General features: G+C 36.4%; 6 protein-coding genes across 11 annotated transcripts in view; 3 read left to right on the forward strand and 3 right to left on the reverse strand.

The window, feature by feature from the left end:
- Positions 1-10,103: 10,103 nt before the first annotated feature.
- On the forward strand, positions 10,104-15,965 carry LOC132600285 (uncharacterized). Its single transcript, XM_060313354.1, has 14 exons — positions 10,104-10,452; positions 10,556-10,667; positions 12,476-12,588; positions 12,700-12,822; positions 12,923-13,131; positions 13,993-14,068; positions 14,166-14,252; positions 14,356-14,436; positions 14,697-14,729; positions 14,826-14,879; positions 15,006-15,047; positions 15,313-15,391; positions 15,493-15,563; positions 15,738-15,965. Exons 1-14 carry the CDS (start codon positions 10,288-10,290, stop codon positions 15,816-15,818), a joined length of 1,326 nt encoding a protein of 441 aa, XP_060169337.1. The 5' UTR covers positions 10,104-10,287; the 3' UTR covers positions 15,819-15,965.
- A 3,375-nt stretch (positions 15,966-19,340) lies between these two features.
- Positions 19,341-20,502, reverse strand: LOC132644756 (aspartyl protease AED1-like). Its single transcript, XM_060361364.1, has 3 exons — positions 20,223-20,502; positions 19,493-19,811; positions 19,341-19,353 (listed from the first exon to the last, which is right to left on the reverse strand). Exons 1-3 carry the CDS (start codon positions 20,500-20,502, stop codon positions 19,341-19,343), a joined length of 612 nt encoding a protein of 203 aa, XP_060217347.1.
- Positions 20,503-22,291: 1,789 nt separating this feature from the next.
- LOC132599357 (uncharacterized) lies at positions 22,292-28,350 on the reverse strand. Of its 3 annotated transcripts, none has more exons than XM_060312692.1 (5): positions 27,976-28,350; positions 26,776-27,027; positions 26,377-26,520; positions 24,771-25,520; positions 22,292-22,673 (listed from the first exon to the last, which is right to left on the reverse strand). In XM_060312692.1, exons 1-5 carry the CDS (start codon positions 28,087-28,089, stop codon positions 22,452-22,454), a joined length of 1,482 nt encoding a protein of 493 aa, XP_060168675.1. In that variant the 5' UTR covers positions 28,090-28,350; the 3' UTR covers positions 22,292-22,451. The 3 variants fall into 3 exon arrangements, with proteins under 3 accessions (XP_060168675.1, XP_060168674.1, XP_060168676.1); XM_060312691.1 differs by having other exon boundaries at positions 22,531-23,159; positions 27,976-28,340; XM_060312693.1 differs by lacking the exon at positions 26,776-27,027 and having other exon boundaries at positions 22,531-23,159; positions 27,976-28,343.
- Positions 28,351-33,554: 5,204 nt separating this feature from the next.
- LOC132599356 (serine/threonine-protein kinase ATR) lies at positions 33,555-54,340 on the reverse strand. 3 transcript variants are annotated; one of them, XM_060312689.1, is made up of 18 exons: positions 54,033-54,340; positions 53,786-53,930; positions 52,698-52,810; positions 51,718-52,055; positions 51,462-51,586; positions 50,703-50,847; positions 49,989-50,555; positions 49,838-49,913; positions 48,436-48,748; positions 46,887-48,149; positions 41,975-45,362; positions 41,328-41,894; positions 38,025-38,651; positions 37,690-37,884; positions 35,881-36,189; positions 35,394-35,590; positions 34,200-34,477; positions 33,555-34,124 (listed from the first exon to the last, which is right to left on the reverse strand). In XM_060312689.1, exons 1-15 carry the CDS (start codon positions 54,187-54,189, stop codon positions 36,022-36,024), a joined length of 8,187 nt encoding a protein of 2,728 aa, XP_060168672.1. In that variant the 5' UTR covers positions 54,190-54,340; the 3' UTR covers positions 33,555-34,124; positions 34,200-34,477; positions 35,394-35,590; positions 35,881-36,021. The 3 variants fall into 3 exon arrangements, with proteins under 3 accessions (XP_060168672.1, XP_060168670.1, XP_060168673.1); XM_060312687.1 differs by lacking the exon at positions 35,394-35,590; XM_060312690.1 differs by lacking the exons at positions 35,394-35,590; positions 52,698-52,810; positions 54,033-54,340 and having other exon boundaries at positions 51,718-51,788; positions 51,863-52,055; positions 53,786-53,917.
- A 1,661-nt stretch (positions 54,341-56,001) lies between these two features.
- On the forward strand, positions 56,002-59,947 carry LOC132644757 (uncharacterized). Its single transcript, XM_060361365.1, has 4 exons — positions 56,002-56,215; positions 56,331-56,455; positions 56,527-56,772; positions 59,576-59,947. The coding sequence occupies exons 1-4, from the start codon at positions 56,002-56,004 to the stop codon at positions 59,945-59,947; spliced, it is 957 nt and encodes a 318-aa protein (XP_060217348.1).
- Positions 59,948-71,011: 11,064 nt separating this feature from the next.
- The window catches only part of LOC132599358 (pentatricopeptide repeat-containing protein At4g35850, mitochondrial-like), a 7,305-nt gene continuing 7,148 nt past the window's right edge, over positions 71,012-71,168 (forward strand). For both annotated transcript variants that reach the window (XR_009566809.1, XM_060312694.1), the window contains exon 1: positions 71,012-71,168. This exon is cut by the window's right edge and continues 2,032 nt beyond it. The gene's annotated coding sequence lies outside the window, so the exon portion shown is untranslated.

The raw sequence follows: 71,168 nt of genomic DNA on the forward strand, positions 1-71,168 counted from the left end.
TATAATAACTGATAACTATTAAAACCCTACAATGACTATTTATAGGTTTTGAAAACGTGAAAGTTGCAGATTTGCACTTTGGTCCCCGTCGATACGAAATACGGTCCGTAAAGTGAAATACGGACCGTAAACCAGTTTACGACCAGGTCTTCCTTCCAGTTTTGAGCAACTTTAATCTCTTGAGATACGGACCGTAAATTGGTTTACGGTCCGTAAGCTGCCCGGTCGTCTTTCAACTTCCAAGACTTTGACTTTCTACCAGATGCTCGAATGGTTACATACGCTTTGAAATACGGACCTTAAAGTAGAATACGATCCGTAAAAGTTGTTCGTAAATCACCATTTCCTCAGCCTGTCTTTCTGGTTCTTCTTATTCTTTAATACGCCCATGGAATACGGCCCGTGTTTAAGAATACTGGTCGTAAACTGAGTTTACGACCACTTCTGCACTTTCAACTGTTTTCATTTTGAATCTGTTCCGTTACCTGAAAAACGCTAAAAACATATTAAATAGACACCGACATGATTAAAAACAAGTAAAACTTCTCGTAAAAAGGCCTCGAATGTGCCATAAATGCCCGGCACATCATCCCACCAACAACTTGTTAGAAATCTTACAAAAAATACTTGATTACGAACACTGTACTGAATTCTTGAAAGCTTGAGGCATGACCAATGACATTGTCCTTAAGGATATTTCACCCGGTGTAAGTGTATCCCTCAAGATTCAACAAGCTCTTCTAGTACAGAATTAGGAGCTAGAATCTAACAAAGATATATCTTAACGTAAACCCAACACAATATAATATGGAAGAAGAATTTCTCTTGATTTGTGGTTTTGTATCTCCCAACAATGGAAAGATATGTTATAACTATATATAAGTGAGGATCCATGAGTTTTATAGTCCTCACATCTTTAGAACTTTCATTTTTGCCCTTATTCTGACCTTTATTTGCATAGCTACCATGTACTCCATGTTTTGGTAAATTTTTGAAAGTTTGATGGCATTTATACTCCAAATGCAACAAAAGTGGTGTTAGAGGAGAACAAACAATTGATAAATGTTCTTGGATTCTTTCCAAAAGTTTGCTAAGGGTCCCACATATTATTCTACTACATGCACATATTGTTTGCCCAATCTCCATAAGTTCTACATTTTCATGGACCGTTTATTTTTTATTTTTTAAAGTTGCAGCCATACTCTAAGAAGGATTCAAGCCTTTTCATTGTATATCCAGCATAACTTTATTCTGCAGAACTTATGCCGGACAAGGCAAAGTTTCTATAAACCTATGTCGAGCGAATTAGTTACTACAACACTTATGCTGGATAAATTCATTTCTACAGAACTTATGTTGGACAAGACAAAGTTTTTATGTAACTTGCTCGAAACTTTGCCTTGCAATTTTTTTTTTCCGACTCTGTTGGGGATCGAACCCAAAATCTCTGATTTTGTAGAACAACGAATAAGAGTACTTTGACCCACAAATTTTCATTAAATGAGAAGTAGGGGGGTAAAATTAAAGACTAAAGACCAGTCCAAAAATTGTTATTTTTATATTTTGAGTAAGCCCGAGCCTCCAGCAAGTAGTAGACATATATAGCCAAGGAATTTGGACAAGGCTAGCAACTGATAACGTTCAGAAATTATCAAGGCTATTCAATACTAATCAATTTGTCTGTTACAATTGATGATAATGGACAATTGATGATAATGGCTAATTATATGTAGTAATGGCCAACTAACGCATAAAACAATAAGGCTCTTTAGTAATTGTCTTTTTACAATTACTATTGAATGTCTTTAAAATATGAATGAAATAAAGACCCATTTGAATGGCATTTAGGGGATGAATTTAGATAAGAATTCTTTTTGAGATATCATATTAATTTTTTTAACACAACTCAGCTAAGAGTTGAGTCATCTTTTGTTTTTTCTAGAAACATAATAGAATAAAGAATGAGATAGTCTATATCGTGTATTGATCATAGAATCACTCTATGAGTAGGCCAATTCTCCGTGACCTTCTATCGTTCACGACATCCTTTGCTTCTCGCTAAAACAACTCTTCGGTGGAGAAGTAGAAGCGCTCGTCTTCTTCGTTCAACTTGCTTGTGCTATTGGATATTTTGTGATATTTAGAATGCATAAAAAGTATCAATATATGAAAAATAGACTACCTAAAAGGAAGATATGACAATTACTTGGTGACATACAAAATAATAAAATTCCGCCCGAATATTCCAAGGAAAAACAAATGTATCTAATCTGGCTAAGAGCCAATTTGGATTGGTGTGTAAGTTGGTCAACCAGCTTATAAGCCATTTTAAACTTATTTGGGTGTTTGACAAAAATAGAAAACAACTTAAATTAAGTTAAAAAGTGCTTAAAATAAGCCAAAATCAAGAAGTTGCTTAACCCCAACTTTTTTTTTTTGGCTTAAAAAACATTTTGGTTTGACTAACAACTTTACCCTTTTATCCCTTATATTTTCTGTTAATTCCAATAATACCCTTACTTCTAAAAACCCTTTAAGCACTTTTATCCAAACACGTAACTGCTTGTTTATAAAATAACTTGCAACACTTATGCTTTAAAGCCAATTTTTTTCAGCTAATCCAAATGGGCTCTAAGAAAACTGACAACTGTAAAAGTTACACTTCATATACTTTGTTAACTTTTCAAGCAAAATTGTAAAAACATGCAATAATAAGGAAATAAGATTAACACACGATGATCTACTAAAAGTCTCACTGCAATGTATTAAATGCGAAATTACTGACTTAAGTTAAAAACATCTTAAATAAATGCCAACAAGGCTAGCATTTCAAAGTCTTTTAATATCTGACTGACTGGACTATGTCTATGAAGCCTCTAAATAATACGAAAAGCTACTGTCTAAAACAGGAAAGACTAAAAGCAGGATAACGCCCCGGAGGAACTGGGGCTCACCAAGCAGCTGATACGAGCTGTCCTAGCTAGCTGGATCGTCAACATATATATTGTTGCTTGCATCAAGAGATGCAGGCCCCCAAGCAATAAAAAGGGACATTAACACATTTGAATTGTAATGGTATGTAATGCAACTGAAAGAAGAAATACTAGTACTAAAATTGAAACTGAAACTGAACTAAACAGGAAAGTAAGAATCTGAAGTACTCCCCGTCCTGAATGAAATCTGAAGTACTCCCCGTCCTGAATGAAGAATCACCTGTATAACTGTAAATATAAACTGTGGCCTAGGGTCCATATAATGTGCACAAAAACTGTGGCCGCAGGCCCAAGCAATACGTATGCATAAACAGTGGCCTAGGGCCCAAAAATACAGATACAGGTGTTTAACATTAAACAATTTACAAGACTGAGACTGGCTATAGCTGATAGTATGATAACTGTTTCTGATTATGGAACTTAAACAAACAACTGATTATATACTAGCTGAGACTCATGTGATGTCAATACACAAGTCTATAATGATTACGTATTGAGTTCATGATATTCAAAGTGATTACCATGAACGAATTATGAAACTATAACCCTAGAAGATAGCAATTCTACAACTATTCAAGAAACTAGGGCTAAACTGTATTCTGAGTTAAATTACTGATAATCATGTAGAATGAGGCGTAGGGAGAATCATAAATGTACCCTAACATAGATAGTTAGCCTCACATACCTGTAATCGCTCCAATCCAACGAACTAAACTGCTTTTCTAACGTAGAACGCCAAAACTCTAGCTTTGAATCACTTGGTTACCTTGGAAATCCCATGTTTTGGTTGAAGAATCATGTTACTAATCATGCATAATTGTTGGAATTACTTAGGAATCGTTAGAGCGATCTTACCTTGACGTGAGAGGATGAGGAGAAGAGGAAAACGGCTGCTTAGGGCTTTAGAACGAAGTTGTAATGTCTAATAACTGAAATTTCCAGTTAAGTTTTGAATTTATAGCATGGGGAATTTTGGACCCCCAGGCTCGCTGAGCACGGTCTATGGCTTGCCCTTGCCTCGCTTTGGGGCGAGCTCGGCGAGCTCCCTTGTCCATTTTACACTTAGACGATTTTCTTGAATTTTTCCCACTTTTGGACCCCTACCTCGCTGAGCGCGGTCCAAGGCGAGCCCTTGCCTCTCTTTGGGGCGAGCTCAGCGAACTCCCCTGTCACTTTTACACTCAGTCGACAGCGTTCAGTAAAATGGGCATAACTTCTAGCATAGAGCTCCGTTCGGGTTTCACAATATACCGTTGGAAAGCTATTTCAAAGGGATACAACTTTCATGTTTTACATTTTCTAAAATTCTTAACAGATTTTTACTAAATCGGGCTGGAAGGCAGACCTACCGAAAACTTAGCCGATTCTATCGAATCTGAGCACTCCTCTATTAGCCATTTTGAGACGATCGTATCTCCTTGATCTGGACTCCGATTGACCTGATCCTTATATGTCTGGAAAGGCATTTCTATGTACTACAACTTTCATTAAGGAACCTTTTCCAAATTCCCAATGAATCAAGATATTATGGTTGCCCCAAGTAGGCCCTCAGCCACTTTCGCAAAACGTTCAAACCTTCAAATTTTCTCTGAAACTCTAACGATACAAGTCTAACCTTTATTTTAAGATACGGGGTGTTACACGCTAATCCTCTTTTGTCAACTTGCTTGTGCTGTTGAATATTTTGTGATATTTAGAATGCATCAAAAGTATCAATTTATGAAAAATAGACTACCTGAAAGGAAGATATGACAATTACTTGGTGACAAACAAAATAATAAAATTCCGCCTTGAATATTCCACGGAAAAACAAATGTATCTGATCTGACAAAGAAAACTGACAACTGTAAAAATTACACTTAATATACTTTGTTAACTTTTCAAGCAAAATTGTAAAGTAGATCCACTATCTTTTCTTATTCCTACCTTTTCCTTTTTTTCACTATAAAATAAGGTAATTTTATGATGCTTTTGTATTATTTTCGTCTTTATCCTGATGGTCTCGACGAAAGTTGCCGGGCAGTACAAAGAAAATTTTAGGTAAAAACGAAAAACAATATGAAGTTAACGCACCAATCTATATCATCATTATAATTTATCATTATGCTATTATTGCAAAATCAGCTAACAAGGAAAGAAAAAGTAATCGAGGAAGCCTCAGATTCAAATTGCCGGCTCCCAAATTGTAAACTGAAATGAAATAAATGGTACAATTACTGTCAATAAACTGTTGATATTGGTATTATTACTATATTAATGATCATATGCTAATTGTTAAAAGAACTAGCAATCATGATCATAGAAAAAGGCATTGAAAAAGCAATTTAGCACCATAAGACCAGTCACACCCATCCAGTTTAGGAGCAATAATTTGTTCTTGTCCCGGATCCTGCTGGCACAGAATGCTTTGTGTCGAACTGTCCTTCTTTATGTTTTTTTTTTGGTCAAAATGAACATAGATTCTGCAGTAAATTATGTAAATGACAAAATAAGAATGTAGTGAATTGAAGAAAAAAAAAGAGTCAAATGAATTTCAACAAAGAAAGCAATTTGTTACCATAATTTAGTTTACCTTGTTCATGAGTTAAATAAAAGGAACATTCAGAATTCTGGACATGCTTCAGTAAGTAAATGTGAAAGGAACTTATGCGTGTAAGAGCCCGTTTGGATTGACTTATAAGTTGTTTTCAGTTTTTTTGAGTGTTTGGCTGGCGAGCTTATAAGCCATTTTGTGCTTAAAATAAGTCCAAAAAAAATAATTAGGCCCGTTTGGCTTAACCTATCTAAAGCAGCTTATAAGCTATTTCATTTTTTTGCGCGGATTGCCCTTCTTTTGGGGTGGTCTTTAAATTTTGCCCTTCAAATTTGTGGTCTTTAAATTTTGCTCCTCATATTTGTGGTCTTTAAGTTTTGCCCTTTGCTTGGAAAGGTGGCGAATACATGAAGTTCTGGGTTCGAACCCCCGCTCAGACATAAAATAAAAAAATAATTTCGCCAGGCAGGACTGGGGGAGTGTATGCTGGATCCAGCATACAATCTTTAAGGAAAAGCTAAAGTTATGCCGGATCCGGCATAACTAAAAGTCTGCCCCATAAGGCAGAATTTTTCCTAAGACATAGTTTAGTTATGCCTTATGCGGCAGAATTTTAGTTAAGGCATAACAAATTATGCCCTATAAGGCAAGAACTTTTCTTAAGGCATAGACTTTGCCTTATAAGACAAAGTTTAAGTTATGCCTTAAGGAAAAGTTCCGCCTTATGGACATACTTTTAGTTATGTCTTTGGGGCAAACTTTTTAATTAAGGCATAACTAAAAGTTTACCTTGAAAAGTAAAATATATATATATATATATGCTTCAAGGCAAAGTCTGCCGGAGGGGGCAGACTTTTAGTTAAACACAACTAAAAGTCTGCCCCCTCCGGCAGACTTCTAGTTAAACACAACTAAAAGTCTGCCGGAGGGGGCATAGCAAAATTTAAACTTTGCCTTATAAGGCAAACTTTAGTTATGCCTTAAGGAAAACTTACATCTTATGGGGCATACTATTAGTTATGTTTTATGGGACACACTTTTAGTTAAGGCATTACTAAAAGTTTACCTTAAAAAGTTAAAAAAAAATACGTATATATGCTTCAAGGCAAAGTCTGCCCCCTCCGGCAGACTTTTAGTTAAACATGACTAAAAGTCTGCCGGAGGGGGTATAGCGAAATTTAAACTCTACTTTGCAAAACTTTTTAAATTTTTGATTGAGCGGGGGTTCGAACCCGGAACCTATGGGTTTTAGCCGAAGGTCAAAATTTAAAGACCATAAATATGAGGGGCAAAATTTAAATAGCACCCCAAAAAAAGAAGTTGTTTTCAACTTATTAACTGTTTTTTTAAGCCCATTCAAACAGGCTCTAAGTGTAACTGAAAGAAAGTTCAGAGTCTTCCATTGACCAATACTATCAGAAATTATGAGTTCAGGATCCAGCCAGATTATATGTAGGAATCCTACACAAACTAAGAGTGCGAGGTGGATTCAGAATTTTGAATCTATTGATTTTGGGATCCAAAAAAGGCTTCTTACTGAGTTTTGAATAAATTATTTATATATATATAAAATAATTATTTTTAATACAAATACAGTTGATCAAAGTTATTGAGTTTTACTGAACTGGTAACTGATAATCTAGTGCAAGAAAGAAGGGTCATTTGCACTACTATCCCTCTTTTGTGCTGGTCTTTAATTTCTGTCCCTCAATTCAAATAACTTTTTCGTGGGACATAAGTTTTTATTTTCGGATCATAATATTCCTCAAATTATGTCTCGCGCCCTTAAAGAACTTATATCTCGATTTTGAGGAACAAACATCTTAAAGACCAGCCCATTTTGAAGGACAAACCGTGCAATTTTATGAAGAAAGAAAGAATTGGAGAGCCCAAGGAGCCACTGTCCATGGTCCAAGAAAAGATGAAAAATGGCCAATTTGCATGATTGTCCATATTTGGGGATGGTGTTTAATTTTTGTCCCTCAAATTGCTGGTCGTTAATTTTGTCCTTCGCCTAAAATTACTGGGTTCCGAGTTCAAACCCTCCCTCAGTCAAAAATTAAAAAAAAAAAAAACGCAAGACAGAGTTTGTCTGCAAACTCTTCCTTATAAGACAGAGTTTGCCTTAAGGTAGCAACTCTATCTATAAGGTAGAGTTTCCATGAAACTCGACCTTGAGAATCCAACCTTTATCTTGCGTTTTTTTTTATTTTTTTCATTGAGCGGGAGTTCGAACCCGAAAACTCAGGATATTTTTTTATCACTTTTTTAAGCGAATGACAAAAATTAAAGACCAACAATTTGAGGGCCAAAAATTAAAGACCAATGCCTTTGTAGGGAAACCTGCGCAAAAATTGTTTGAAAAAACCCAAGAATCCAAACCCAAGGAATGGCCTGGGCTTTTACATTTCTAAACAAGGAATGTGGGAAATAGGGTGAATTCACAAATAGCCACTTTTCAGATCCTAATTGAAAGATAGTCAATCATGCTGTTTCAAATTTCATAGGTGAAATTTTAGGATATTGTCCTATGGTTTCTCTCGTGGAATTTGAAAATCTACGATAATGACTATTTTTTAAAGTAAAGCCGAAAAATAAATAGTGAGCGTTTTGTTTACGCGCAAAATACTCTTCCTTTCTAAATTGGTTTTACATCATGTCTTATTTCTTTTTTACATGGTTAGCAAAAGGAAAAAAATGAAAACTTAAAAATTCAAGTCATATAATTAGATAAGAGTTCGAATGTAACTTCTTGACAATCGAGATGTCTGTATCTAATCATAGCTTTAGCTTTCATGCATATTCTTTTTTCTTTCATACTCCCCACCGTCAATATTTAGCTTGACATATTCGGGTATCTTTTCCATTTTCAGTCAAGAAAACATTAGATACACATGCAAGTGTACCTTTCAAAAATTAGTTCCGACGTTAAAATTATTCTGAGAAAGTATGATACAATTAATTAGTACGACTCGATAAAAAAAATAATGGAACTAATATGATTCGATAGGAAGTACTTACTTCGCCAATAATCAAATTTAAAAGCAAATGAAGAAAGTAAATATGCAGAATAATCCAATATATTATTCTAGTCAAACTAATGATCGACAGTTTAAAAGGGTCCCTCATAGTGCATAACATGACCTAATTCGTCCATGTATAAGTAGTAACAACCGTGTTAGCTAGAGGTTGGTAGTATATCAAAAGATACTATCCGAAGGGGTCATCCAAATACCCTTCATATAACGTATACACTCTATATATAAGGCTAAAATTATTTTTTATGTAGATTAATATGAGCTTTTTTGTATGTTTACTTTTTATATTTTAGATCTCGTTAGTGAAAATCTTGGCTCCGTCACAACGCCAGTGCATCAATCTACAGTCAAACCTCTCTATAATTGTCATTCGTTATAACATCATTTCAGTATAACAGCTTAATTTTCTCCGGAACCGATTTTTCATGTTATATTTTACTTCTCTATAACAGCTGTGACATTCATTATAGCGACACACTCTTTGTAAAATTACCTCTCTATAATGGCCATACTCAAATATTGTGTCATAATAATTTATAAGAATGTATTATGTATACAAGATATTAAAATATTTATGGTAATCATCATTAATGTCATGCACATAGTAAATTTCAAGTACGAAATCTAAAAGAAAAAAACTGTAGCCCAAAATCCCATCTCATAAAACCAATCAAGCAAAGGATGCTACCACTTAAATGGAGTTTGACGCAACACTTCCAATCCTTAAAACTTACAGTGATGAAGAGATTATTGCACGAGTCATTGGAGTGAAAGAACAAGAGATACGGATGCAGAAGGTGACAATGAAAATGGTGATGAAGAGCCTCAACCTACTGATACTTGAGGTGAGATAGAAGAGGCAATGGCTAAGCTCTTAGACCAAAGCCAACGCTCTATGTATATTTTTATTTCTGCTTTCAGAAAAATCTCAATTTGGCTATTTGGATATATTTTAGTACTATTATTGCTTGATAAAAAAAAAGAAGCTCTTTGACAACCTTCAATGAAAAGCTATGGAATTCTCTTTTGCTGAAAGTAAAAATCTAAGTCAGTTCAAGCATTATATTATCATAAAGAGACTGAAAATTACGAAACAACCGACAATTGTAGAATTCTTACATCAAACTTTAAATATTGAAACTTTTAATTAATTTCAAATGCATGCGTTCCTTAGATTATAATCTTTTATCGGTATGGTACAACTAGTTATGAATTTATGAGTAATTTATTAGTCTTTTTAATTTTTAATTAATGAACTATGAAAATCAATTAAGATTTTAAAATTAACAAGCATTTCTTTTCATTTATAACATAAAAGATACAAAAAAATAGTTTTTTTTGCGTATTTTTGTTTATAACAGCTAAATGAGATCTGAACATGAAATGTCAGTATACATACATAACAGCACCTCACTATAGCAACCATGAAATTCTCGGACAAACGCTGCCATTATAGAGAGATTTGAGTGTATAATTGTCATTAGGATAAGGCTATGCCCTTTGAAGTTGTCTTAATCCCTTTCTCTTTTTCACCAACCATACCAATAAGACAAACAAATTGTCAACTCTTCAAAAAAAAAATGAAGAAAAAAATCATCAATTCCCTAACTACATAGAAAATGTTTGTTGAATATGCAGCTACAACAGCTCTCAATTCAATTTATAAGAAAGGTAGGTGATCACTTGAAGGAGGAGCAAAGCAGAGTGAAAAACAAAGCATAATATGGACAAGCTTAGCAGTTTGAAACACTTATTTGTGACAGTGTTTCTCTCAAATTTTGCGTTAAATGTGGTGACTCCAGCAATGACTGATATTACTATGGATGCACTTTGTCCTTCTCAAGACAAGTGCTCTCTTGCCATTTATCTTTCTGGTTTCCAGCAAGCCGTAAGTAAATGAATCGATTCACACCAATTCTTCTATTTTTTATAAAAAAAATATCTGAGTTATCTTTGTTTTCGATATTAATTCGTTAATTAGATGATTGCAGATTATGGGATTGGGATCAATGTTGTTGATGCCATTGCTTGGAAAGCTATCTGATGTATATGGAAGGAAAGCTTTGCTCACAATTCCCGTTACTGCTTTGATTTTTCCTTCAGGTAAATCTTGTCTTCTTAGCATGCAACTCATGAGTATCACCACTGGAATTTGTAATTAAACGAAAAATCTCACTGCAATGTATCTATGACTGCGATAGAGCTGTCAGAATGCAATTGGTTGATAAAACATTATATTATAGGGAAAAAAAAAATCGATTGTTTCTTGGGTACGATGAGAAGGTGAATTTTGGAATATTTGGACAGCAGCCCATCGGAAACATTTTTCGATGGCTAGAGTCTATCAAAATATATTACCAGTACATTTTTCAACAAACAAAATATTCTGATAATTCTTTTTAGGAACTTCCTATTACACGATCGAAAATTTTATATTCTGCAAAAAACTTAACAGTCTTATTGATGTACAACCAGTGGCAGAGCGACAGCCCAGCATGGGTGTTCAACAAACACCCGCCGAATTTTTTTACCAATTATTACATATCACATATATATTACGTATCGAACATCATATTATATATATATATATATAGAACATCCTTGACAAATGCCGAATTTTTTTACCAGTTATTACATATTACAGATATATATTACATATTGAACAATCTTAATATATATATATATATATATATATTATGTAAATTCAAGAGATAAGACACTATTACCTCCCTGAACTATACTCGAAGTTGCTACGATACACCTTACTTTCCCCTGGGTCATATTACCCCTCTAAACTTATTTAAAACAGAATATTTACCCCCTTAAATACTGATGCCCACTCTCATATGGGAGTGTGGTATACACTCTCCTTGCCACATGTGTATTTATTTGTTTTCTTTTTCTTTTTTTTCAGCTTACGTGTCAATTTTCATTTTATTTTTAAAAACTGAATTTTCTTTAAAAAAAATGATTTTTAAAACCTGTTTTTTTTAAAAAAATTCAAATTTGATTTTTTTTAAAAAAAATTGAAAACGTGGACTAAAAAAATTTAAAAACTGAATTTTAAGAGAAAAAAAGATTTTTAAACCCCTTTTTAAAAAAAAATTGAAAATTTGATTATTTTAAACAAAAAAATAAATTGAAAACATGAATTTTTTTAAAATATGGAAAAATGGATTTGTTAAAAATATGGAAAACTTGATTATTTTTTTAAGATTTCATTAAAAATCTTGATTTTCATGATTTCATTTTCTTAGGACACTTTTATTTTTCAAATAAAACCCGGAAAAAGTGTTTTTTTTGTCAAATGTGAAAAAACTGAATTTTTATAAAATTTTGGAAAAAGTAATTATTTTTTTTAAATGTGGAAAATCGGTTTTTTAAAACTAAATTTGGAAAAATAGATTTATTTTCATATATAGAAAAAAATAATCAGTTTTCCAGATTTAAAAAATGTTCAAATTTTTTAATAAGAGGACTCAATTTTCCAGATTTATTTTCTAAAAAAACGGATTTTTCATTTTTTTAAAAAAATAATTCAGTTTTTCATATTTTAAGAAGATACAGATGTTTAAGAAAAAATTTAAGTTTTCCGATTTTTTATGTTAAACAAACTCTCCTTGCCACGTCAGTGCTTAGGGGGATAAATATTAGATTTTAAATAAGTTTAGGGGGTAATAAGACTCAGGGAAAGGTAAGGTGTGTCGTAGCAACTTCGGGTATAGTTCAAGGGGTAATAGTGCCTTATCCCTAAATTCAAACATCCTCAACAAATTTTTTAGCTCCGCCACTGCGTCCAACCGTGGAAAATCTGATTTTGCCTTTGAGAAAATGCTCGCTTTATGGTTACCACATAGCGTTCCAGTTACAACAACGTAAACAATAGTACCTAATTTGTTCGATTTTTGAAGTAATAATGGCATACAGGAGGACAACAAACTATTTTTATGCCTACTATGTCATAAGGACCCTCACTGGCATGCTCAGCGACACTGGCATTCAGTGCCTTCCCATTGCTTATGCGGTAATATTTCAATTTGAATTTAAGCCTAATAATCCTAGCTTAATTTATGGATTTTTTTATTAACTCGAGTTTTATTGACTCTAAATTTTGAATCCGCTTTTGTTAAATCAGGCTGATTGCATGTCAGAAGAGAAGCGTGCTTCTGCTATTGGAATTGTTGCGGGTGTAGGTTCTGCTGCATATTTATGTGCTACCTTTGCTGTTCGCTTCCTCTCCACTGCACAAATATTTCTGGTTCAACTCTCACTTATTCATCTTCTTATTTCTATTTATGACTAATTAACTTTTGCTCTTAGTTTTGTTATAATTTGTTATAAACTTTGTTGGAATGCAGGTGTCATCCATTTCTTCAACAGCCGCGGCAATATACATGACAATATTCCTAAAGGACACAACTCGTCACATTAATAAGAACGACGATGCTCTCAATAAACCAATATTAGCCAATGGTGGTGATAGGTCTGAAAGTGACTCTTCGGAGAGAACGCTGAGTCATAAGAATATTCCACCATTTCACCATATTATTTGGTTGCTCAAGAGTAGGTAAGATGGGTGACCTTACCCTACAAATTCCTACTCTAGCTTTTAGTTTTGTTATTTACGCAATTCAATCATGTGGTAGGTAAAATAATTTAACATGTTACACATGGGAAGAGTGCCAATTTTTTTTGTTTGAAAAATAAGACTTCCAGTATTCATTGAAGATAATGATGCACTTAGCACCAACTTTTGATATATTATTATAGTCGTTGAAAAGTCATTAAGTTTTCATTCAATTAACACTTGTAAGCTATTAATTCGGTTATCTTTATTTTATCTCCTAACTTTGGACCTATGAGAATCTATAAAGAGACAATTGATAAAAGCTCTTGAAGATAACTTTTATTTATGATGGTACCTACCTTTTCTATAGACTCTTCAATAGTTCAAATTCTTTCAGTCAAAAAGGAAAAAGAAAAAATCTTCTTCACAAATATGGGGAAAATTTCATAAATAATGACTATTCTTTCTTTGATAATATGGTTAAAAAGTGGCCAAATGGGTGCTGTTTTATCAAGCATGGGGTCCAATCTCTCTCGAGCCCAATACCAACTTGGAAATTGGGCAATATTTATAGTTAAGCCCATGTATTACTTGGAGCCCATCATGGATTATGTCTGTTCTTTTGCTTGCTTCTTTAAAAAATCAATCAATTAATCAACTGCATCTCAATTCTAAATCAGTTAACGTCGGTATAGTTGATTGGGAATAAAATAAAATCAAAGTATACTTATCTATAAGTAAGTTTGAGAAAGAAAAGAAATAAACACGCAACTAAGCACAAATTTAACAGAGTATTATTTACTTTTGCACTGCTCTCAGATTCATTTAGTTTTCTATTTTCTATTATTTATTTTTTTGCAGTACCACGCTTTTATTGGCAACAATTATTTCATTCTTGTATGGTCTTGCTGAAGGTGGAATTCAAACTCCATTTATGGTACTCACATATCTCTATCTCTCTAAAGTGTCAATTGCATTAGAATTTAACAACCTCATAACTAACATTTATTTGTTTATTTTCTAATATTTTGTAGTACTTCTTAAGGGGTCGATTTCAATACAACAAAGACAACTTTGCTGTTCTAATGTTTATTTGCTACAGCGGAGCAACATTTTCTCAGGTGTATATTCAAATAGATTCTTTTGAAAAAATTAACTTAATTCATTTACTCAGTTTATAATTGTTTTATAATATTTGTCTTTCCTTGTTAAATTTTGGTGCAGTTGATCTTAGTGCCTAGATTGGCTCCTATAATTGGAGAGGAGACAATACTTTCCTTGGCGCTCATAGCTGGTTTTAGCAATGTATGTACCTTCTAAGATTTGTGCAGTTTCTCTTTCTTTTTTTTTCCTCAGAAAAATATTTTCCTACATTTTTCAATAAGAATATTTTTTGATGAAAAAGAACTTCTCATGTCATACCAAACGCTCAGAGGATTATATAGTCGATCCAAACTAATTTTCAAATTAAGGAGTAATTAATTGATTGATATTTCTTTAATCCTTTTTATGTGTATGTATTAGTGATGGTTTTCTTCTTCTTCTTCTTCTTCACTATTCTGCAGATGCTAATAGATAGCATTGCATGGGCAGCTTGGGTAAGCTAAAGCTTTGAATTACACTTTGTGGTCTTAGCACATTAATTTCCCAATTTAACACCTTTAATTTTTTTTTAACATTTTTCATGATTTCAGGTTCCTTATGTAGTTGCTTTGTTTCCTATGTTTCTCTTTTTAGCAAAACCAGCTGTAAGTTTTCTCTTATTTACTTCCCAAACAAAAAAAAGATTGTAAATTTGTTTTTTGTTTTTTTAAATTTTTTCATTGAATGATTATCATGGTTGAATATTAATGTAAGTGCCTTATCCAATTCAGTTACAAAGCATTGTTTCAAAACAAGTTGGACCAAACGAGCAGGTAATCAACATATATACCTTTCATTAGCGATATGTATCATTGTGGTATACTAGTTTATAACTTCTATATATTGACAATAAAAAAGATTTTTTAGTACTATCATGTCATCTTTTAAATACAAAGCTGAAATTAGTTATATAAAAAAATAAGATAACCTGCTGTAACACGTTAAAATGCACATATAGTATTGATTTTTTTAGGAGGATTTGAGTTCGTTTGTTATATTAGTGAATGTGCCATTGTTTTTTCTTTTTCAACCTAATAGGGAATTGCTCAAGGGTGCATTTCTGGCATAAGCTCCTTTGCCAACATTCTCTCTCCATTTATATTTAGTCCTTTAACAGGTAATTAATTTATTAATTAAGTTGTTGTTCAACTGTATTGTGTAAATTTGACCTAGATTTTCAAACTAAACTAACAATTTTCTTCATCTCTCTATTTCTAGATCTTTTCTTATCTGAGAGAGCTCCGTTTAATTATCCTGGTTTTAGTATGTTCTGTGTCGGCCTTGCTTGGGTAAGCACTACACTTATTAGATTAACATACATTAACGCTTTAACTTTGTTGTTCATTTAAACTCTATTCTTCTCTTAGTTGATATGATAGTTGTAATTTTTTATTATCCGTATATAAAAAATACATTATTAATTGCACAATGTTAATATTGATTTCCTTCAACGTTTTGTGCAGTTGATAGCAATTGTTCCGAGCATGATGATAATGTTTGGTACCTATAATTCAAGAAACAAAATCAGGGACGTCCTTTGCTAGGAGGCTAGAAGGAGAATTCGATCAACAAGCTAATATTAATTTGTATATCCAAAATCCTATACACAACTTTCAAATTATGTACTTTGTAGGAGACTTTTTGTGAAGCATCTAATGTCTTGCAATATCAAAATGATACTACTTGATAAATTTGTCATGGCACCTTTAATATTCTTTGCTACTTATATTTGAAAGCACACGTGGAAGAAAGATAATCGAAAATATACACTTCTGTCATCTTTCTTAAGTTTTAGTCAAAGATACTTATGATAAACTCACAAAAGTAGCATTCAGATGAAAAATTAATTAATCAAAAATAATAAATTGGCGGCTTGTTTTCACACACTTAAATTTTATAACCGCACCCCATCTGCAAGCCCACTTTTTAATTTTCATTAGCTATACTAACCCCGTAATCATCTCTATATAATTTTTAATTTAATATTATTCAAGTGGTGTTCAATTCAACGTATGCACATTTTAAATAATCGATAGAGACATAGAGTAATTAACTTGCAACAACCACTGCTTTTTATATTTCCATAAGGGAATAAAACTTTTGGAAAAAGTAAAAGGAGGAATTAATCTCTTTATTAAGCAATCATACCATGATACCAATATGCAATTGTAAATAAATACCCCTTTATCTCAATTTGCAACGTTTACAACTTTGATTGTTCGAAAATTCTGAATTCGCGCACACATATGGGCATACATATATGGAAAATGACCGACTACTCAATTCCCTAATATAATCCCCATGGTATTAACCTAAATCATTGACTAAGAAGAAGGGTCTAACTAGCCCATTATAAATTAAAGAACGAAAGCAAATTTCAAATTTAAATATCACAAACCAACCCCGGTTGTAAGCTTGTAGGATTTGGGGAATCAAAGGTCAACCCAATAGTCTGGAGTTGTTAGATGCTTTTAGCTTTTGATTTAATTTAATCATTGTTAGGTGATACTACCTCCCTTTCATGTTAAATGTCCTCTTAGCCTTAAAATTTGATCAAAATAAGGTGTCATGGTAACTGGTAAGTATTCAGGAAGATATTAATTATTATTTTTTGTTTTGATCCTTGTGTTCACTAACTTTATAATATTTGACAATAGAGATTGTTTTTAGAATCTCATTCCCAAGCAATCATCCCACTATGTGATGATAATTAATTAATACCCCTTTATGATCTCAAAATTCAATGTTTACACCTTTGATTGGTCAAAAAATTCTAAATTGCACACATCTAATGGAAAAGTTGAGTAATTAACAAGATTATCACAAATAGTCAAAGTTTAAACAATTTAATAATATAATCGCTATGTCATTAACTTCAGAAAATCTTAGAAGAAGAGTCTAACTAGCCATCAACTTTAAAAGTTGTTTCTTTCTTTTTTGAACCCCGTGTTCAGTTAATTCACATCTAAAATGAAACGGACAGAACAACAATTTATACTTCCTCCTTCTCAAGTTATTTGTTGTGGTTACTAAAAATAATTTTCTCAAATTATTTATCGATTTAGGAGTTTAAGACACAATTAATTATTTTTTTCCCATTTTACTTTTAGTAGAATTTTGTCATTAATGGAGATGACAAATAGAGTAAACATTTAATGGAGAGAGATTATAACTCAGACATAAATAAGGATAAAGTTAGTCAAATATCCGTCCTAATTAATATTTCTTAAGGGGGCGTTTAAAATAAAAAAGCGACAATAATTTGATACGGAGGGAGCATAAGCGTGCGATACTGTCATCCAAGTAATGAATTGACACATACATTGGCTTAAGTATCTTCTTCTTCTTTTTTTCTTTTGCTGAGCAACATCCAAGTAATGAATTGACACAAACATTGGCTTAAGTATCTTTTTTTTTTCTTTTGCTGAGCAACAATAACAACAACCTTTTACATTTTTCATTCACAAGCATCTGGTGAAAATGTGAGCCACCAAGTATCAAGATCAAAGGTCAACCCAAAAGTCTGTAGTACATTAGCACCTATTATGGACCAATTATGACCTGAACTCCGAAAACCCATGCAATATCTTCTACGATATAGTATCATCACTTCTTGTTGTCTCACTTCCAGAGGTATTACACTATGTTTAAAATAAAGTAAAACTTACACAAATAGCTATCTTTTAATAACTTTTAACTAGTTATAACTACAAGTTAAAGATTTACAATTCGTAGTTACTTTTGGCTGTATTTCAGTTGTATCTCGCATTTTTGAAATACAGTGAAATATAGCGAAATACAGAGAAATACAAAACACGTTAAAGTAAATTTAGATTCTATTTTTGGAACATATTTTTTAAAAAAAATTCTGAGAGAAAAAATAGTCTATATTTTTGGAACATAATATTCTTTTCCTTTTTAAATAGTAAGTCAAATTAAATCAATCATATTTCACACAAATCACTGAAGAGTAAAATCAAGCCCTATTTATGGAACATCTTAAAAAAAAAATATTATGGGATTCAATTTAAACCTTCCCATAAATCACGCATAACGGTTGTTCTTCCATAAAAGTTTACGTATCTCTCTCAACTTTTATCACTGAAAAATATACATTGAAATATAATGAAATATGGCTAATTGTTTAAGAAATATAAAGTTGTAGTATGCGTATATACAATGAAATATATCAGAAACTGTTTCATAAATTAGAAATACAAAATGCAGAAATACATTGAAATACAGCGAAGTACAAAAGTCGTGAAAACAAAGTGTAGTAAAAATCGGCTCTATATTTGGAACATTCACTATATTTACACAAAAAAAAGATAAATACATTGAAATATAGCGAAATAATATACTGAAATATATTGTTTGTTAATACACAGAAATACATTGAAAGATATACTGAAACATTTTATCAAACATTTGGTGGGCATGAAGCTCCACAACTCTCATCAATGGTGTTCTCATGGGAAAGAAGCGAGTCGTCTCAGATTGCTACAAAAAGGACGTTATCCGGAGATAAAGAATTTCAATTGGACTAGTTAGAGGTGTGGGATGACTTGAGTGGATGTAAATTCTGATAGCTCATATCTACTAAGTCCATCAACTGTTTTGAACTCAAATTTACCTCAAACTTTTCCCAACAATCTCTAAATCTTTCTATCTTTGATAGAAGTCCAGCAACTAGAACAACAAAAAGAGGATGGCCTTGGCATTTTGCTGCAATTATGTATCCAATTTCAATTAGTTCTTCTAACGGACAACTTTCTTTTGGGAATATCTTCAACTGGAGCAATTCCCAACATTCTTCTTTTGAGAGGAATCGAAGGAGATGAACGCCATCGCGATTAACTTGTGAAGTCACGTCTTGGAGTCTGCTTGTGAAGAGAGGGGTGAGGGAGAAAATAAATTTGGTAGGTGAGAGAAAATCAATTTAAAAGACTAGGAGATGGAACGGAGAGAGAAAGAGGGGTGGGGGAGAAAATAGATTTGATAGGTGAGAGAAAAATATTTGGAAAAAAAAAATAGATTGTGGGTAAGTGGGAGAAAGGTACTTATTTTTAGGGAAATACACTGCAGTTACAAAAACAAGTTATAGATGAAATTTGATAAATAATTAAGCTACCAAATATAATTTAAAAAAAAGATAGTTATTAATAATAAATAAGCCTTAGAGTTGGTTATTGGGCTGTAAAAATTCCTAAAATAAAACCTTACAACTGGAAAATTGGCCCAATTAACATTTTTACCAGCCCAATAACATGTGTCAAATAAACCTGGTGGGTTTGGAGCCAATGGCTTATCTTTAACTTCTGACCTAAAAATGGACCTAAATTGGACATAAGCATCAAGAGGAAATTGGGTAATAGAGGTTCCTGTATCAACAAACACACCACTATATTCATCTTCACCCAAATTAAAATGAGAAGGATCAATAGGAACTTCCTTATTGTTGATCGTAATTTTCTCCAAGTCTCGTATGTAGTAAAATGGAGGAAATCTGTTGTTCCTCATCAGGGTTGCCCTTATACCTGTTGTCAAATTAATTTCACATATGATTGTTGAATTTTATTTTAAGAAATAAAAATAAGTTAAACTACTACTCCTAGTATAGTCACAACTAAACTTTACCTAATATAAGATAAAACCTATGAAATTACTGTTATAAACTTTTAATGGCTAAAGTTTAGTAAGTTTACACTTGCTTTAGTAGGCGTTTGGACAAGAATTGAAGCGGTTTTGGACATATATTTTACCTGAAAAAGGTTTAATTTTTGTGAATTAAAAGAAATTCACTTAAAAAACTGACCAAAAAATTATTCTATAACCAAACATTGTTTTGAAAATATTTTTTTGAAAAAAAAGAAAAAGAATTCATGTCCAAAAAACCCTTAAAAGAATTATAGTGGATAAAATTCAGTAGGATGAAATGAAACATTCACCTGTTGTCCATGGGGTTTTGTAGAAGTTAAGTGTAGATGGTTTCCCTGAAGTTGTACTAGGAATGCATAAAGAGAATAAATTAGCAACAAGTTGTGACGGTAATGAATATTTCTCAAATCCATTTGTATATAGACCAGCAATTCCACTGAATTTTCTAGTGAATTTCCTAAGCCCTCTCATTTGATCTTTTCCACAACCAAATATTATTCTTGCATAATCTTGGATTGAACTAAATGTTATTGTTTCATAAGCCATAAATCCAGAAGTGACTATAACCATTATATCCAGAATCTCCTTAGCTTACTTCATAAAGACATTTTTTTTCTTGTCTAGAGCACCAAACTGTACTGCCCTCGAAACAACTTGAAGTGTCGGTGACACAATTAATTTGTTCAAAAGTATTGGATTCTGTTGAATCGTATAATAAATCGTTCCTTTGTTCGTAACATTTGTTTGGTACATCACATGGACCACATTGCCACCAAACGTGACGACTTCCAGTATCAAGAAGCAAAAGTCCACGTTGTAATTCACTGCCAACCCAAACGGGGCTCACAATTTCACCACGAGAAAAATAGGCTACTGTGTTAATTGGTACAATTTGGGCTAACTGGTGCAAAATAGGTACCAGTAGTAGAATTTTCAGATGAATATTCAGATATGGAAAATAAAATTTCTGATCTCTCGATGCATCGAGCAAGACGTGCATCGAGTAATGAGTCATAGTCCTTGAACTCCGATTTTTCAAATACATCGCGATGGTAAAGGGGTAAACTGTAAGAGGACGGTGAATGATACCAAAGGTTGGAGATATCAAGAGCCATGAAATTTTTTCTGGCTTGTAAAATGGATGTGTAATTGAGAGAAAGATGGAAGTTTTCATTTGTTGAAACTGAGATATTTGAGAATAGGAGAAGTAATAGTGTCATGGCTAGAATATTGAGGAAATTTCCCATGTTTGAAACTTTATTCAATTATGTGCTTAATTTCTAGCATTTATATAGAGTAATTTCATGTACTCAACTTTACCCACCATATCGGTAAAGTAAGTACTATCTTTTCTGATATTAAAACAAGTCAACTTTACTCATAATAATATTAAAGTCATTCATAGCGTGTTTGACCAAAGAATAACTACTTTTGTATCAATGATGGTATCACCCAAATCCTTTGACCTCATGCCTATAATTGCATATTTGTATTTTGTGTGTACGTAGTAGCAGATTACTGGAGTCCCTCGGTCTTTTTACATGTACTCTAAATTGATAGCTATTAAATTGGATTCTTTCAATTTACATCATGTAAGTAAGGGTAAGGTTTATGTCCTCCTACGTGTAATTATTATTTTTGAAATGAACATGTTGGAGTCTTGCCTTTAACTCCTCCATCAATACAATGTAAGTTTCATAAAAATAGTAAAAAAAGGCTTTTAATTCTTACATGGCTTAACGTTCTCTCAACTTTTTCGTGGGGCAAGTCCGATGTTAATCTATAGAAAAGTTGTAGGATTTTACCTAAAATAAGTAGGATGAGTGTTGATCCCAATTTATTTGGGACTAAGACGTCTTTATTGCTATTGTTGTAAGTAGGCTAAGTGCTGGGAGTCAATTCCTACGTTTTTGAAACTAAAATTTGAATATACTAATAAAATTTAAAATGTCACCTTCGTATCGATACCAAATGAAATAAGACACCGAAATTGAGAAAGAAAGTAAGAACACCGTACCATTATCTTTTTAAGAGCAAAGATTAGACCTGAAAAGGGTAAAATCATCATAGCATCATCCTTTTTAAGAACAAATATAGACCTGAAACTGGATCAAATTTCTTCACCTATCCGAAAACAAAAATTAACAAGAAAGAAGCTAAAAAGAGAGATACCCGGCGAACTATAAAAGGTTCTTCTAATACAACTTAACACGCTATTCAGTAGATGGATGAAAAATATCTTATTTGTCACATTAAGTAAATTAAGAGTTTTCTGAGGAATAGACTGCCTCAACACTTGTTGGCAGAGGATATTCCACCGTGCCCAACAAAGAGAAGCAGAACAAAAGCACAATCCATATGAGACAATCCAAGATAATAGACATCAACAGATTCCGGCTCATTTAAAATAGATCTTGCAAAGAAAAAACAAATACTATAAGTTAATTTTTTTTAACTTATTCAGTATATTATGTACACTTGTTTAAACATGTAGAGAGTTAAGGTTGCAACCAAATCACTCAGTCAGAACAGTCTTCAGCACTCGTAGTATCTTCACCATCATCAGAAGAATTATCACTATTTGCGTTAAATGTCAAAATGAGTTGCAGAAGCTCCCTTCCAACCTCTGAATTCTCTTCAATGCTCCCCAGGTTTGTTCTTTGCCTTTGCTGGGAAAGTAATTGCGACATTAGGTCCTGTGGAGAAGCCATGTGATGCATCCAGCCCCTTGCTTTAGGTCTCTGCTGGAAACAGAAAGTGCAAAATCATCAGCATATGTAAGAGGCATTATCATCTTCACCAGAAGTAACATAATCCCTGTTACTGTTGCAACATCATCATTCATCAATGTCATTGTCATTGGAATCATCATCGTCATAGCATGAATCACTAGGTGCATCTTGGTCATTATCCAAGGAATCGTCAAAATCAGGGTCCCCTACAGTGTCAAAGAACTTATCAACATTTCCATCTTCGCGGATATCTAAATCCTCAAAACCATCAGTATCGTCATCATTTTCATCGTCATCATCATCACTCTCGTCGTCGTCATCATCATCATCATCCATTCCATCGGAGAAATCATCTTCATCTTCATCCATATCACTATCATCTTCATTGTCACTACTACCACCATATTCATCGTCACTTCCATCGCCAAAGAAGTAGATGTTATTATCTTCATCACCGCCATAACCGAACAAATGAAATCGCCGAGGTGTTGAACCCTTAATTGATAGAAATATTAGCAGTTAAATAGAGCTGTTTATGCTTCCATAAGATCAATAGCACAGATTTGGGATCTAATATCATTTTCTTCTTGGATAAGTCATGGATTATTATCCTTACCACATGCATGAACTTTTAAGACACTCACGAAAGGGGTCAGGACCACAACGGATAACAAACAAAGATTTAAAAAAAAAAAAAAGACTCTGTCGGTCTAGCTTAATCTAGATATACCCTTTTTGGGATATTTGACTACAGCGAGACAGATTAAGGTATTACCAAAAATACTTTCTAAATTTTTTTCTGACAAACGCAATGTCAATATTAGAGTGTTGGCATAAAGATAATCATGGAACAATGCACACACATGGATTAGGACTACAATCCAGAAATAGAAGAACAAATTAGTTAAAAGGAATAAAATAAATTACGAAAGCAATCTTTCTCAGCCCGCTAAACCCCACAACCCCCAAGAAAGAATACCCAACTCTTTTTAAAATTTCCGGTTTCCAGATTCACCTGTGCTTCACTAAATATTTTCCAAGTACCATCCCTTAGTTTCTTTCTTCCCCTTTTTTTTTTTTTTTTTTTGGCTAAAGATTAGATCATTTCTCAGTAAGACTCTTCAGTGGAACCTCATGTATCTTCTTTTTTCTTTTTTTTTTTTTGGGTTAACGAAACCTCATTCACCTTCGTGGCTTTCTTTTCATGATAAGGTGATAAATTCTAGTAATGTTGCAGGAACATTCCCAGAATACAAGAGGTATGCCAAAAATGGTGAATCTACACAGAAATATGATTCCCTACAAGTAACATCCAATCATCTGTAATAACTGGAACAGCGGAACCTCATCCATGCACCATACCTTTGTGGCTTTCTGGATGATGGCTACCATTATATGTGTTTTCTTTTTGGATAAATACAATAATAATAACAAGAACATCCTTCAGGGTTGAAAGCAGCCTTACATTCATCTCTTATTAGAATGATCAGAACGAGCTTGATATAAGTTTACAACAATAAGTGTCTTAGTTTAATGCTTAACATCTTTACACATCCTCAGAAAAGTTTTGGGTAAAAATCCAATTCTCTTGTAAATTAGGTTCGAGAGTGTCCGTAAATATTATCACATTAAATGAAGTTTTATAAAGGATGCAATTGAAATAAGAACCATTCAAATTTCAGGAGATGATATTTCTACTAGTTTCGATATCTATTAGGTACGAAGTTTGAATATTTATAATTATTGACCATTTGTCGTGTGGTATTACATCAAATAAGTAGCAAACCCCACTAAATGTTGTCAAATTACTAGCATAGCTTTACTCATGTGATCAGGACATGTAGGCAGCTGAAATCAAAGAGAACTATTCTATTATTTACCCCTACAATCTTGGGTATACCTGAAAAAGGTGAACCAAGTTTATAATGACCCAAAGATAAAATCTTGAGATATTGAGAGCAATTAAAATATTTCCGTTACATCGTCCATCAACAGAAGTGACATGTAATTATTTCCAACAAAATGGCTAAGACGAACAAGCTAAAGAACCTACACTAATGAAATTTACGTGCTTCATAATTGAGTTTTTATTTTGATATCACATACCTTTTGAATATTTGTAGGTAAAATAGCTCTTTCAATGGCTTTTGGAGTCCATATTTTTATGTCATTCTCAATTCCACTGCTGGCAAGCATCGCGGTATGAGGATGGGACTCAATGCAGTTCACTACATGCTTATCTGCTTCCATAACACGAACAAGATCCCCACCCTTTTTCTTCCATATGAAAATTCTACCACAATCTGATCCACTCACAACATATTCACACTTGGGCCCAAAAAAGTTCACGCCCTTTACTGTTTCAAAGTTTCTGTGCCCCTTGTAGACTTGTGGACCAATATTTGCTCCAGACTCCATGTTAGCTGCAGATGCATCAGATTCGTGATCTTGGCCCATTTCACTCTCATCACTGTCATTGTACAATGGCGAAGTAGGTGATGGATCAGGTCCCAGCCCCATGTCCTTTGTGAAAAGATATATATATTCTTCATTATATGAAACAAGAAGCTCACTCTGGTCAGAGAAAGCCAAGCCTGTTATTCCCACATTCTCATCACCAACTAGATGTGGGGGACAGAAATAGTCAACCGGCTGGCTAAAATCAGTGGATCCATCCCATTTATATTTGCGAATGTCGAAAATTCTAGCAAATTCATCCGATCCAGCAACAGCAAACATATAGGGATTCCTTGGATCTATCGTAATTGCATTTAGATGAAGTACGGACATATATCTCCTCACACGCAGGGGTTGGCAAGTAAAAAGCTCCGTAGTGGTGTCTGTTCTCAAATCTATCTGTTAAGAACAAATTGAATCACACCGTTAATCATATAACGCTCAGACGAAAAGAAGCTGGGGGGAACCTCAGCCCCGTCTATACCTACTTATCAAAGTCCCAATCTCTTGATATTTCAGTCTTTTAGTTTTTCTGTTTAGGTCTTCCTATTCCCGTAAAACCCTTACACTTTTAGTAATCATTTACAACAATATAAAGGATATTATGTCATTATTTTACTGCAACATACTACTCCTTAAGAGTTTGATTTATAATTATGTTTCTTTTTTTCTTATAAGTTATAATCACTGGTATTTCAGACCAGCTTGCGCACCTCACTAATTCCACGAGTTACCTGCTACATCCTACCAACACAAGTACCGGATAACTCTATCTGCCAAGATTAGGACAGATGGGTAGAAATCACCTAGTGTTTTTGCCTCTATTGGGATTTGAAAAAGGATGACCTAGTATTTTTGCCTTAACTAATGTTTACATATATGTCGTTCCCAAACAGAAGGAGGATGAAGTTGTTCTGGTATATGAGAAGCAATACTGTATAATTGTTCAAAATTAGACAATTTAAGCATATAATTGATCCACATTTATAAACGATTCTAAGAAAAAAATTGAATTACCTAATTTTTTGTTCTCTGTTTTTACCACGTGCACACATGATGCAAATTCTTTTCAAGTAATATCCAAAATGTCAGTTTTCAAGAGAGCTTAATCCATGAGAATTGTATCAACTGTTTTTCTTAATACATTCTCCCTGCCCCACACTATCCAAGTCTTTCTAAAAAAAACAACTTGAAAGGAAATAGAGAAGAAGGAAAGGACTGTAGAACTACAGGAACCACGTAAGAACTAACTCACATGTTGAACCAACCCATCTTCTCCACAAGTGTAAATAATATGAGGGCTTGCAGGTTCAATTGCCAATTTGTGAGCTCTTCCTTGATGTTTGGCCAGCAACTTTGTTTCCACCTTCCCATGTTCTAGAATCTGTGCGTGTCTCACCTGCATGATTGCTATCATTTAAAAGGGTAAAATAACAATGTCTTTTTTCTCACTGGATGTAGTAGCAGAAGTGAACTATAATCCTTGTGTAATTTCAAAGTACATTGGCAACCCCTAAGAAGGAAACCAGTGCCCTCCTTCCAGGAATATCAAGGAAAAAACAATCAAATGTAAGACGAAGATACCAAACCATATAGGAAAGCAATGTCCTACATGAAGCATCGTGATGAAAGAAACCAAAAAAGAATTAGTTACCTGGCCATCGGCAGCACAGGTAACAATGCTTCGATCATCAGTGTATGGCATGATTTTTGCTTGAAATACATTGTTATGATGACCTGAATGGAATGAGAGCGCAATTTTCCCAGTTTCCCATTCCCAAAGTATGATCTTTCGGTCATCAGAACCTGATATGACTATATCACCATCAGCACTGAAGCTAACCGTATTCACACAGCCCCTGTGCTTCTCCAGCTTCCGGAAGACATCAAGCCGGAGCACAAGATCCTGGTACAACAGTTAGCACACTCTGGGTTCTGAGACTTACTTGTAACATAAATAGCACACAGCTAAAAGAACCTTTAATTAAATGAAAATAAGCTCTTCAGTTGACGTCATATTCAGTATATATTCAGAATAACTAAGGACACAAATGGAGAATGGGAGTGCACTTGACAATCACTTCACCCTTAAGTCAATGTAACAATTAAGAAAATTGATTTTGTTTCAAATTTACAATCCTCTCTCTTTCTACTTGCTGATGAAATGGATATTTCAAACTTGATCATAACCCAAAACTAAAGAAAGGAAATAAGGTAAGAGCTGAGAAAAGCAAAACAACCTACTCTCTAAGCTCCAATCAGTATAATAACATATGCTACATAATCTATATCCCTAATAATAATATGGTCCGCGAAACTAAAGATATAAGCATGAATTTACACAAAGCAGCAGCAACAACTACTACCATGTTATTGCTTTAACAGCATTAATAATGATAAATACAATTGGTGAAAACACCACAACATTTAAGGATCCTAAACTCATCTGAACAATGAGTAAAAGAATATGTATATCATACAGCTTAATACAATTTATGTATTTCCAGCGGAAAATTAAAAAAGTGTCACCCTGACATCTTTCAATGATCATAAGCTCATGTAATAAACAACTACTTCCTTCCGTCCCAACTTATGTGACACTCTTTCCTTTTTAGTCAGTCCCAAAAACAAAAATGACACATTTCAATATTCAGTAACAATCTAACTTTAAACTTCCTATTTTACCAGCCATACAAATATGTATAGCTTATTTTTACATCATAAGTATCAAAAGTCTTCATTATTTCTATATCACAGAAATTGGGACGGAGGGAGTAATATAAACATAAAATTCATTATACCCTACAACTCCACATAAAAATAAGAAAAGGAAAAAGGAAAAAGAAGAAAGAACCTGAGAAGCAGCAAGACGGTGAGCGAAGTTTCTGGTAGAGAGTTGACCGACCTCCCTTTTCCAAACATCCACTACTGCACAATCCACACTACTTCCACTCCTTTTTCTCATCATCGCAATCAATTTTTGGTTCTTCTACTATAAATTAATTCTATATATATGCAGATAAGTTAATTGCAATCGGACTGAATTCGATTAACGTTAAATCATAATCAAACATTCTTGGACGATCTCGCCGCTACCATACGCCTTTGGTTGTTACTGCTTTGTGTTTTGCAACTGCGACAAATGAACAGACTCCACTTCCCCTTTTATTCTCTCCCAATTTTCCTTCTTTTTTTTTTGTTAAAAATCTTTTTTGTTTTTCTCGCTTTTCCCATTTTTTAACCTTTTCTCCCTGAGATTTTCTTTTACGTTGTTTTGGTCCTTAAAATATAACATTGAGCATTTTTAGTTCATACTAAATATGGAGCACTTTTAATTCAATCAATAGAATGGACTTAAAAACTAACGATGACTATCAAAAAACAAGTCAAAAATTGACCCAAAAAAAAAACGAGAAAACGACTGAAGAATCAATTGATTTGATCCCAATTTTTTAAATATTTTTTAGTCAATTTTTGTCGTGCACCGTTAGTTTTTAAAGTCCATTTTGTTAGTTGGACCGAAAATAGTTATATTTGAAGAACCACATAGATCTATGCACATAGATGAAATTTTTTGTCTGAAAACTCTTATATCATCGCTTACATTTCACACAACTCGAACTTCAAATCTAATGATTAGATTGAAATTGCCCAATAAATTGAGAAAAAAAATCTTCTCTCCCATCTTTTTTTATTTTTATTTTTATAATCGTAGTGTCCACATCAGCTTGCGCACATCTCAATTAATTCCACAAATACCTACTATCTCCCATTATAGTCGAAAAATGAACTCGTTGTCTTTAGTAGAGAATAAATAAAGTTGTCTCGCGGTGTCATAAGATGTTAAGAGCATGTATGGTCATATTTTTAAAGTCTATGGTCCTAACAAAATTCAATAATAAGTTTTTGGTAAGTGCAAAATAGAAAAATTACAAGCTATCAAGGGTTTGAAAGGGGAAGAAAATAGAAAACTTTGGGTAAGAATTGAATGTGTTTTCTTTTAGACCACAAGTCTAAAGCTATGAATAACCACCTGGCCAACTGGCTATAATTGTATGGGGCCTTCTTTTCATAAGGTTACCCTTTTCCACAACAACGATGAGGACTAATAATACTAAGAAATTACTATCGCATTAGCTCACATTTACAAGTGTTATATACAATGTGATTTTTTGATACGATTGAACATTTTTGAAAGTCATAAATAGCGGACACCATAACCTATAGGATATTAGTTGATGTTTATGAATATTACGTCCCAACTCCCAAGAAACACTGTATGCTTTTACTATCCTGTTTCGTTAATAAGGGGTGTTTTGGTTCATGCACGCCTCTTAAAAGATTGCTCACTCCTAAAAACTTAGAAGTGTTTTTACTAATTTATCCCTAATCAAATTTTACTACTTCCTAGAAAAAGAAAAGGTAGTTAATGAATCTTGACTATTTAATCGCTTATTTTGAATTTTTTTTTTGAAAAACCTAAAAAATCAGGTACGGAGGGAGTAATAGATATTGCTTATTCTTGAAGTATGTCTTGACTCAGCAAAATATAAAAATTGTTTGTGTAGTTATAGTCAATGGAACTATGGCCTTGAAGTGACATGTGTAAATAAATCACCAAATTTAAACCATATAACAACATAAACAAAATTACATTTGCATAAGGACGGACATTTTAATTTCCACAAGTCAGTTCAAAATTCCCATCTCAAGAACTCAAGTATTATATTCTCAAATTGAGTTTTATTCATAAACGTAGTGACAATACTGGAAAGGAGTTATCTCAAATTAACGACAACATAACCATTGTAATCCTACAAGTAGGATCTGTGGAGGGTAGAGTATACACAAACTTTATCCCTAATTTTAGATGTAGAGGTTGTTTCCAATAGACCCTCAGCTCAGGAGAAAACATATCAAAGCATGTCAGAAAAGGAAATAACAAAAGTCACGACAAAGCATGTCAAAGCATTCTGGAAAAAAAAAACAATAACTACAACAAAACAGTACATTAAGCAAATTACAAGAGACAACAAATAGTAATAGAAATCAAAGGACAAAAAACTACGGGAGAAAAAAAGCAATGGAAGTTGTTAATTTTGCTTCAAAATAAGACTCAGTGGACTGAAATTGGGTTCAAAAGAAGAAATGCGGACTGAGTCAATTTTGAACTTCAACTTAGGGACCACAAATCTTTCAAACTTTTGATTCTCAGGATCATAAGAATAAATAGTCGTGAAACAATGGGCTTGTACCAGCATAATTTCACCAGTAGGGAGGCTTCCAATAGGGATCAAGTTGTTCCGCTGTTGAAATTCACTAGGTAATTCGAAGGTCCAATCACTCTGTTCCCATGATAAAGAAAATATATGAAAACGACTGCCATTTTTATATGCAAAAGCCAAACATCGCAAGGCAGCACCAATAGTATAACTTGAATTTAAATAGGGGAGCAAATAATAACCAAAACGGTGTGTAATCAGATCAAAAGAAATCACCTCTGTATTGCGTAGCCAATAAAGAACCCCGTTGATGCAAAAAGATTCTTCTGGTTCATCATACACAAAACTCAAAAGGGTGATATCCTACATCAACACTCTTCCACGAATCCTCACACATATTTTCACCTAGTGTAAGAATCTCGAATTTATGATGATTTATTTTAAGCAGCTTATAAATATCAGAAATCGGATCAAACCTGAAAAAGTAACAGATAATTTCGGGCCAAACCATCATAATGGGATAAAGGAAGATCCAAAGTCTCACCAGTGGTTAAATTGCAAAGACGTACACGACATGCTAAGTAAAAACAAACAAGGCTATTAATAACCTGGGTGACACCATAATACTGGGTATACGGCAGACTTAGCCACTCCTCGATATTTAATAAATCTGAAGTTGCTAATAAATATCTTTGATTTGAAAACCACCCCTTGCCATCACGAATTGAAAGGAGAAGCCTTGATTTTTTTTCTAGTCGATTTCTATACAATGTTATGAATTCTGGACGAGAGATGATTGAAAACCAATCCTTGCAAACGGACTTACATACAAACAGTGACTTGGGCGGTAATCTTCCTAGAACTTCGAATAACATGTCATCAAGGAAAAGCAAATTATTACTATTATTATTATTGCAAGTGGATTCCGTGATCTTCAACTTCTTATGAATAGCCATTAGAAGTTTTACTGTCATTCTGCCGATTAAACATCTTGCATATATCTGGGCTGAAGGGAGTTTCTTATCACATGTGGTTTGGGATTCAAAACCTAGGTACACAAGGAACAACAAAATTATTTATTTACTACTAGGTTAGGATGTCTGTCGCCGAGAGGTGTTCTGGGAAGTGCATAAATTACCCTTACAATATTGCGCAATTTTAGATAATCAAACATAAATTATTATTTTTTGGTTAAAATCTTTTTTTTGCGCTTTGCGCCCTTTTTACCTTTCTCCCCAAGATTTTATTTTAAGTTATATATATTCCCACTTACATTTCACACAACTCCAACCTCAAATCTAGTGATTAGATTAAAATCACCCTATAAATTGAGAAATACCCTTCCTCTTCTCCTTTCTTATTTTGATCACCGCTACTACCTCCCATCATAGTTGAAAAATGAACTTGTTGCCTTTAGTATAGAATAAATAAATTTCTCTCGTAGTGTCATAACATGTTAAGAGCATGCATGGTCATATTTTAAAAGTTTATGGTCCTAACAAAATTCAATAATAAGTGTTTGGTATGTTCCAAATTTTATAAGGTTTATATTTTTCAAGACAGCGAAGATGCCCGAAGAATGGAGGTGGAGTACAATTATTCCCTTGTACAAGAACAAGGGCGACACTCAAAGCTGCAACAACTATAGAGGTATCAAGTTGCTAAGTCACACTATGAAAGTGTGGGAAAGGGTGGTGGAGATGAGGGTGAGGAGAGGTGTGTCTATTTCAGAGAACCAGTTTGGATTCATGCCGGGGTGCTCGACTACAGAAGCCATTCATATTGTAAAGAGATTGGTGGAGCAGTATAGGGAGCGAAAGAGGGACTTGCATATGGTATTCATTGACCTAGAAAAGGCTTACGACAAAGTGCCAAGAGAGGTCCTATGGAGATGCTTGGAGGCTAAAGGTGTACCTGTGGTGTACATTAGAGCGATAAAGAACATGTATGATGGAGCTAAGACTAGGGTAAGGACGGTAGGAGGAGACTTGGAGCACTTCTCTGTTCTGATGGGGTTGCATCAGGCATCATCTCTTAGCCCGTTTCTATTCGCCTTGGTGATGGATGAATTGACGCGACAAATACAAGGTGAGGTGTCTTGGTGTATGTTGTTCGCGGATGACATAGTCCTGATTGACGAGACTCGCAGCGGAGTTAACGATAAGCTGGAGGGCTGGAGACAGCGTTGGAGTCTAAAAGATTTAAATTGAATAGGACCAAGATAGAATACTTGGAGTGCAGGTTCAGTGGCGTACCGCATGAGGCTAACGAGGAAGTGAGGCTTGGTACCTAGGCCATTCAAAAGAAAAGAAGTTTCAAGTATTTTGGGTTTCTTATACAGGGAGATGGGGATATCAACGATGATGTTTCATATCGTATTGGTGCATGGTGGATGAAATGGAGGCTCGCCTCCGGAGTGTTGTGTGACAAGAAAGTGCCACCAAAACTTAAAGGCAAGTTCTACAAAGTGGTGGTTAGACCGACTTTATTGTACGGGACGGAGTGTTAGCCAGTCAAGAACTTTCACGTTTAGAAGATGAAAGTCGCGGAAATGCGAATGCTGCGATGGATGTGTGAGCACACTAAAAGGGATAGAATTAGGAATGAAGATATCCAGAACAAGGTGGGAATGGCATCGGTGGAGGACAAGATGCGAAAAGCGAGGCTGAGATGATTTAGGCATGTGAAAAGGAGAGATACAGTGCGAAAATGTGAGAGGGTAGCTATGGACAGTTTCAGGAAAGGTAAAGGGAGACCGAAGAAGTATTAGGGAGATGTGATTAGACAGGATATGACACAATTTCAACTTACCGAGGACATGACCTTAGATAGGAGGTTGTGAAGGACTCAGATTAGGATAAAAGGCTAAGTTGCTTATCCTTTCACCCTAATAGTTGTAATTTTACTCATTCGTTTATTGTCATTTGATTTCTACTTATATTTATTGGGCCTTTGTACTTTGATTATCTTATTTATCTATGGTAGCTAATGCTCCTTTCTTTCCGGACTGTTCTATCATGACTTTCTCGCTTTTGTTATTCCTCGTTTTCATATTATTTTTGATATGCTTGTCCCTATCTGACTTTTTGTCTTGTTTTCCTCTCTTGAGCCGAGGGTCTTTCGGAAACAGCCATCTTACCTTTCAAGGTGGGGCTTATGTCTGCGTGCACTCTACCCTCCCCAGACCCCACATTGTGGGATTCTGCTGGGCTTCTTGTTGTTGTTGTATACTTTACATAAAGCGTAACAAATAGAGTTATATAGGTTCATTAATCACAGGGATCAAAAGAACCAGAATGCAGCGTGAAGGAAAAGCAAAATAAATACAGATATGAGGCTCAAGGGCATAGGGATTAAGAAAGAAAGTAACTTTTTGCAAGACCGATATCATCATCTTCATTTCAACGCATAATTCAAGCCACAACATTGGAATACATCACCTCAATACTATGGCCAGTTACGTTCCGGCATCACCTTTTTGATGGTTTTTCTCTATTAAGGTGGGCTAAAAATTCGAACCGCACCATGGGTGACTCATCATCTGACGTGTTACATCCATGCCAAATTGGCAAACACGGTGGCTTCAAATACCCTTCAACTGCTTTTTATCGTCACAATCAATAAGACAGCTTAGGAGAAGTATGCAACTTGTGCCGAATAATCATCTTCACCCATTGAACCATCAGCTCTTCAAGCACCTAATATTTGGTTATCATATGAATGTCAGGGTTACACGTGGACATCATCTTCAGCAATTGCAAGTCCGGCTGAACAAATCAAGCTGCAACAGCGTAGATAAGAAGTAATCAATCAGAGAGATTTTGCAAGATATCAAGCAAATGTGTAAGAAGCATACAGAAGTCCCGTCTCCTGATGGATTCATAAGCAAACCAAAGTCATTGAGCACCACGTATGGATGGAGCATTCACGAGCAAAACAAAGACAGCGGCAAAACCAAGTTGCAGCATAGATTGCTCTTATCCAACCAATCAATCAAAATTTTCTACAGGTGCTGGAAGATCTACTTAGTGCACGCGAGCATATCAAGACCAGGGGATCTTCTTACAAGAATATGGTCATACTGCCTACTGAAAGTGTATTACAAGCTGCCAGACACTGTTCAACCACATCCTCCTGTGTGCAAGAAAGGCAAGATCCATCAGCAGAAAAAGAAAAAAGATTTCACAAGTGTATTTAAAATTTCCAGGGCAATAAGGGTGAAAACCAATTCAACTAGTTTCTCATATATTATCCAGAAAGTTACACCACAAAGAAATGACACAGATTTTTGTGAAATCAGTCCTATCCTAAATCAATTGCTTATACCTGCACTACCTAGATGAATCAAGAACCACCAAGACATGTTGATTGTAATTATGCAAATATGTGACTACTGTAATTCCATTTGTTGATGTTATTCTGTAATAATTTTGTAACCATGTGACTGCTGCTGTCTTTTGGTTCCCACTTCCCACACACACAGATGTAACACAGGAGTTAATCACACAAACAAGCTAATGCACCATATATCCATTAATTGCGGATTAACTATAATAAAGCTATACTAGATCAAATACATAAGAATGAAAAATGCAAATTGCCAAGCACTTCTTTCAGGACTATTACTAGTTCCTCCTCAAATAACTGAAATATTTGGATTTTATAATGAGTTAACTTCTTCCTTTTTTTTGATCAGGTAAAAGTTTTCATTAATAATAACAAGGCCATCTTGGCCGTATACAAGTAGTATACCAAAAAATGAGAAACCTACAAACTATGGTTCTCTCCAAAGACACCCAATCCCTAGATATTTGTTTTATCAAGAAGAAACGCTCTAATTACAAAGGTGCGGGGCCAAATCTTTTATCTTAACCAATTTGTTATATTTACACCCACGGGTGTGGCCTAGTGATCAATGAAGCAGGAGGAGAACCATAAGGTCTCAGGTTCAAAATCTCAACGGAGGCAAAAAGCACTAGGTGATTTCTTCACAGATGCCAAAGCCTTGAAGGGCTTATCTACTACTTGTGCTAGTGAGGGTAGCAGGTACCTGGTGGAATTAGTCGAGTTGCGCTTAAGCTACCCAGGACACCACCATCATAAGGAAAATATTTTCCTTATCAACCTTCCATGTGACGAAAAGCCATTTTTGGAAAAAGGTGACTGATAAACTCTTTAGATTTCTTGTTCTTGTAACTGACTGAGTTGGATCATTTCAGACACTAGGCAGTAGAAAATTTTAACTTCCTGTTAAAGCTCCCAAAAGCAATCAGTCGGACCAATTACAGGTGCAAACAAAAATTACATAATCAGGAGTTAGGTAGTCTCAAAATTCCCATTATGAAATCTAGCAGTACAAAAAGTGCTAATAAGAACCATGTGAGGTGCCTCCAAAAATCCATTTACACCCTGTATCATTTCATGCACATACATGCCCATCGAATGATCACATGGACATGAAGAGCACTATACAGAACATTTGAAAGGGCAGATCATGTACTTTTTTTTATTTTCAAAAAAGTAAAAGGTTTACTTACAGACGTATCTTCCTAGAGATGCCTTACTGCTCAAGGTCACAACCAATTTTGCAGAATTCAACGCCGAAGGTTTCAACCAATTTTGCAGAATTATGAGAGAACATAGATATACGTATTGCAAATAATGGGCATCACAGAGGTTTAAAACCACGGCATCCACCATATATACATTTTCCCAAGATTTTTATGTGAAACAGCTTCAGCAATCAGGCGACGAGCTTGTCCTTCCACAGCAAGAGGCAACGATGGTGCAGCTCCAACACCAACAACAATTCCTTGCAACCGCGCTTCTATGTTATTGATTGCTCGCTGCAAATTTCAAGCAAATCCATTTAGCAGTAACGTCAAAATATTATAAGGTAAAGTACAATTAGAGTAATAGTAGATAGAATCCCTGTGCTTAAGGCAACCAATGCAATGCGCCCACTCATCCCAGTTTTTCTTGCCGCAACACATTAAATATATAACAATCTTGTTGAGGCATCACCACAAGATATTGTTGCCTTACTAACTTTAACACAAAAGGATAACACTTAGATTAACTAGCAGAAGATGGCTGTCGTGGGAGGACGTGGACCACTTTCTTCTGCATTGTCAGGTAGCATCATGACTTTAGTGGGAGAAGACTCTGAGATGGTCTGGGATAATGTGCCAGGTACAGTGAAGGATTCTCTATTCAGCTGGGCCTTCAGAAGACATAAGATGAAGCAGGGCGTGGGATATTGCTCCTTCAGAGCTTTAGGTGATATTAGGGTTGGCACTCAGCTCCAAACAGATTTCTTCGGTCATAATAAAAAGATCTATATAGGCGATATCTACTAGTTGGGAAAGGTTTTAGTCTTGCCAGCAAATTTCTATTATTATTATTATTACTATTTTACATATTAAACCTATTTTTCACTTTTGTCTTTATTCGGTACGATGATAACATGAGTTGAGCTTAAATGGAGAAATAAGGATTCATATAGTCAACTTGGGAGTGAGGGTTAGTTATTTGTTTTTGTTTGCACACCAGCTATTAACTCTTCTTAACCCAATAATTTTTGGCAGATAATAACACACGCCATTCACTAGAATTATGTGAGGTATTCTATTCTACTAGGCTAACAGGCTAAGAAGCTCATATATCAGCAGAATCATCCTCCACCCCCTTCCTTCTGCAAGATCTCCAATCTTGCACCCCATTCCCACAAGTGCTCCATTTCTTCTCATTCCTGGCAGCGGCCCTCCTGCCAACCTTCCATGTCTCATCCATCTGCTCACCTTCTCCTTCCCATCTACTGCCCTCTACCTTCACCCCAAACACCCCAAACCCCATCAACTGCCTCCCTCTTTAACTACCAACTCCTACTCCCATCTCATGACACTTTCAAACAGATTCCTCCAAACATGACACAGCCAACCAACCATCAATCACCTGTGCTCCACGCATCCAGAATTCTAGGGTATAGATTTAGGAACGTAATAAGGAGAGGAAAAGATAGGTTTGGCCACAAGAAAGGCGAAGTTGGAGAAAATTGTGAATCGTTGTTTAAAGAGTTTAAAATGGTCAGAATACCTCATTTATGCTTGATTTGATTGGCACGATAAGGTTTTCCATCAAGTGGGCATCAGGATTGAGTATCTTGATCAGTTAAAAGGTCAAAAGCACCAAAATTTGGAAGACAAGGTATAACAAAGTTAGCCACGAAACATAAAGAAATAAAAGTCAATTTTGCCTATCAAAACTCATTAATTTCATTAACCCGAGACAAAGGTATAACTGAAACTGTAGCACACATATTAAGGACAAGTGATAAGAGTTCTAACCTGTGCATGAGGATTTTGGACCTCCACCCCACTAGATTTATGAGATTTAGTCCATTCCACCAGAGGATCATGGATGAAAGTTTCAAGGACACTCATTAGCGTCTCTCTATGTTCCCGTAATACAGAAAGTGTGATCTCGCAAACCTTTAGGAAGATTCCTTCATAACCAGTAATGCCCAAGCCATCAATCATGTTCTGCATGTGGGCAATGTAATGAGTAAGTTGCAAAACGAGAATATCCCCACAAAACTCAATTCCGACCTGATTATCAAGATAACTTTCAAACTTTTCACCAATGCTAATATGTCAAAAGATCTTTGTTCTCTTCTTCTTACCTGTGTTAGCCTGAAAGGAACCAGTTCTGGTTTCTCTAACTGCAAACCTTTGTCAAATAAGCAGCTGAAATCAACATGAACACAGTCACCAGTGGTTGAATCGAAGAGGATGTTTTCGCCATGCCTATCTCCAAGGCCCACTATATGACCAACCATTGACCAAACAGCAGTAGTATGAGCATATGCAACCCGAGCCCTGAACCAAGCGGCTGGTTCTGAAAACATGTTCAAGAACCATTTATGGAAAGCTGGAGGGAACATTGGAAGGATTTTCTTCTTCAGCATTTCATCTTCTGGCATTTTATTACCCAGGCACTGATCATATATACGCTTAATTTGAGGATTTGTTTTCTGTCTATCAAATTTTCCACAGCTTATGTAAATGTCTTGGAGTATTTGTCGAAGCCCACGGGTATGAGGAACCCACTCAACCATACCACAATCTTCTGTCAGTGGTATCACTGCAAATGTGCGAATATAAAGCTTCCTCCTACGACTTTCAGAGCACTTAGATAGTAGGCGATTAACCATAGCATTGAATTCCATCATACGTGCATCTTTCCTGAGATCATCCTTGGGCTTGCAAAGGAATGGGCGCTCAATTCCATCACTTCCCAAAAGAATAATCTGCAAAATACAAAAAACAAACGGAGAAAGAGGATTTGCTCAAATATGAACGACATAATACAATTAGCCTCTGCAAGAAGATCCACCTAATTGTAAAATATGCTCTGCACAATCCCACTGGGCATACTGGGTGTTATGGAGAGAAATAGCAACTTTTTCTAAGGAAGCATAAAACCAATGTATCAACTTAAGTGTATCTGTTTCCGCTTTCTACTTTTTGGTGTAAACAACAGGTTACAAGTAGTATATATTAACTCTTACTTTATTAGATGGAAAAAAATGTGAGACTTTATTAGCTACTTACCCAATTAAAATAGCAGGCAAAGGTTGTACAGTACATGCTCCAAATAGCACCCTTATGGTGCTAGAATTAATAATAACTCACCTTTTATCAAAGAAAATATCAGCTGTACACAACCATCTGATCAAGCAGTCATCTATAGCTGCTGTATCCCTAATAGTGCTAAGCAACAGCTTTGGTACCAAAACTTAATAGGGAATCGCATTAAGTTAAACTTCAGTATCCATACTAAGTTAGCTATAATTAAAGAGGAAGAAAGAAGAATTACTAGTCGAGGGTGAAGCATTTCAATACAACATTAAAGAAGCCTGGCAGACTTTTTATTTGATAGGTAAGTGAATAATCTTATTACTGGAAAAAGCAGCAGCCAGGTGGTGCTTACGGTAGTGATCATCTTCTTCACACCGTAGAGCGACTAAGAAATTCCAATCTTCTATATGTTAGCATTTTTTATTAAATGAATGAGAATGCAAAGTAAAAATCACCACATTAATTCTCTGGAATTACTGGTGCAGATGAGAATGCAAAGTAAAAGTCACCACATTCATTATTTGGAATTACTTGTGCAGATGGAATGCAAAGTAAAAGTCACCACATTCATTCTCTGAAACTGACAGTGCAGAACTGCAACGTATGGCCTTAATGAGAATTATTCAGCCACTATGTTCATAACTGATGGGCTGGTTATTTCCTCACCATAACATTCAATTTCCTACACTTATATATTTGGATGTCTTCTTTTATGAGAGAAAACATAAAAACACAAATACTCTCTCCTTCATTAACTCTCTCCTTCATTAACTCTCTCCCTCATTGGCTTACTTTCTATGTAAATCTCTGGCAATTGTATTTGTGCAACTCCAAACTTCCAGCCACGAGTGCACATGTTTGAAAGAGCTGTGGAAACTTAGAGAGTGACCGGCCTTAACGATCATTTTTTTGCGCGGATTGCCCTTCTTTTGGGGTGGTCTTTAAATTTTGCCTTTCAAATTTGTGGTCTTTAAATTTTGCCCCTCATATTTGTGGTCTTTAAGGGCGAATACATGAAGTTCTGGGTTCGAACCCCCGCTCAGGCATAAAATAAAAAAATAATTTCGCCAGACAGGACTGGGAGAGTGTATGCCGGATCCAGCATACAATCTTTAAGGAAAAGCTAAAGTTATGCCGGATCCAGCATAACTAAAAGTCTGCCCCATAAGGCAGAATTTTTCCTAAGACATAGTTTAGTTATGCCTTATGGGGCAGAATTTTAGTTAAGGCATAACAAAATTATGCCCCATAAGGCAAGAAATTTTCTTAAGGCATAGACTTTGTCTTATAAGGCAACGTTTAAGTTATGCCTTAAGGAAAAGTTCCGCCTTATGGGCATACTTTTAGTTATGTCTTTGGGGCACACTTTTTAGTTAAGGCATAACTAAAAGTTTACCTTGAAAAGTTAAAATATATATATATATGCTTCAAGGCAAAGTCTGCCGGAGGGGGCAGACTTCTAGTTAAACACAACTAAAAGTCTGCCGCCTCCGGCAGACTTCTAGTTAAACACAACTAAAAGTCTGCCCCCTCCGGCAGACTTCTAGTTAAACACAACTAAAAGTCTGCCCCCTCCGGCAAACTTCTAGTTAAACACAACTAAAAGTCTGCCGGAGGGGGCATAGCAAAATTTAAACTTTGCCTTATAAGGCAAACTTTTAGTTATGCCTTAAGGAAAACTTACGCCTTATGGGGCATACTTTTAGTTAGGTTTTATGGGGCACACTTTTAGTTAAGACATTACTAAAAGTTTACCTTGAAAAGTTAAAAAAAAATACGTATATATGCTTCAAGGCAAAGTCTGCCCCCTCCGGCAGACTTTTAGTTAAACATGACTAAAAGTCTGCCGGAGAGGGCATAACGAAATTTAAACTCTGCTTTGCAAAATTTTTTAAAATTTTTGACTGAGCGGGGGTTCGAACCCGGAACCTATGGGTTTTAGCCGAAGGGCAAATTTAAAGACCACAAATATGAGGGGCAAAATTTAAATGCCACCCCAAAAAAAGGTGCGAATTGCCCCTTAACGATTTGCACCGAAGTCAAGCCGAAATCGCTTTCAAGGCAGTGGCTTCCTAGTGTTTGTGACAATTCGCTTACTATTTTTAATTCCAGATCAGTATCAGTATTGTAGTATTTTTCCTAGCACTATCTACTTTCATTTACATTATCACCAAAAATCCATAAGAGAGACCTTTGTAGTTTATGTATGTTCTCAACTTTCCTTTCGAAGTTTCTTAAATTCCTCTCTTTCCAGTCTGGAGGACTTTATCATGGTTAAACAAATAGAACGAAGAATATCTTCAGAGAAAATCAAATGTAAAAGCATCAAGAAGAGAAGGCCTTACTTTCTTTGGTTTCTGAAGCGAGGAAAGAATATCAGCCTCATCTGCAATTCCTGAAATTGTAGGAAGGTCTGCTGAATAGAAGATTTCAGATGTAATGGACTCAGGTGTATTCACATCATATGTAGGTAGATTAACAGTAAGGGACTGTTGGGTTGGCATTATGATTTCCACTGGCATCATCCGCTTCAAAGCGCTAAATTCAGTCGCAATATTGATTGTTTTTGCCTTTGTTTGACCAGGATGGAAACATAGCTTAATTAGGTGATCAATGAGCATCGCAAACTGCGCAAACAAAGAACTGACACTTGCTTCATTGGATTTTCTTCTTGCTTCATTGATAATCTCTGCAGCAGCCTCCCTCCTTGAAGGAACCGTAGATTTTGTAACAGCTGCCATCGTCCAAAGGGCTTGTTGGGGGTATTTCCGGAGAACACTTGTTATTATGCGTTTCACCAACCGAACAATTTCTTCATTCTGATGGCAAATTCTGGAAACCAGTTGAGGCAGAACAGTTAGCCACTGATATGTTGGAAAATCGTTTGAACAACCCCGCATGACGCTCATAACCTGCAAAAGAGGAAAAGTTATGAAAAGAATCCAAAGATATCAACCTCACAACAAAAAAGAATGCATGTGTGTTACACCACCTTCAAATGGATCAATTCCAATTTTTTTTTGGCTGAAGAGCTGCTTATATGATAAACGCTACCGAAATCAAACCACAGTGTCAACAACCTAGGAAGGGCTTGGAAAAGATTCCTGTGGCCCCTGTGAAGGCCCTTTGCATAAAATAAGAGCACATCAGGAAGATATGACCACCAACAACTCTCAGTGTTCATATTGGTCGCAGCAACAAGGGCAGAATTTGCTCGGACTGCTTTTGAACACGGCTCCTTATCATCTTGCCGTTTTCGGGCATCAACAAGTAGTTCATCACAGTATTTTGCCAAGTAAAAGTATCCTTTTTCCCACTTGGGCTGTAATTCCTTCACCCTAGAGTACAGACTAATCACATCTTCCTTCTGCTTTTGACCAGTGTAATGTATCCACCTTGAATAGAGTAGAAGAGTTTTGGCAACACCTCTATTCTCGTTGGAAGACTGAGTACCACAAAGTATAGGCTGTGGGTTCAATGGAACCAATGAGAGGCTAGTGATTGATGATATTGCTGCAGAGCCTACAACCTCGACAGGCATATTCAGAAGGGTCTGTTGCAGCTCAGCAATGGCACCATCAGCTCGTCTGGTGCTCCACAGAAGCTTAGCCTTTTCCATGTGAACATTAGGTGCAGCTGAGGCCTTGGCTTCTAGGATTGCTCGACTTGCTGTCTCGTAATGACCAGCAGAACGACAGAGCTTTGCATATTGAATCCAGCACTCCCCAACTTGAGCATTAAGACCACTTGCACCAAAAACTAATCTCCGAAATGCCAAGAGTGGTTCCCTAGCCCAGAGAGATGGTTGAGTGAGTTTGAGCCGATTTTCCCAGCTTTCTATCAGTTTTGAGAAACCTGAGTCATATAGAACGAATGATTTTTCTAAGAAAGACTCACCACCAAGGAGAGAGCTATAATCCTCTAACTCCCGCAGCATGTGAAGCTTGACAACAAAGGGGTAAGCTCTCGCATAAGAATCCATGCCTGCAGCAGCCAAAGGAGCAATCAGAGCTTGTTTCGACAAGGTAATTTTCTTAGCAACGGAGAACTGATCTCTCTTCATTATTGCTTGAAGAATCTTAGCGACATCCATGTCAAATAAAGCATTACTCTCGGAACTGCTACATACTAAACCTTCTTCATCAGCCCCATTAAGATATTCATCCATCAAGTCCCACCTTCCAAGCCTCCATGCAGCCTGAATGCCTTGCATACACCAAGTTTTCTTGTATTTAGGTATTCTAGATATTAATCCATCTACATGGGTAACTGTAGCCTGCAAATGGCACATGTTTAGCAAGCAGTTGACAACGTCTGAGTGCCTCTGGACAGAAGTTGGTTCCATCTGCAAAGCCTGCTCACACGAAGTCAATACTTCTGCCCAGTTTCCCGCCTTCTTATTTATCAATAGATGATCTTGCAAGCTGTTTGACTTGCGTAAGGAAGCAAATCCACATAAGCCATCTGGCTCATCCAACCCACTGTATATTTGCATCAGAAATGAGATGTCTTCATCTTCAAAGAGGCCACTCTTCTCAGAGGCAGGATTAAATGATCCTGACTTCTCCCGCACATGAGATTCGAAGTACAAAAGGGACCTGGCATAAGCTTGGCATCTGAAAGATGCCCTTGCAAGAGTCATTTTATGAATTGCAGCCAAGAGTTCTGAGACATGTTTACATTGAATAAGCACCTGGTCAGAATCACTTGACAGATTGATGGTCTTCTCCTTCGACTTGAGAGCTTGTTGCCTCGAACTGGAAGTTTGAATAGACTGGGCAAGTGAAAGTTCCTGTTGTACGTCATCCACCCATTGACCAAGATTATCAAGAAGAGTAAATACAGCTTGGATACAAACTTCATTGTGCCCTGAACTTATACCATTAACAACATCAGTGCTATTCTCTGATGCAGCAGCATTGAGAACAGATAAAATCTCCTCTGTTATGCCGCAGCGTGCCTCTTTGGTACCATCACATACTGCATTGAGGACCAAATATGGAAGAAGATACACTGCTATTTGCATATCATGGCGGACTATACCACGACAGGCAAAGAAAATACTTGCTCGAGAACCTGTTGCATGTGCAGTCAGTTTCTTGATCCAGAAAAATATCCACCTTCTAAATGACATTGAAGGACGATAGATTGGACCAGGAGATGTTGAATCCGACATACTTGGCAGCTGAAATCTAGAGGTTAAGCAAGGGGCTATTATCTCCTTCACGTAACTAGAGAAACGATTCCATAATTTCTGACCCCTTCCCTGCACTTCAGTGTACTTACCATCTACTACTGATACAGGCAACTTCCCCGGCCGTTTCCCTCTTGTCTGTGAAGTAGAAGTTACAACATTGTCATCAAGAGATGCCTCACAGCCTGCAATCTTTAGTAGTTCCTGAATTGCCAAGGCTGCAGAATCTTGAATAATGGTATCAGGAGCAGCCCTGAAGGCCCGGGCCAGATGCTTATGAATCAACTCAAAAATTACATCATCATCTGAACAAGCAATTTGGAATCGCATGCTTGAAAATCCCTTGACTTTTGAAGGATCTATTGCACCAAGTGCTCCAAGACAATCTGCACATATCAACTTCAGCCGCTGACCAACCATTGTTCTTGATTGTTCTGCACATCCTCTAAGCAGAGATGTGATCAAAGCACTCATTACATCCATGTTTGCATCTCCTACCTTAGTGATTAAAGCCATGATATCCTCCCTCCTAAGGTTGAGCAATTTACTCAATTCAGATGCAACCATATACCTGACGTTCAAATTTTCATGATTCAAACCATCAATAATGTCCCGCAACTGATCATTCAAGGTCATCATTCCACGCCCCGCGCTTATCATTCTGTTCACCCTATCTAAAGCAGGAATACTAGGCAAAGGAGGAAACTCCCCAATGTGTTCCTTTAGAATTGCTATATTCTGAGGTACGAGTTCTTCCAAGATCTCCACAATTTTATTCAAATGAGAGGAGGAACTTTCACTTTCTCTCTCCAGGAAGGGAACCAGAGCTGCAAAAACTTGAGAAATCACGTGCTTCGTGCTAGATGGTGATATCTGCGCTATCCGCTTGATGAAAAAATGTAAGACAGAAAGACCATCACCCTGAAGTGATTCCTTATTAACAGTCTGCATGAGAAGAACCATAAGTTTTGGTACATAAGTGCTAAGATGGGAACCCATCATACTTATCAGCATCTCAATTCGCCTGATAGCTTGTCTTTGCAGTGATATATCCTCAGCATGCAGCATTTTCCTGTCAATGCTGTTTAGGAGACCAACAAAATGATTCCTTAAAAACGCAGGAATATCTTCGTCACCAGTTAGAATCCCAGAAACTTCCCTTATCACCTGAGGCACCTTCATTAACCTGTGAAATTAGCAGCATCATTCATACAATGTAAAGCTGACAGTAATTTTCATAATTTCTGGAATACAATTAGCTACTTTTCATTTTAAATAATACTGGTAGGATGTTTTTTAAATGAATAAGATACCTTGTGGAGAAAGGTTATGAATGCTAAATATGGTTTGGAAGGTTCTTGGTGCGGTAAAGTTGTTTCCAATGCATATAGAGTGGAAGTTATCACGAATTTATGAGAAGAGTTCCGAACAGATGTATACTTTGAATAGGGAGATGGAAGAAAGATAAAATTTTGGCAGGATACTTGCTCGGTCACATTCCTGTGAAGGAAGAAGTACTTTCATGATCTTTTTAGATTTTCCACTTATCCAGATACTGCTATAGCCCAACAGGACAGATGGAATCTGGAAAATCAATTTCAGCAGCTACTGCCAAGATAGGGAGCTTGAGAGTCTGATTTCTTTGCAAAAGAAAATGGACCAGGGGTTTGTCAAAAGGCTGATTCTATGAAAAGAAAAAGTGACAGAATAGGGAACTTAGTTTAAGGCTTGTTATCAGAACTTGCTTAAAATGAAGAGTTTCTCTAAGCTTTGGTCTTAGCATTTTCTCTAGAGAAAAAGAGCTGTTGAAAAGGGGTTTTATGTCGCGAAGCAGATGTTTCTTGTGTGAATTGTAGGATCATAAATCATCCTTTCTTACATTGCATGGTGGTGATGGGTTGTGGGATATGTTGTTAACTATTTCTGGGATACAGCGAGCAATTCCTTGATCCAGAAAGTCCATTTGAAAAGATAATGCATACCAGACAACTCTGCACCTTTGGGATCTTATGCAGGTAAAGGAACCGGAGGTGCCTTGAGAGAAGCTTGATCCAAGCAAATATTGAACAATTCTTATGTTTTCGTGTACTGTTGATGTTGTAATTGTAAATGATTGTGCATATGTTGCTAGACTTTACTGATTCCCTTTGATTTTAACATAGGAAATAACCAGCACTACCTCAACTGCTGGTTTAGTTAATTATATCCTTACTTTACCCCCACCCCACCCAAACCAAAAGAGGAAGAAGTAGTTAGGAAAGAGAGGTGTAAATCCATCTCCGACATCATCCATCATTTGCATTTTGCAATTCAATTCCTTTTTTTGGGGCCAAGCAGAATAGAAAATTACAATTAACTGGTGGAACCAAGATAGTAATACTAGAAACTAGGACCTCTACCTGCTTTAGATACTATCAATTTGTGATTCCATTTCTAGAAAGAATAACCCACTAGAAAAAGGTAGAAGTTCAGAATTATCCAACCTCACCTCAACCCCCCCCCCCCCCCAGCCAAACCAACAAACGGACACACACAGAAAAGCTAAAAAAAAGTGAAATAAAGAAAAAGAAGAGCAAAGTAGAAAATATAAGAAATGAAGAACCAAGGCCGAAAACCGCCTCTTTAACAGAAAATGAATGCGGAAACTAGAATCTATCTTTTAACAAACTCAACAATGTAATCTTCTTTGTGCTTTCTGAAGCTATATTACCTTTTACTTGTCTCATTTGACTCATCTTCATCTGTGAAGCATATAAGTTCATCCAAAAGAGCAGGGAGTGCAGCAGCAAAAATTTCTTGTTTGTCAGAACCAGTCTGCTCGTGGTAGAACTGAAGAACAGAGAGCAATTCTTGGCCATCGGCATGATGAAGAGCATAAGCAAGTACTTTAGGTAGCCAGTTAACAATTAGTTGCACCATATCAGTATTTAAGCACTTGGCGAGCTCATACAAAGTGAAAATTGCTTGTTCATTATCCTGCTGAGTAACAACCAACTTCGGGAGAACGACAGGAACCATTCTCTTGACAAGTTCTTCGGTATCAGTGCCAAGAATAGCTGCCGCAAACTCTTCAATCATTTTTGGTCGGCTAGCAAGCCTTATAGACAGGTAATCAAATAAGTCATTTCGAAGATGAAGAAATCGAGAAAGGATTAATTCAAATCCTCCTCTAAGATGAAAGTAGCAAGACTTTATTATCAACCTTGATGCAATTATTCTAACTGTCACATGGGGATTATCAAGCTGTTCAATCAATAAAATTAGAGAGAACATAAAGGACCGACTCTGCACATCAATCGCCTTCATAATCTCAGCTGTAGCTTCTAGAAGAGTTGCAAAAACCAGAGGATCATCCGCTGTTTCCACAGCGTGTTTTATTTTGTCCATGAACTTTTGTTCTTTGGATCTGCTAGCAGCCTCATGGCCCTCCTCATCCAAGAACAAACAATTCAGAATAGGTTCCTCAATGAAGAAACCAATCTGTTTAGAAAAGGATTCTCGAATGGCCTTTTTCCTGTGAATGAGTAGGAAATCAACACATTCTAACCATTCAGATCTTGTTTTAAGCAGAATACTTTCAGTTCCATGGAGGAGTATTCTATGAAGCACACCTACACAAGCTAATTGAACATCTTCTGATGATTCATCCAAAAGAAGACGGAAGAAGATGGATTGTAAATGAACATAATCATGATCTGTAGGAGGTTCGTTCTTGTGTATGTCAGAAAGACGCGAAACAGTTGAATTTGATCGGTTCACAAGTCCAGCATTTATATCACACTTTGAACACCAAAATCCTCCCACAAGGTCATCCATTGTCATATCTAATCTTATATTACCCTTTGGCAAGTAAAATTTGCATTGGCATTCCCTTAGTACACCAGTTGTACAGGATCCATAAACGCATGCCAAATAACCAAGACACGCTGGGATTACTTTGTTAATTCGACCATGTGCCTCTTTTTCCAGGATCCTGCAAACCAATATAAAATAACTAATACATTAATGATATGGCTAGAATTTCTTAACATTGTAGACACGGAGAAGCAGAAATTTTATGAAATTACTCCAACTTCATTCGCACATCCATATGCACAAGCTTGTATGTCTAAGTTGATATGAGCAGATAAGTACAAAACCACGTGACAACATATAACATCCCAAAGTTGGAAAACCTTTTTTTGACTGTTTTATAGAGCAGTTTTGTTCATACAAATATACATTAAAACATAAAATATATATAGCTTATTTTCACTTACTCCAGCCTCTTGAACATGTGATTCAGTAAACCAAAACCAGACCACATTAATATAACTGGTATGGAAATGACAGCTTCAGTTCTAACATCCTCGGCGGTATCACGGAGTCCCAAGTCCAATATATCAAGATCGTTTCCATCTTGCAGTACTGGCCCAATTTTAGACAGCACACACAGAGAAAGGATCTTTGCCTTCGATGATGAGTAGGTATCAGTAGATTGAGATCGGGTCCATGGTAGCCTTAGCAATGACTGCATAAGCGCTAAGTTGTCACCCTTGGTCTTGAAATATTTACTCTCATTGGGAAGGGAGCCTAAATAGATTTTACATATTAAAAAGGAAAGACAAAACAAAACAAGGAAAGAAAGAACGCAGTTAATGGAAGGTTGATACTTATCTTTTCATTGACTACAGACACACCTTCTTTGAGGATATCATAACTAGCCAGATAAAATTAAATTACTCTAATTGCTACGAAACAAAGCAAATATCTTTCAGCTGCCATTCACATTGAAAACACAAAGGTTTCCCCAGTTATGTTGACAATGACCATAGCGACCAGTTATGTTGATATGCGTAGTAGCGCTAGCTAATTCAATAAATGGAACAGAATGAGAAGAAGCAACGGGAGAGAATTATCAAATACTAAACTGATAAGACTTATCTGTAAACTACCAAGATGTCACAACCTAAATTAAAAACCTATTCCCACTGCAATTGCTTCACAAGGGTGATATAACTTTAGAACTTGGACTGAAAAGTAATATTTGTTCTGGCAGAAGTTTAAGAATTAGTACAAAACATGCTGCTGCCTTAATAACCAACAAACTGAAACACGTCTAATTGATACTCCCTCCGTCCCATATTAGTTGGCCACATTACTAAAAATATATGTCCCAAAACACTTGTCCATTTACAAAACCAAGATACGATTAATTCATTTTTTCCTATTTTATCCTTAACATTAATTGTTTTTCAAAGTAACCATTGATTAGAGTGCAATTTATTGAGAGAGATAAGGGTAATATAGTAAAAATACACTTTCATTTATGATTTCTTAAAGGGCGTGTAAAGGAGAAAGTGGCCAACTAATATGGGACGGAGGGAGTATGTCATCTTAGAGAAATATCAGCATCGAAAGAGCAAGCGAGTCAAAACATGTCAGTGATTCCAATTTCCCAGGATTTTAATACCATACAAATTAACAGAACCACATCAATCAAAATAGCCAATTAGATGATAGACACAAAGATATGAAGTTGTTAACAAAATATGTAGGAACTCTTATTTCTTCATTCGAATGTTGTTTTTACAAGTAATGAATATTTTTTTTCCTGATAGATTATAAGCAACGAAAAGTTACCGGAAATGCAGAATGAATTAGCATAGATCTACCATTTACCTGCTATGATCAATAGGTTGTGAATTGCTTCTAGAAAGAAATGTAAATCAATAGGGATTGGAAATTTCTGCTTTGCCTGCATGACGATGACCATAATTATGGGGAGGAAGGAGTGCATAATTCAAATGAACATGCATAACTGACAACCAACCTCTTCACACAACCAAGGCACCCATTCATACATCTGATGGAATATTTGAATTGAAAGTTCCGCTTGAGGATGTCTACAGAAAACAATACAGAGTGTACTAAGAGCTGTCAATGCAACTTCTGGGCCCAAAGAACTGGATTCCTGACTTGGAGGCTTTAGAAGTTTAATAAACAGAGTCAATGAGTTATGCATCTGATCAGCATATTGCTTCTCCCCCAGAGAGCTAAATCCATAGCTAAGCTTAATCACATCTTCATAGTTCATACTGGAATATCGATTTTCATCATCAATTTTCTGATGTTTGGCATTTGAAATCTCCAAGTATTCACCTGGTCTTTTTTCTGCAATCCTTGGACTTTCATGCACGTCAGATAAACCTTTTCCACCATTATTAATGCTTTCACCTCCACTAAGATCAGGAAAAAGCCTAGATAAAGCCACTTGAAAGCACTCGATTAAAGGCATGATAGGTGTGGGTGAGTAAAGCAAATGTATCAGAGATTCAGGTCTCCAGATATGAGGAGGGCAACTCATTGCAATACGAGTATAGGCAAGACATAAAGCATCCTGAAACAAGTTTGTAACTATTAGAACAATCAAATCAGAGTGCAAAAATTAATTCAAGTAGGTCGCTTAGACTATACAGCGAAGTAGTTTACTTGCTAAAGACAGAGATATATAAACAGAAGGATGAAGGAAGAAAATTAAGTGCACCTTCAGGTCAAGACTTCTTGTTTTAAGCAACGAATGGGGAAAGATATTTACTAAATCGGCAGATGTCGATCTAACAATGTCATCAGGACAATTGGAGTATAATACATGAAGGCATCCACCAATGGACGAATCATAAGCTGTATTGCTGCAGTGAAACAAGGCATTATGTGCAGAAGCAAACAATCAAGCACGGAGGGATTCAGAATAAATAGAGCAAATGGGATTTTAGACGTAAAACTTCAAGTCTAACTCCCATCTCTTCAGAAAATGGGTTGGTGATGGCTTCAAGATTTTGCTAACGCTGATGTTGCTCTTCAACAAACTTGAGCTTTGAGCCATAACCATTTCCGGTGCGAGTTTAAGAGATGTTCATAACCATTTCTAGAGAAGTTGCCACGACGTTGCTATGTGATTGCTAAAGTGTATCAGAATGATAACCTCAACCTAGATCAAGAAACACTATGGATTCTCATATACTTAAGTCCACAAACTAGCAAAACAAATATCCTATATTCCCGGATTAAATGGCAAAGGAATACACAAAAGGATTTTAAATTTATACTAAGCAGAGAAGTCAAATTGGCCCATCTTCTTCATTTCCTTTTTTATTAACATAAGTGGAACGCCTACTACATTCTGGTGGTATTCATATTCACTGAGCCACAGGAGAGGAATAGCAATGTTACTCAAACTTTAGAGGAGGCTCGCCCGTTTCCCCTGCAGCGTCAGAACTCCAAAGTCAAAAGTTTAACACTCTACCTGAAGACTGGAAGCCCATCCTCATCTCCGTGTAATATGGCCGTAATCAATTGAATCAATCTCTCAGCAGGAATGATTTCATGATTCATAGCTGCTCCAGTGATTCGTAGAAAGTCAAAACATGCCTTCATTGAAAATTTGAGAAGGAAAATATCAGATTAAAAAAAGTAAAGAACAGAGAATAGGACCTCAAGCCCTCAAGCTATGAATAACAACAAAACATGTTATGAAGATAGCTTGCTATGAAAGTACCAACCATGTGCACATCAGCATCTCCGTAACACAGAAGGGTACATGCAGACAAAACAGATGAGGTCTCAAGTAGTCCTTCAACATATAGAGTTCCTTCAGTTAAACATTTACAGAGAATCTTGATGGAAGAAGAAGCAAAAGGCTGCCACCTTTCTTTGCCTTTGACATTAATCAGAATGCCATTGCCATCGGAAGGTTTACAACACAAGGGGAGATCACTTAATATCGTTGTGTCATGGTTGCTCCAACCTCCACCGAATGATTCACTGAAACACCTCAAAAGTACTTCTCTTGGTTCTGTAGGGCTTGGTTTATCACATATTGAAGCAACATAAAGAAGATCTATATGAAGAAAAAACAAGTCAGGTTTTCTGGAAATAGCAATCAAATGAGGAGGAAAGTTGTCTACTAGCTCATTTGAGTTTCACAAAAGATGTTAGGAAAAACCACATATCTCAGGTTCAATGAAGATAAGCATAACATCACCATATTAGTTGTGCAAGTGAAATTCTAGAGAAATGTTCATGACAGTTAGAGCATAGTCACAATCCAGAAACCTCAAGCACGCATCTCAATCTTAACAAGTTATGATAGAAACCAAATAAAACAAAAATCATTTAGCCAACTTTGTCCAGTCACCAGGTAGTCACAGTAATATAATTTTTTGTTTCCATTTAACTCTATCCTAGACAAGTCAAAACATTGTTTCGAGACAAGTCCAAATATTGTTTCGACTTATCTCTTCCCGTCTTATCTGGCTTTTCTCATCAGTCATTCTTCACATTGATGTTTTTTCTTTGAGCTCCCTTTAACCTGATCAAAATAATCTTAATGTACCTATGGATAGTTTATCTCACAAAGGTACTGCTTTAGCAATTTGCTGACTCTAGTCACGCTGAATCTTCTGTTTGATTATCTACCATCAATACATATTGCAATTCGTAGATCTACTGGAACTACTTGAAAACAATTTTCAATGTATACCTTCAACAACCAATAACGTGTCCATAAAGAATTGTCGATAAGCGTCTCGATCTCCTGTACGAAGAGTGGATAAGAGTGTTCCAATTGTTTCAATAATCACTCCGTGTCTAGAGCTGGAAAAATCAGAATGGCTGTTAGCTGTTACTTTTTACTACATGGAATTAATCTGAGGTAACTCTCGTAAAACTTCAATTTTAACTCCTTATCTCTTCAGTACCTTGACACATGAAAAAACAGACAAATAGGCAGCTAACAGCATCGCTACGTGTTTCTTAGCAGCAGATATCTAAAGAGATTATCGCAAGGCAAGGCTAACAGATTCAAGCTTCTTTTTTATAACAAAAGTGATGATCTGTGTGTAGAGCTGGAAAGATCAGAATGGTTGTTAGTTGTTACTCTTAACTACATGGAAATAATCTGAGATTACTCTCATAAAACTTCAATTCTAGCTCCTTTATCTCTTCAGAATGTTGAAATAAGCAAGAAAGAAAAATGGGCTCTCATCAAAGGTCCAAATTCCAATGAGTAAAAAGGATATGTGTTTCTTAGCAACAGATAATAAGAGTTTATCACAAGGCAAGACTAACAAACTCAAGTAAGCTCGTTTCTATCAGTGATGCCTGGTCCAGCTTGGGCACACCTCCACTAATTCACCTGGCAACTTACCAATACCACGAGCACGGTTGCCGCCAACAAAGGCTGGGGCAAACGAGTTCAAATGGAGAGTTATAGCCACGATTCAAACCTAACATCTCCGGGTCTCTTTCCTAGGCCTCAACATTCAGATATTGAAGGAAAATAATTTATTCATAAACTAATAAATCTTTGAATGCTCTCTACAATCTCCACACTACCTACTATGCGAAAATAGCTAGCAGCAATCCTATTTATAATCGTATGAAATCTACTTTGACTAAAAAACAGGAAAACCTATTCTTATATAAATTTGATCAGAAATCCTAACTTAAAATACCAAATCCTAACTAATTTTGTTTTCCTACAACTTTGACTTATTATTTTTCCAACAGAAAGCAAGGACACATATTTTACGAGAACAGTTACTCAAATAATGTTTCAAAGCAACTAACCGGAAAGCAGGTTCAGCCAAAAACGGCAATATACGTCCTATAACGGGAAGAACAGCACCAGCCTTGCCATGATAAAATACTCCAGGAAAGTTCTTAGCAGTGTGTGCTATAAGCTTTAGCACTGCAAAAACCTCTCTCTCATTCGCTAAAAACAAAAAAGAAGAATCAAACCAAAATTACGTACAGATATATATATAGAGAGAGAGAGTTAGCAAGAGAAGATTCTAGAAGAAAAAGAGAGAGAGACCTGAGGAAGAAGGAACGACATAAGCATTGAGAAGATTGGGAAGTACGGCACGAAATCGGACTTCCAATGCGTCGTCGTTTCGTATGTTGGGAGGTGTAGATGATGAAGCTGCTATGCGTTCTCGAAGTTCGTGTACTAAACTCGACAGATTCGCCATGGTGCACTCTTTTCCTTCAGTTGAGTTGAGTTTGCTTAATTCCCTCCTTTTTCAAACTGTGTCTTCCCTAATTCAATCGGGTCGACCCGGATTCGTGTTACCGGGTTGCCTGCTTTCGTCGGATTTGGGGGGAAACTCGCCCCACCAGCAGTGCCTCAATATTTATTTTTTATTGGTCAAGGCCCCTCATACTTATGAATTCTTTCATTTTACACCTAGTCAATGCCTAGTTTCAATTTAACACCCATACAACTCCAAAATTGTACTCCCTCAAAATAAAAAAGGGTGTCCACTTAGCCTTTCTTTTTTTAATCAAAAAGAGTGTTCACTTATCAAATCAAGAAAGAATTAACTTTATTTTTTCAGATTTGCCCCTATAAGCGCTATGTGATCAAATCTCAATACTTATTTAATTAGGGGCAGTTTAGTCAAATTATCTATTTTTTCTAGGAATTAGTATTTTCTTAAGGGCGTGCATTAGTTTCTTAAGGGTGTGCAAATGGCTAAGTGGACACTCTTTTTTATCCAGAGCGAGTACTTTACACACAACAGGTCAACAAATTAAAATGTGTGGTGTATGAGCGCAAATAACGTGTCAATGGGACGAAATAAACAGCAAAATGGGGATTTTTAGCCTAAAAAAAAATTAAAACAATTCCCCCCCCCCCCGGCCCCCTAGGCTTGTCTTCTTCCCTCACCCTCTCCTTCTCTTTATCTTCTTTCCTGTAAAAAATTGTCATGACCTCAATATAGTAGAAAATAGAGTATTAAACAAATGTTGTTGGCTGGGTTAGAAGTGGGCACGCACAAGTCTAGATTAACTAACTTTCAAAAGCAACAGCTGAGATTAGTTTTCAATTAATGAGTAGCAAGGGACGAGATGGTGCCACGTCAACAGAAGCTAACAAAGGTTGTTATATGCCAACGAAAAGAGCAGGCACTCTTTCTTCTTCTAAAACTCTTCTTCTTCAATCTCCAATTCTCTTCTTCCTATTCTAATTCTTTTTTTCTCAATCTCTGCAGATCTTTTCGGCTATGGCAACCCTTTCATATCCATTAGCTTAGTTTAATTCAACATTTCCAGATCTATTGTTTAAGTTTCATTTTTTCAGTTTATATAAAAGAGAAAATTGTTCTAAAAAAATATTTCTCTATTCTTGTTGATTAATTGATTGAATTGAGTTGGGATTGTGACAATTGGTATTAGAGTAGTCGATTCTACAGCTTGTGGTTGAGAAAATGGCTGAGGGCACAATTTGCAAACTATGGATGCTAAATTGACTCAACATGTGTTAGCTGGGTTAACTGCAGGTCAACAAACCATGTAGCAAACTCAGAGAGGCATAAAAGGAACCTTGGATATGATTTCCAATCGATTAACAACATTGGAGAGACCCAATAGGCCTCAAGGTGATGGAATTCTTCCACGACCTGCTCAGGATGAGAGACCAAACATACCTCAAGCAGTAGCACAAACACCTATTCCTAAGTAGGTACTGCCTTCATTTGAGGGTCATGCGCCTAAGGTGCAGATTCAAAAATATGAAAGACATTTTCAATTTATATAAGACTCATGATAATCAGAAGGTTGAGGTTATTGCACTTTATTTGAATAGAATAGCTGAAATGTGGTATCATTCTCTGGTATTGAGTAGAGGAACTATTGATTGGGCTGAATTTAAAGAGGAATTGATTGTGAGGTTTAGTGATGAAGTGATGGAAGATATAGTGGAAGAATTCAACAATCTAAGCCAAACAGGAATTGTTGATGAGTTTTTGGCACAATTTGAAGACAAGAAGGCTTAAATACTGATGAGGAATCCTCACTTAGATGAATCTAATTTTTTGTCTAGCTCCATAAATGCTTTAAAAGAAGACATCAGGGTTGGTGTGAAAGTGTTCAAACCTACTACTTTTAGGCTTGCAATTGAGCAAGCTAAACTACAAGAAAGAGTCATTGAAGTTACTGAGAGGAAGGCTAAAGGAACTGCCAAACTCTCAACAAAATTCAATAGTTATCCTACCAGTAAGACTCAGGTGACTACTATAGCTAAGCCTAATTGTTTGACTTACTCCAGAGGTGTATGAGTACAGGAAGAACAATCACTTGTGTTTTAGGTGTGGATAAAAATACTCTCCAGGCCACCAATGCCAGAAGAATCAGTTGAACTACTTGATGGGTGAAATTGAAGTTAATCCAAAATGCCCTACTAGTGTTGAAGATCCATCCATTGAAGATTTGATCATTAAGAGTGATATAGAGCAAGTTGTTCATGAAGTCATATGTATGAGTTCTATGTATGGTAACAATATAGGTGTTAACACTATATTGGTCAGTGGTTTTGCAAAGAATATGAACCTATGAACCTTGCCTTGTTGATTGATTCTAGCAGCACACATAGTTTAATTGATGAGAGACCTTTTAAAGAAATTACTTATCAAGCTAGTTATTGTCCTCCTGTGAGAGTGATAGTAGCTGATGGCAATTATGTCATGTGTACTTCTCACGGCAAAGGCTTTATGTGGAAAATGCAAGGCAGGCCTTTCCAAGAAGATTTGCTCATCATACCACGTGGAGGAAATGTAACACTCCATAAATTCAGGTTATGTGTGAATGTGTACAACTATTATTAAGATGATATTTTAGCTATATTAATCCATTCGGGATGAATTCGAGTGATAAACAGTCGTTTTGAAGTTTAACCGAATAGTGAAGTTCGTAAGAGTTCTCAAACTTGTCTAAATTTCGGTAGGTCTGACTTCTAGGACAGTTTCATGAAAATTTGTTGAGAATTTGGGAAACTTACTTAATCTGTTGAGAATTTGGTAAACTTACTTAATAAAAGTTGTAGATCTTTGAAATACCATTCCAACGATATATGGTGGAGCTCAAATGGAGCTCTATGCTAGAATTTATGTCCATTTTACTGAACATCATCAGTGCAGCGGAAAAATTAGGCGTTCGTGTCTCCGGGCGAGACGCCCCAAGACAAGTTTTCATTAAACTCAAAATTTTGACACTGTCAAAGAATATACAGTGTGCGGCACGGGGCGTGGCGCCTCACGCGAAGCGTCAGGCCATTTTATGCCTGAAGCGGTTTTTTTTTAATTTTATAAAAGCCTGACTTCGTAAAACTTTTTCCACTTCGTCTTGGCCGACGTTTTGAGAGGAAACAACCCTAAAACTTCCAAAAAACATCTAAGGTAAGTTCTTGATCAATTCTCATCATTATTTCATCATTCTAACCTGAAATTGGCACTAGTTTATCTTCCCAAACCCTAGATTCTTGAAAACTCAAGAAAGAAGAAGGAGGAGGCGTGTAGAATTTTATCTAAAAGGTAAGATTTCTTATTTTTTTTGGGATTATTAATGAGGTTGGGACTAGTTTATAGCATACTACAAGATTAGAATTCACTAATGATTCACATAATAATTCAAGAATAACTTTTAAGGCTAGAAAAGCCCTAGTTTTTCGAATAAGGGTAGAAATCCCTAGAATCGATTAAAGTTCTAATCTTTATCATCTAAACCTATTGTAGAGTGATTTTTGAACCTTGGATTTGGTACTATTTTGGCGGGATTTGAGGTATGTCTCTTTTAAAAACTTTCTTTTGACGTATGTCTCTTTTCGAACATACTCTTTCAAATGTTTAAGGTGTTGCTTGGTAAGGTTTGTGTGCGTGAGGGACAAGCCTGCATTAAAACTTTATGTGTATTACAGTATATATATGTTTATATGATCTTCACTTATCAAAGGATGATTGAAATTGAAATATTAAGCTTTGGTCTTCGAACTTGAATTACCCCATAAGGGACATTTAAATTTGATTGTTGGAAAGCTTGGATAATTCATAAGTTTGCTCTACGAACGGATTGTGTTGGACTTTAAACTTGCGTAGTGACTTGATCCTGTTTATAAACCTATAAATGAATTGGTGCACCCCTATTAGTTGGATGATGAACATAATTCATAATGAACCGGCTATCATGATATGATTTGAGATTCGGCTCCTAAGTCATGATTTGTAATTTGGCTATTATGCCATGATTCTACTAGTTGTGTTTCGCCTAGCTACTCGGGAGGAGGAGTAGTCAATATGAATCCTAGTGGGGTTTTGCCTAGCTACTCGGGAAGAAGGATAGCCATTGAGAGTTTATAACCCCGATGTGGTTTTTGCCTAACTATTCAGGAGAAAGGATAGCCATTGAGGGTGACAAATCCCGATGTGGTTCTTCTATGCAGTTTAGGAAACCTTAAATGGTCGTCCCTTCATTATATTGATGTGGTCTTGTATTTATATATATTATATTTTGGTTGTTTGTGAGTGGCTTGTTGATGATCTCGAGTTCATGAGTGATAAGACTTAATGTCATACGAGTTGAGATTGATATATCCTTATGTTGTTGGATTTTACTGGTGTTTTTACTAAGGTTACTGGTTTACTCTATCTTTGAATTTTAAACTGTTTGAAAGAACATAAGGTAACGAGAATGACTTAAGGAATCAAAGTGATTATTGCTCATCATTGTCTTATATTGGGTATTCATGAGATGCTATCATTCATATTGAAATGTTTCTCAATACTGTTTAAGTATACTTATTACTCATACATTTTGCTATTAACTATTGTCCCGGAGACACTCACTGAGTACCCGATAATCAGGCATACCATTGTTGTTTTTGATGATATGTTAGGTTACGAAGAAGAGTAAGTACAGACTGATCTCGCAGATTAGGAGTACTTGCTGCTTTCTAGATTGTTGGTGCGCCCACACACTTGTTTGTGGGTTTTCATTGAGTAATTTATTACTTCTTAGTAGTTTCCGGGTTGCATCTCGATGAGTTAGACATTTATTCATTATCTTAGAGGCTCTATAGATAGATATTGTTTTGTGGGTATTGGTTGAGTCGTTGTTCGACTCTCATGGGTATTGCTACGCTTTGACAATCTATTTATTACATACTTCCGTTGATTTTATTTCTTAAATTATGAACATGAGTTTGTTTAACTATTTTATAACGTCTTTTAATTAATTAATGGAAGATTATTAAAAAGGGACTGGATGGTTATCGATTTATAAGGTGCTTCCGGTGTTGTTCATAGCATCGGATGCTTGTTACGTCCAGGGTCGGGTTTGGGGTGTGACGGGATGTGATATTGTTCTAGGCAATGATTGGATGAAGAAGCATAATCCCACCACGTTTGACCATGAAAAGAACTGTGTCACAATTGGTAGGAAGGGCAATAAATTAGTGTTGTATGGTATTATTGAAGAAGGCAAACTGACTATGGTTTCCAGCAAAACCATGAGTAAGTTGTTAAAAAAGGACAAACACTCTTAGCTCATCTATTCATGTTGAGTGCAATAGTGACTGGTAAGCAGGATCAAGAGGATGAGACCATTCAAAAAGTACCAGAACAATACAAGGATGTGTTTATGGAGCCAAAATCCTTACTATCTGTCAGAGCCTTGGACCATACTATTCCTCTCAAACCTGGTTCTATGCCATTAAGTTTCAGACCCTACAGGTACAACTTTCACCAGACGGATGAATTAGAAAGGCAAGTTAAAGAAATGCCTACTAGTGGCATCATTCAACAGAGTCAATCACCATTCTCATCTCCAGTGCTTCTTGTCAAAAAGAAGGATGGGACATGGAGATTCTGTGTGGATTGGAGAGGCTTAAATAAAATAACTATCAAAGACAAGTATCCCATTCCCATTGTTGATGATCCGTTGGATGAAATGGTTTAGTGATATTTTTCAAGGTGGACTTAAGAGTTGGTTACCACCAAATCAGAATGAATGAAGGAGATGTAACATCCCGTACCTTTAACCTAAGCTTTGACCATGATCCTAGACTTAGAAAACCAGATAAAGAATGTGGGAATTTGAAATTTCCTCTTCAGTTGTAAGGTGGTAGTTTACGCCCATGAACAGTGACCGTATTTCAGTATACGGCCCGTATTTCAAGTCGTAAACTGGTACCAAAGATTTCTGAGCATTATGGAATTTGACACTTAGAGGTTACATCGTTAAATACAGACTGTATTTCAAAATATGGCCCGTATTTCAAAACGTATTTGGAATTTGGGAAAACTTCCTTGATGAAAGTTGTAGATATTTGAAATACCTTTCCAACGGTATATTATGGGGGTCAAACGAACATTTGTGCAAAGAATTATGTCCATTTTACTGAAGAGACACGGTGCATTACATACGGAATACAGACCGTATTTCAAAATACGACCCGTATTTCAAAATACAGCCAGTATTTAACTGAGTGTAAAATTTAATTTTTTCAGAACAGTATATATTCGTCCATATCAGTTCAAATCATTATTTTTCATTCCTTCAAGCCCTAGAACGACCTCCTACCCTCTTCCATCATCAAGAACACCAAGGTAAGCCTACTCTAATTATTCCAACTCAATTCTAACATATACTCTAATAATCTAATCAAGAAATCATTGTTCCTAATCTAGGGTTTTCAAGAAAACCCATCTCAAGGTTCAAGAATCAAGATTTAGGAAATCTTCTCCAAAACTTAAGTCTTTAAATCAAGTTTTGGAGCAATTAAGGTATGTAGAACTTCCATCCACATGTGGGAATCTCTACGTTCTTCCCCATGCTCCGTTTCTTGATATCCATAAAGTTCAAATCCTAGGGCATTAAACCCAACATATTGGTAGCCCGTATTTATGTATTTATGTACTTGAATTTTGTATCTATATTCGTTATTGTATTCCTAATCTTCCATTACGGTTATTAGGAACCCTAGCTTAATCCATGAATCATGAATTCTTCCTCATGTGTTCTCATTATGTTTATATGAAACTTTATGATTTTATCTAGCAAGTTACAAGCATGTTTTCAAGTCAATTATATATATATATATATATGAACTATTGTTATTACTCATGAATCAAGAACATGTTTGCAAGACTATGACAAGTTATCTTATGAAACCATATTACAAGATATTTCATGAAACCATGTTACAAGTTATTTCGTGAAATCATGATTACAAGTTATTTATAAGTTATTTCACGAAAATCATGGGCTTCTTAGCCAAATATATCATGTTCATGTTTTTGGGATTTGCTTAGCTAACCGAGAAGGCTCAGATAGCCTGAAACTACGTAGCCACTGTAGGATAAGGGTTGTCAGCAAGGAGGCAACTCCTTCATTATGCAGTTTGGATCCTTACATGTTTATTATTACTTAAATCTCATATCCCTGGCAAGGTGTGAGTGTTCTGCTGGTAGGACGCAAGTACCAGATCATGTTGTCGGTTATAATATAGCATTCCCCACGTTACAAGCAGTTTTATATACATGTATTTCCATTGATTTACTGTTTTCAGACTTTACCCACGTTTCATGCTCATGTTCAAGTTACATTCAGTTTCAGTTCATGTCCCATACCTATGTTGTGCCATGTTCTTCATTTCAGCAGGTTTTACATACTAGTACTATTCACCATGTACTAACGTCCCTTTTGCCCGGGACCTGCACTTCACGGTGCAGATACGGGTTTTCAGGAGCATACACCTGCACAGTAGGATCACCTCAGTTATCAGCTTACTGGTGAGCCCCACTCCTCTCGGGGTTCAACATGGAGTTTGCATTAGTATTCAGTTATGGTAGTCCAGGGCCATGTCCTGGTAGTTAGTATTCAGACATGTTTTAGAGGTTTCATAGACAGATGTTAGTTCACAGAGTCAGTTATGTTTTCATGCTTGCAGACTATTACGTTTTCATGATTTTTCATGCTATGAGATAATTTCAAGACTTTATTCCGCAAATTACATTTTCATGATTCATTTAAATTGCATCATATAGAGTATATTGTTTTGATGCCCATGTTGACAAGAAAGCCATAAGGTTCGCTCGGACACATGCAAGCAAGGCCCGAGTGCCGTGTTACGCCCAGGCCATGGTTCGGGGCGTGATAAGAGATGTGTATAAGACTGCTTTCAGAACTCATATGGGACACTATAAATGTCACGACCCGACTAGGGCCGCGACGGGTACCCGGGGCTAACCACCGAGCACCGCTCGTTTCCTCACTCGTCATAACCATTTTACATTTATTTATCATTCATAATCTCATAATCATAAGACAACCATTTTTCATTTAAAAAAAACACAAATGATTTTATGTACATGTGCCCCTTTAGGCTATCAAAATAACATATACAAATATAACATAGTAATCTTGTGAGACCATCTAACCCACACTGCGCGTCTGCGAGCCTCTACTGACATATTATACATATAGACGGAGCAAGACTCCGTCGTGCGCGAAATACATATATGAACCAAAAGAATAAACATAAGCACCTCCGAACAATGGAGTGCTCTCAATCAGCTGACAGCTACTAAGAATCTGGATCAAGCTCACCTCCCTGTCTACCTGCGGGCATGAACATAGCGTCCGAAGAAAACGGACGCCAGTACGAAAATTGTACTGAGTATGAGAGGCATAAACAATAATAATATATCAATGAAATAGGAAGACATCAATGAAATAAGGAGGCAACAAGAAAGAGCAATCTGTACTGGCTGTCAAATATAAATGAAATAATGCTGCTGACTTACTCATTATCATGTCATGTATGTATACATATATAAGCTGCCCGTCCATATAGGTACGGTGTGATAATGTATAAGCTGCCCGTCCATGTAGGAGCGGTGTAATAATCATAGCCTGCGTCTAGGCCTCCCGCGTCCGGGGTATAAGCTTCCCACTATAGTGGTGTGCACATCTACGTGCCTGCCCCGCCAACTATAGCGCGGCGCGGTGTGAGAAAATACATACATATATATATATAAAGCATGCACAAGAGCCCAATAAAAATCCATAACTATATCGGAGTGACGTAAGGTCGGTGGCTTCCGACATCATTATGGAACATTCATTGACATCCTGTCTCACCTTGAAGGAATTAGCATATAAGGTGAGTGTAAGCAATAAATAGCATCATTAAAATCATAGGATCATCACAACATGAGTATTGGGATTTCTATACTTTACTCATTACCTTGTGTGGCTAATTATGGACATAGACTCATATTTTCCGGAACTTAAGGGAACTCATGGATAAAAGAGAGTCAAGCTATAAGATTCATGTCATAGAAAGAAAGGACTAGCCTCACAAACCTTGAACTCTATCTAATGTCCAACGTCTACTTCTCGAGCTCGCAGGTCTCATATGCCAAGAAATACTCTTCTTCCATATTACTTCATCTTGAAGAAACCCAGATCCCACTACACGATGAAATAGAATAATGTAGCTGCTATGTGTTAAGAAGAGAATATTGCCATGTTATTTGAAGAAAAACGTTTCTGCTACATAATATTGAAGAAGACGTTGGTCTACTATTGAAGAAAAATGTTTCTATTCCTTAGACAGATCACTACATCTTTAATATGAATTCTTAAGTGAATCCTATGCTTTGGCCGTAGGGTCCACCTAATTCCACATTTTAGTATGAAACATTCTTGCCCCCACTTATAAGCACCATACCCCACTTAATTGTATGAGTCATATTTTTGTTTCCTTGTAATGCATACACATGGCCATGCCAATACACTTGTCCGTTTATTCATTTTCATATGAAACTTGCTTACTTTATCTCGTGCAATTTAATTCTTGCTCCCAATTTATTTACATGGACCACTTTTAATACACTTCGTATACTCATTAACATAATCATGTCGTATAACATAATTTCTGTCCATAACAACGTTTACATAACCCACAAAATAGTCCAACAAATAGCCCATGAGCCAACAACAACATCAAATAAAATTTACGGTATAATTTTCTTATTTCTCGTCTAACGATTTAGCTATGACTTCAATAAATTTAAATATATTTAGAAGAGGATAATTCTTACATTATATACCAAGAAATGATCTTCTTCCACTTTACTTCCCTTCGAAGAAAACCCGAATTCAACAACGCAATAAAATAAAATAACGAGATCGAAGGGGTGAGCAAAGCCCCCATGTTTTTCTTGAGACAAAGGGTACACTTTTATTCCTTGAAATTAAAAAGAAAGGCTGCCACATTTGTAGACCAAATATCGTGGCTCATTCTTAGAGCAAATGCTTACCATTTTTCCTTAAATAAAAAAAAATGATGACTACTTCAAAGATAAAATGATATAAATGATTACATGACACTTTCTTGTTTCACACGGGACCACCTGAGTACATATCTCTTTTGAAATCATAATATAAGTTGCCACCACAACATGTACAGGTGTCAAGTCATTTGTATACTTATCCTCATAAATCCACGTGTAGGATAAAATAATTATTATCCACTTAATTTATTTCTTGACCTCAACTCACTTTAAGTAGTAATCATTTTTAATACACTTTATATAATCATTGCCATGCTCGTGTGACATAACACTAGTCCATACCCCTTCATTAGCCACACATAAAATATAATTTCCAATTACTGTCGTCACACTTGTTAAGGCCCAACTTATTTTTGGACTTCATTCCTCACATATACCAAGTTCTTGTTTTCCATGCTTAAATATAACCAAATTCTCCGGACTCGGATAAATTTCCTCATGTTGGACGGTTCACTTTCCTAGTCCAAAAATACGGAATATCATAGCTTGGACCGTATTTCACTCAAATAAATTTTAAATCTCGACAAAACTTATTTTCTTTGATTTGTTTAACTTCTAATCCTTACGATACATGTGTACCATCACTTTAACCACCTATAAGCTTGGGGGATAACCTCGTGTCCATTACTAATATCATTTAACTTATACACTTTCCAACGCATGAGAACACGGGATGTAACAATAAGTTCAGATTAATGCCATTTGGATTAACAAATGCACCTGCAACCTTTCAAGCCTTGATGAACCAGGTTTTCTAACCTTACTTGAGGAAATCTGTTTTAGTCTTCTTTGATGACATACTCATATATAGTGTGTCATTAGATTAACATATTAGTCACCTAACCGCTCTGTTTAACTTGTTGAGAGAGCATTCTCTCTTGGCTAAGAAATCCAAATGTTCTTTTAGGCAGAATTAAGTTGAATACTCAGGCTATGTAATCACCAAGGAAGGTGTTTCTACTGATCCTGCTAAGATACAAACTATAGTTGACTGGCCCAAACCAAGTTCTATCAAGAGCCTAAGAGGATTCTTGGGTTTTACTGGATATTACGGGAAATATGTTGTTGTTTATGGCACCATTTGTAGACCACTAACTTATCTCGTTAAGAAAGGTTCCTTTAGGTGGAATGAAGAAGCTGAATTGGCATTGTCAACTCTCAAATCTTCCATGACAACTACACCAATTTTGGTATTGCTCGACTATTCTAAGGAATTCATAGTTGAGACAAATGCTGGTAATGGTGGAATTGGTGTTATTCTAATGCAAAGGGATAAACCAATGGCCTTTATCAGTAAAATCTTGGCACAGAAGCACATGAGTAAGTCAATTTATGAGAAAGAATACATGGCTTTGTTGAGTACCATGGATAAATGGAGGCATTATTTGCAGTACAAACATTTGCAGTCAAGACTGACCACCATAGTTTGAAATATTTATTGGAACAAAAAGTAACTTCAGCTATACAACAGTTTTATTTATGAATCTTTCTAATATTAAGATGGTATTTCATGAATTAATGGCTTGTGAGATTGAATCTCTAATCTAGACTAAGATTATGATTATGGTTAGTTAGGGCCCAACTTGGGATTTTTGGTTGTAATGATGGAATTGGTAGTTTAATGAGTCTATTTAGCAATTAGAGGTTAGTATGGAATGTCTATAATGTCGATTTACCAATTCCACCTTTGAAATCCCCGTTTTGCCCTTGTGGTCCGATTTCCCTTTCTTTAAAGATGTTTTTCCTGTAGAATGCTTATATAGAAATACGGGTATTAGTAGTTTTCAATTCTAACTTAGAATTTGATTATGGCTAGATCGTGAGTATTCAAAGTCTCTTCGAAAAGACAAAGTGCACGTGTGATTGTTCGTGATTCCAACTAGGCACCGAGGTAGGTTACAACTTATCCTTGATTAGACTTCGGTTAGTGAAACATATGTAGCAGCAGATGTGACAGATAAAGCATGTTAAGCCTTCGGGTAAGAAGTTGGGATGAATATTCTTAGGTTAGTATTGTTGATTGATTGTTTGGGCTTGCCGCCATGATTGTTATAATTGGGTTTGTCGCCTTAGTGATATGAATGGGCTTGTCACCGTTATAGATATGATTGGGTTTGTCGCCATTGTTGACATGTTGTTGTCGCCATTGTTGACATGTTGGGCTTGTCGCCTTATTTGCCTTTGCTGTGATTATGATGCATTTGTTAGGTGTGGAATTGGCCAAACAAGTCAATTCTTTTGTTCACATAGTCGTGATGTAAGTGCTTACCTCATAATAGTTGTGATGTAAGCGCTTACCTCATCATAGGAAATTCATTCCTATAAATAGGTAGCTTATGGTTCATTTGTAAGATATCATTAAGATCATTTGCTATACACATCCCAATAGAGAAAAAATCTAAGAGAAATACTCTTAGTGAAAGGCCTAAGTAAGAGAAGGCCTTTGAGAGAATTTTCTGTGGTAAAATTCTTGAGTGTAATTGGGATTGGGGTTGTGAGGTTGAGTGTTGTAAACACTTGTAATATTTCTTCTTTAATAAGATCTGCAGCAGCAACGTGGACGTAGCTCTCACATTGAGGGTGAACCACTATAAATCTGTGTGTGCTATTTATTCTTCGCTTACATCACGGCGTAAGTAGGTTCTGTCTAAGGAGGTTGGTATTTAAGTGGTCCAGCTGTGACCCTCCAATCTTTCCTGGGAACCTGCTTACAAAGGTCGGATTTGGGATTTAAATCCTAACAACTGGTATCAGAGCAACAGGTTGTGTTGTGATTTAGAAACGATGGGAGGCGAAGATGGTACGACGCACGGCATCGGTAAATTCGATGGTACAGATTTTGCGTTCTGGAGAATGCAAATTGAAGATTATTTATATGGCAGAAAGCTTCATGAACCTCTGAGTCCGAAACCAGAGGAGATGAAGCAAGCAGATTGGGATCTCCTCGACAGACAAGTTCTGGGAGTCATTCGACTGACGCTGTCGAAGAACGTTGCTCACAACGTGGCAAAGGAGAAGACCACCGCAGATATGATGAAGGTATTGTCTGACATGTATGAGAAACCTTCGGCAAATAATAAGGTATTTCTCATGAAGAAACTATTTCATCTAAAGATGATGGAAAATGCTCATGTTGCTGCACACATAAATGAATTCAATACCATTGTAAATCAATTGTCATCGGTAAAAATTGATTTCGATGATGAAGTACAAACTCTAATTTTGTTGGCATCCCTACCAAATAGTTGGGAGCCAATGAGAGCAGCGGTTAGTAATTCTGTCGGCAGTGACAAACTAAAGTTCAACGATGTTAGGGATCGTATCCTTGCTGAGGAGGTGCGCAGGACAGATTCGGGAGAGGCATCGACGAGTTCTGCTTTTAATGTTGAAAACAGAAGCAGAAATTATGACAGAAACTACAACCGAAATAGGGGCAGATCGAAGTCAAGGAATGGCAGGGGTCAATCCAGACCAGGACGAACACATGAGTGCTGGAACTGTGGAAAACCAGGTCACTTCAAGAAGAACTGCAGGGCGCCAAAGAAGGAGGACAACAAGGGGGCTGGAATCAACGCTGCTACGGAAGACATTGGCGATGCGTTGTTGCTATCAGTTGATAGCCCGATAGACTCTTGGGTGCTTGACTCAGGAGCGTCCTTTCATACCACCCCACATCATGATATAATGACAAACTACGTGGCTGGGAATCTCGGCAAAGTTTATTTAGCCGATGGAGAGCCGCTAGACGTTGTTGGCACGGGAGACATTAATTTGAAGATGTCAAATGGATCCTCGTGGAAGATTACAAAAGTTAGACATGTTCCAAAGCTGATGCGAAACCTGATTTCAGTAGGTCAGCTTGATGATGAGGGATATGATCTCAACTTTGGTAATGGGTCTTGGAAGGTGGCGAAAGGTGCTATGGTAGTTGGCCGAGGAAAGAAGATTGGCACTCTCTACATGACGGATAGCTGTCGTGATATTGTTGTTGTGGTTGACAACACAAAGAAGACAGATTTGTGGCATTGTCGGCTTGGGCATATCAGCCAGAAGGGGATGAAGCTGTTGGTGACAAATGGCTTAATTCCGGAGCTGAAGACGGTGGACCTTCATACGTGTGAGAGCTGCATTCTCGGAAAACAAAAACGAGTAAGATTCTCAAGTGCAGGCAGAGAGTTGAAGGTCGAAAAGCTGGAATTGGTGCACACAGACGTGTGGGGACCTACCACTGTACCCTCCCTTGGAGGATCACACTACTACGTGACCTTCATTGATGATTCAACCAGGAAGGTATGGGTTTATTTTATGAAAAATAAATCCGATGTGTTTAGTGTATTCAAAAGATGGAAAGCCATGGTCGAGAATGAAACAAACCTCAAGTTGAAGTGTTTGAGGTCCGACAACGGCGGAGAATACACTGATGGTGATTTCAAACGGTACTGTGCCGATAATGGGATCAAGATGATGAAGACTATTCCTGGAACGCCGCAACAGAATGGAGTAGCCGAAAGAATGAACCGAACGTTGAACGAGCGTGCTCGGAGTATGAGAATACACTCTGGACTGCCCAAGACATTCTGGGCAGATGCAGTCAATACCGCGACCTTCTTAATTAACCGAGGACCGTCAGTTCCCTTGGATTTCAGAATTCCAGAAGAAGTCTGGAGTGGCAAGAAGGTAAATCTTTCATTTCTGAAAGTGTTCGGTTGCTTATCATATGTTCATAATGATGATACGGCTAGAAGCAAGCTTGATCCAAAATCAAAGAAGTGTTACTTTATTGGCTATGGTGACACCGAGCTTGGGTACCGATTTTGGGATGAACAAAATCGGAAGATCATCCGAAGCAGGAATGTTGTCTTTAACGAAGAGGTACTGTACAAAGACAAGATGCAAAAGAATTCAGAATGTCAGGACAAGGAATCGGAAATAGTCGATTTGAGGGACTTTCCGGCACCTGAGCCGCAGCCAGGTACAACCGAGGCAGAGGAACAAACAATCCGAGAAGGTGCTGATGAAAGTGCTGATTCTGAAACAAATGAACAGACGCCAATCACAGAGCTGCGTAGATCATCCAGGATCAGGAAGCCGCTTCACAGGTACTCTCCATCCCTCAACTACATTCTACTCACTGATAGAGGGGAGCTGGAATGTTATGAAGAAGCAATGCAAGTCGATGAATCGACTAAGTGGGAGCTGGCAATGAAGGATGAAATGGATTCACTATCGGCAAATCATACATGGGAATTATCCGAGTTGCCAAAGGATAAAAAGGCATTGCAAAACAAATGGGTTTATCGGATAAAGGAAGAACCCAATAGAAGCAAGCGTTATAAAGCAAGGCTGGTTGCAAAGGGATTTCAACAGAAAGAAGGCATTGACTATACGGAGATCTTCTCTCCCGTAGTCAAGATGGTGACTATCAGAACTGTTCTTGGGCTGGTAGCAAAGGAAAATCTACATCTGCAACAGATGGACGTGAAAACTGCATTTCTTCACGGTGATCTAGACGAGGAAATCTACATGCGACAGCCGGAGGGATTCAAAATCAAAGGAAAGGAGAATCTGGTGTGCAAACTTTAAAAGAGTCTGTACGGACTAAAACAGGCTCCAAGACAGTGGTATTTAAAGTTTGACAGCTTTATGAAGAAAGCTGATTTTTCAAGGTGCGAGGCAGATCACTGTTGTTACTTCAAAAAATTTGAAGACTCGTACATGATACTGCTACTCTATGTCGACGACATGCTAATCGTAGGAGCAAACCTACAGGAGATTGATCGGTTGAAAAAAGGGTTATCGGAAGAGTTTGCAATGAAGGATTTGGGAGCTGCAAAACAAATCCTTGGGATGAGAATCGACCGAAGCAAGGAGGGCATCAAACTCTCACAAGAAGAATATGTAAGGAAAGTTATCAAAAGGTTTAACATGCATGATGCCAAGCCAGTCAGCACTCCCTTGGCTGGACACTTTCGGTTGTCAAAGGATCAGTCGCCGACAACCGAGGATGAGAAGAAGCAGATGGACAAGATACCTTATGCATCTGCAATCGGTAGTCTTATGTATGCAATGATATGTACAAGGCCAGACATTGCACATGCAGTGGGAGTTGTCAACCGATTTATGAGCAATCTGGGAAAGCAACACTGGGAGGCTGTGAAGTGGATATTCAGATATCTTCTGAAAGGCAGCTCGAGTTCAGCTCTGTATTTTCGAAAATCAAAAACAGGATTGCAAAGGTATGTTGATGCTGACAACGGTGGTGATATTGATAGCAGAAAGAGCACATCCGGGTATGTTTACACCTTCGGAGGTACTGCAATCTCTTGGGTTTCCAAGTTGCAAAAAATAGTAGCTCTCTCTAGTTGTGAGGCTGAGTACGTTGCTGTGACGGAGGCCACAAAGGAAATGATGTGGCTACAATCTTTTCTGCGGGAATTGGATCAGGACCACGAGGGAAGTGTGCTATATTGTGATAGCCAAAGCGCCATTCATTTGGCAAAGAACCCGGTTTACCATGCTCGAACGAAGCACATACAACTCCGGTACCATTTCATTAGATCAGCTTTGGAAGATGGAGCGCTAGTGCTTGAGAAGATCGCAGGGATTCAGAATCCAGCAGACATGCTGACAAAGGCAGTGACGATAGACAAACTGAAGCTATGCTCAACTTCAGTTGGCATGCACGAAGTATGAAAGTAGGAAAGAGCTGCTGCATCGATCAAAGTGTGAAGACAAATTAAAATTAGTCTTCAAGTGGGAGATTTGTTAGGTGTGGAATTGGCCAAACAAGTCAATTCTTTTGTTCACATAGTCGTGAT

The sequence above is a fragment of the Lycium barbarum genome, chromosome 6, assembly GCF_019175385.1.
Source record: "Lycium barbarum isolate Lr01 chromosome 6, ASM1917538v2, whole genome shotgun sequence".
Lineage (NCBI taxonomy): Eukaryota > Viridiplantae > Streptophyta > Magnoliopsida > Solanales > Solanaceae > Lycium > Lycium barbarum.

Excerpts from the sequence above, each read along its gene's own strand:
- LOC132644757 (XM_060361365.1), top strand. The coding sequence starts at position 56,002 with ATGAGGAATCCTCACTTAGATGAATCTAATTTTTTGTCTAGCTCCATA. Across the intron at positions 56,456-56,526 it reads TTAAGAGTGATATAGAGCAA|TGGTTTTGCAAAGAATATGA; the intron begins GTTGTTCATGAA and ends TATATTGGTCAG. Across the intron at positions 56,773-59,575 it reads TCATACCACGTGGAGGAAAT|GATCAAGAGGATGAGACCAT; the intron begins GTAACACTCCAT and ends ACTGGTAAGCAG.
- LOC132600285 (XM_060313354.1), top strand. The coding sequence starts at position 10,288 with ATGGACAAGCTTAGCAGTTTGAAACACTTATTTGTGACAGTGTTTCTC. Across the intron at positions 13,132-13,992 it reads ATTTGGTTGCTCAAGAGTAG|TACCACGCTTTTATTGGCAA; the intron begins GTAAGATGGGTG and ends ATTTTTTTGCAG. Across the intron at positions 15,048-15,312 it reads AAGTTGGACCAAACGAGCAG|GGAATTGCTCAAGGGTGCAT; the intron begins GTAATCAACATA and ends TCAACCTAATAG.
- LOC132644756 (XM_060361364.1), bottom strand. The coding sequence starts at position 20,502 with ATGGTTATAGTCACTTCTGGATTTATGGCTTATGAAACAATAACATTT. Across the intron at positions 19,812-20,222 it reads CAAAACCCCATGGACAACAG|GTATAAGGGCAACCCTGATG; the intron begins GTGAATGTTTCA and ends ATTTGACAACAG.
- LOC132599356 (XM_060312687.1), bottom strand. The coding sequence starts at position 54,189 with ATGGCGAATCTGTCGAGTTTAGTACACGAACTTCGAGAACGCATAGCA. Across the intron at positions 48,150-48,435 it reads CACATGTTCAAGAGGCTGGA|GATCCTGGAAAAAGAGGCAC; the intron begins GTAAGTGAAAAT and ends ATTGGTTTGCAG. Across the intron at positions 38,652-41,327 it reads CGCTTCAGAAACCAAAGAAA|ATTATTCTTTTGGGAAGTGA; the intron begins GTAAGGCCTTCT and ends TGTATTTTGCAG.
- LOC132599357 (XM_060312691.1), bottom strand. The coding sequence starts at position 28,089 with ATGATGAGAAAAAGGAGTGGAAGTAGTGTGGATTGTGCAGTAGTGGAT. Across the intron at positions 27,028-27,975 it reads ACCGTCTTGCTGCTTCTCAG|GATCTTGTGCTCCGGCTTGA; the intron begins GTTCTTTCTTCT and ends CTGTTGTACCAG. Across the intron at positions 25,521-26,376 it reads AAGATGGGTTGGTTCAACAT|ATAGATTTGAGAACAGACAC; the intron begins GTGAGTTAGTTC and ends TGTTCTTAACAG.